General features: G+C 39.8%; 5 protein-coding genes across 5 annotated transcripts; all 5 read left to right on the top strand.

Annotated features, from left to right (window-relative positions):
- Positions 1-1,471: 1,471 nt before the first annotated feature.
- LOC125549429 (zinc finger BED domain-containing protein RICESLEEPER 2-like) lies at positions 1,472-6,799 on the top strand. Its single transcript, XM_087516250.1, has 5 exons — positions 1,472-1,888; positions 2,278-2,955; positions 6,035-6,217; positions 6,473-6,654; positions 6,795-6,799. The coding sequence occupies exons 1-5, from the start codon at positions 1,671-1,673 to the stop codon at positions 6,797-6,799; spliced, it is 1,266 nt and encodes a 421-aa protein (XP_087372376.1). The 5' UTR covers positions 1,472-1,670.
- A 7,441-nt stretch (positions 6,800-14,240) lies between these two features.
- LOC147982253 (zinc finger BED domain-containing protein RICESLEEPER 2-like) lies at positions 14,241-17,530 on the top strand. The gene is made up of 5 exons (XM_087514265.1): positions 14,241-14,322; positions 15,002-15,184; positions 15,440-15,621; positions 17,065-17,129; positions 17,219-17,530. The coding sequence occupies exons 1-5, from the start codon at positions 14,303-14,305 to the stop codon at positions 17,231-17,233; spliced, it is 465 nt and encodes a 154-aa protein (XP_087370391.1). The 5' UTR covers positions 14,241-14,302; the 3' UTR covers positions 17,234-17,530.
- Positions 17,531-20,217: 2,687 nt separating this feature from the next.
- LOC147982252 (zinc finger BED domain-containing protein RICESLEEPER 2-like) lies at positions 20,218-23,507 on the top strand. Its single transcript, XM_087514264.1, has 5 exons — positions 20,218-20,299; positions 20,979-21,161; positions 21,417-21,598; positions 23,042-23,106; positions 23,196-23,507. Exons 1-5 carry the CDS (start codon positions 20,280-20,282, stop codon positions 23,208-23,210), a joined length of 465 nt encoding a protein of 154 aa, XP_087370390.1. The 5' UTR covers positions 20,218-20,279; the 3' UTR covers positions 23,211-23,507.
- An 8,666-nt stretch (positions 23,508-32,173) lies between these two features.
- On the top strand, positions 32,174-35,463 carry LOC147982251 (zinc finger BED domain-containing protein RICESLEEPER 2-like). The gene is made up of 5 exons (XM_087514262.1): positions 32,174-32,255; positions 32,935-33,117; positions 33,373-33,554; positions 34,998-35,062; positions 35,152-35,463. The coding sequence occupies exons 1-5, from the start codon at positions 32,236-32,238 to the stop codon at positions 35,164-35,166; spliced, it is 465 nt and encodes a 154-aa protein (XP_087370388.1). The 5' UTR covers positions 32,174-32,235; the 3' UTR covers positions 35,167-35,463.
- A 5,677-nt stretch (positions 35,464-41,140) lies between these two features.
- LOC147982250 (zinc finger BED domain-containing protein RICESLEEPER 2-like) lies at positions 41,141-44,430 on the top strand. The gene is made up of 5 exons (XM_087514263.1): positions 41,141-41,222; positions 41,902-42,084; positions 42,340-42,521; positions 43,965-44,029; positions 44,119-44,430. The coding sequence occupies exons 1-5, from the start codon at positions 41,203-41,205 to the stop codon at positions 44,131-44,133; spliced, it is 465 nt and encodes a 154-aa protein (XP_087370389.1). The 5' UTR covers positions 41,141-41,202; the 3' UTR covers positions 44,134-44,430.
- The last annotated feature ends 27,272 nt before the right edge of the window (positions 44,431-71,702 follow it).

Raw genomic sequence — 71,702 nt, 5'->3', positions numbered from 1 at the left:
GAAAGAGAGAGAAGTGAGAGAGAGAGAGAGAAGAGACCGCGCGCGTGGGGGGGGGGGGGTTAAGTGTTCGCCAACCTTTACCGAGCATCTGTCGGTGCGGCTCTTGGTAAAGGTACGAGACCTAGATATAGGTTTTACACCTTTTCCGAGAGAAACACTCGGCAAAGGATGCACACTCGGAAATGGAAAACATACCAAGAGCGGCACTCGGAAATAACACTCCTCCCTTATCAAATGAAGGCGTAGGCATGCCACAAGGACATCACAAATGATTCGCCATGCTGTTACCCGGCATGATTTCATGTACCGCCTTGCTGATCTGCAATTCCCGACGATGAAACCCTAGTAGAGCAATAAATTTCTCGAATATTGCGTGCGTCCCCAAAAAATGCGAGGCCGTAGCACGTGCCATGAGGTTGCCCCCTCTTCGAGCACAAGAAGTTTCGAGGCCAACGGAGCAACATGACCAGCACTTCCTGCACAAACCGGGCACGTTCCCTCTCGATAACCAGATACTAGCTCGGAGACGGTGTGGTTTACAAGCGGCCTCAGGGGAGACTTACTCGAAACGCGTCCAAACTTTTACCACACCCTACAGAGGCCCTGTGATGACACCGTGCCAGACCCCGAGCAATCCTACCATCGACATCACAAATAGTCCATCTCCTTAACAAGGGTGTAATGAATACCGAAGCTTACTGTCCCACTATTTATATTTAAACAGGCCTTGTTGCTTGTCTGTAGGCGAGGTGGGACTAAACTTTGATGGTGGCCTTATCTTTACCGAGAACCACACTCGGCAATTGCTCGTTTATCGAGAGCCACTCTCGGGTAGCCGAATATAGCCTCCCCTGTAAATCCGAAAAAATACATCAGTCATCCATGCTCTCCAATTGAAGAATATACATGGTGAATATAGTGTTTATTACAGATGGTAAATCATATTCATCCTGCATATCCTCCAAATAGAGTGCAAGGAAGACCCACACTTGTAACAATCTAATAGATGAAGGTATTTAAGCAAGTGCAGAACTTGCTCGGGAGGCGAGGTGGGACTAAACTTTGATGGTGGCCTTATCTTTACTGAGAGCCATTCTTGGGTAACAGCCACTAGAAGATTCATAGTGACTCTATGGACTCTTAGTAATGAGAGAAAACCAAAGCTTACTATGGTTGGACTCAAGATGGCAAAGGGGCCCCGAAACCCGCATCCCCGCGGGTTTTTGCCCTATTAGGGGACAGGGATGGGCACCTTTTAATCCCCGCGGGGCTGTTATTGGGCACATTTTACAACCCGACACGTCTCATGGGTTTACACCCGTTTCGATAGTCCCCGTCCCCAAAACCCGACAAAACCCGATAAAATACATATGCATTGATCCGGCCCAGCCCAAAGCCACGCAGCCCAACCCCAGCATCGAGGCCAAACCAACCCCTCGCTGGGTTCCCAATATCGCTCATTCCTCTCCTCCCCCCACCCCCACCCGAGTCTCTCTCCCCCGCACATCAAACCTAAACCTAAACCTAGTTCCTCAGCCGCCGACTGGCTCAATCCGATCTTGCCATAGCCGCCAACCACGATCTGCGCCGGCGAGCCTCCTCCCTCCACGTCTTCTCCACCGACCATGGTTTAATCTGGAGAAGGGTCGCCGCCGCCAGTGACGATCTCCATGGTGGCCTCCTCGCGTCCCAAGTCAGGTGAAAGGGCGCCGCCGCCGGCGCCGTCTGCAGCCACTCGTCGCCTTCCTCTCTCTACTGCAACCCCGCCCGATGGTGGTGGTGGAAGGGCAGTAGGTCGTGGCCTTCGTGGAAGAGGAGGCAGAGGGCTTTCCAATCCGGCTCCCAGGCCTCCATCAAACTTCAACGTCCGCAAGAAGTTAAAGACGAGGTGAGCAGCCCGGTCTTGGACAATCTGAGATGGATGGTACTAGGGTTTGAGATGGATGATGCTAACTTTCTATGAATTGATGGATTAGGTTTGCTAGGGTTTGGTTTAGACTCTTGTTTATTATCTTTTTTCATGAAAGTTTCAGAAGTTGAGTTGAAGCTAGTACACTCTTGTAAGAAAGAAACAAAATGGATTTGGAATCCTTGTACAAATATGCAGTGTGTAGGCTACATGTATATGATATTTTTATATTGTGGGCTATATATATAAATTGCTACTGTTTTAGTAGACTTGCAAGAACTACATATAGTAGAGTCCAAATTGCTACTGCCACTATGTGAAAAAAAATACACCCAAGCTAATAATTCTGGTTTTATTCTTTTTTATAGGTTAATTAATTCATTGACGATACCGTCAACAGAAACTACAATTGTACATTCAGTTACATGTAGTGCGCCTGAACCTGATGATATGGACGAAGAATTTGATGAGTCCGTCGATTATGATGCAATGTTTGTTGAAGACCATGTTGAAATTACAGATGAAGAGGAAGGTGCGGATGAAGGGGATGAAGAGGAAGATGGGGATGAGGATGAGGATGAGGATGTAGAGGAAGATGGGGACGAGGATGAAGAGGAAGATGGGGCAGATGAAGGACATGCAGTTGGTTCCAAGAGAAAGCTCACTTCAATTGTTTGGGTTGATTTCAAGAAAGTGAGGGTCCGTGGGATATGGAAGGCACAATGTCTTCATTGTAAGAAGAAACTTGGAGGGGAATCAAAGAATGGGACAAAGCATCTTCATGTTCATTTGGCGTCTTGTACTATGAAGAAGGTCAATAGCAATGGTAAAACATTGAGCCAATCTTCTTTGAGGTTCAATTCTAGTAGCCATGGAAAAGTTTATGTGGAGAATTATACTTTTGACCAAGATTATGCTAGAAAGATGCTTGCTTCCATGATTGTGCTGCATGAGTACCCCTTATCCATAGTTGATCATACGGGCTTTCGAAGATTCATAAGTGCATTGAAACCCTTGTTTAATATGGTGACAAGAAATACAATTAGGTATGTCTTGTGCTGCTATGGATTGTTGAACTAATATGCTATGTTTTGTTTAATATCTTCAATGTCTAATTGTCATCTCTTCGTTCATAGGAAGGATATTTTGGACGCTTACAAAGTTTAAAGCAAGAAGGCTGTCGAGTACATGGCTGCAAATCGATCAAGAGTGGCTATCACTACTGATTTATGGATGGCTGACAATCAAAAGAAAGGATACATGGCAATCACCGGCCATTTCATTGATGACTCTTGGAAACTTAGGAGTGTTATCATGAGGTATATGAATACTTTCATGTTGCTTTTATCATTATTTGCTGCTGTAGTGCCCTGTTTGCTGTTGTATAACATATTTTCATGTTGTTTTTATCATTGTTTGCTGCTGCAGTACCCTGTTTGATGTTGTTTTATCATTATTTGCTGCTGTAGTACCCTGTTTGATGTTGTTTTATCATTATTTGCTGCTGTAGTACCCTGTTTGATGTTGTTTTATATTATTTGCTGTTGTATAACATATGTTCATTGCATTTGTAGGTTTATTTATGTGCCAGCTCCTCATACCGCCGAAGTTATAGCTGAAGAACTTCATGAATCATTGATTGCTTGGAATCTTGACGAGAAGCTATCAACGGTGACTGTTGACAATTGTTCTTCAAATGACAAGACAATTGACTTGTTGGTGAAGAGGATAGGGAAGGACAAGCTCATGTTGCAAGGTACCTTGACTCACATGCGTTGTTGTGCCCACATTCTGAATTTAATTATCAAAGACGGCTTAGATGCTATGAAACCAGCAATAGAAAAGATTAGAGAGAGTGTAGCTTTTTGGATTGCCTCACCAAAACGAATAGAGAAGTTTGAGGAAATTGCTAAGTTTCAAAAGGTCAAAATAACAAGAAGGTTAATACTCCCTCTGGTCCTTTTTACTCTGCACATTGGATTTGCCGAAAGTCAAACTTTGCTAAGTTTGACCAAATTTATATTAGAAATTATTAGCATCTATAATATCTAATAAATATAATATGAAAATATATTCCAAGATGAATCTAAAGATATTGGTGTTGTTATGTGAATGTCTATAATTTTTTGTATAAACTTGGTCAAAGTTGGATGAGATTGACTTCGGACAAACCTAATATGCAGAGTAAAAAGGACCGGAGGGAGTACTTGATTGTAAGACTAGGTGGAATTCAACTTACACAATGCTTAGTGTGGCTCTACCATATAAGGCTGTTTTTGAGCGATTAAAGAAGGTTGAGAAGCAATACGAGAGTCTCCCTACTAAGCAAGAATGGGCTTTTTCTATTGATGTTGTAGAAAGGCTACGGTTGTTCTTTGAAATCACTGAAATGTTTTCCGGGACTGATTATGTAACTGCCAACATCTATTTTCCCAAGATTTGTGAAATTAAAATGAATATGAGGCAATGGTCAACTTGTGGTAATGAGGTGATAGAAGCCATGACATTTAGCATGGAGGAGAAATTTAACAAGTATTGGACTGATATTCAAGGTCTAATGGGAATGGCTACACTTCTTGATCCTCGGTACAAAAATGAAATGTTGCTTGTTTGCTTTGCTATGTTGCATGGTATTAGTCCTTCTAGTCCAGAATGTGAGGTTTATGTTAATGGAATAATTGCCAAGATGTGCACATTGTTGGAGGAGTACAATCTTGAGAGTGATGATGATCATGAACAACCATCTTGCTCATTCTCTTCTTTGCAAGCTCCAGCCCTTATGTCACTCTTCAATGAACGTGTTGCTCAAAAAAGGCCAACATCTTTTAGGATGAAATCTGAGCTAGACCGTTACTTGGAAGATGAGCTAGTTCCATTGTCCAAAGATAAATTCAGCGTGTTAGATTGGTGGAAAGTTAGTGGAACGCGCTATCCAACTTTGAGGCTGCTAGCACGTGATATATTTGCAACTCCGGTCAGCACGGTTGCCTTAGAATCAGCATTTAGCACAAGTGGTAGAGTTCTAAGTGACCACCGTAGTCGTCTTACCCCTGAAATCTTAGAGGCCTTGATGTGTTCACAAGATTGGATAAGAAACAAATATAAAGGTGTGTCTTTCTTTACATATCATCATATAGTCTATCATTATCTTGCTGCAATGTTTCGTTAGATGCTCATACTACTTATTTGATTCTTATAGATGCTGACAATGAACAAGGACAAAGCTTTTGGAGTTGTCTTCAAGACATTCAAGAGGGAATGCAGGTGAAGTACAAGTACTTGCACATTTCATATACCAATCTGCATATTTTTCATGTTTAACTTTAGCTTGAGCAAATTTTGATCTTCTCTAGGACTTGGCACTTTGATTTGGCAGTGGATGCTTTGAAGATAATCTTTTGGAGGCTTGGGGACGTGAAAGATGGCATGATGATGCCCACTTTAAAGTGATTTGTGAACTATGAATTATATTTCAGAACTTATGTATTGGACCATTTCGTCTCATTTGTGCTTGTGATCTGTTAACCATGAATTCTATTTCAGAACTTGTGTAATTGGACATCTTGGTGAACTATGTATGACTGTTTATGGCTGAAATATGCTACTATTTATGGCTGTAATATGCTACTGTTTGTGCCGAAATATGCTCCTTGTAGCTATTGTTATTGCTCTTTTTTGCTCAAGTTATGCTGCTGAAATATGCTTCTTTTAGTTGCTGAACCATGTACTATTGTATTATGACATTTGTTGAAGTTATGCTGCTGAAATATGCCCCTTTTGCTGCTGAAATTCTATTCCATTTTGCTACTATGTTTGCTTTAACATGCTTATTTCCCCGTGGGTTTAGAAAACCCGATGGGTTTAGGCGACGGGCAAAAATCTAGCCCCGTGCACGGTGACGGGGACGGGTTTGTGATTTTTTCACGGGGATGGGTTTGGGAAGGCAAAACCCGGTTGGTTTCGTCCCCGTTGCCATCTTGAGGTTGGACTATTGAACTATTTAAACATGTCATTTTGCTAGTCGGCAGGCGAGGTGGGACTAAATCTTTGCTATGGATTGTTGAACTAATATGCTATGTTTTGTTTAATATCTTCAATGTCTAATTGTCATCTCTTCGTTCATAGGAAGGATATTTTGGACGCTTACAAAGTTGAAAGCAAGAAGGCTATCGAGTACATGGCTGCAAATCGATCAAGAGTGGCTATCACTACTGATTTATGGATGGCTGACAATCAAAAGAAAGGATACATGGCAATCACCGGCCATTTCATTGATGACTCTTGGAAACTTAGGAGTGTTATCATGAGGTATATGAATACTTTCATGTTGCTTTTATCATTATTTGCTGCTGTAGTGCCCTGTTTGCTGTTGTATAACATATTTTCATGTTGTTTTTATCATTGTTTGCTGCTGCAGTACCCTGTTTGATGTTGTTTTATCATTATTTGCTGCTGTAGTACCCTGTTTGATGTTGTTTTATCATTATTTGCTGCTGTAGTACCCTGTTTGATGTTGTTTTATATTATTTGCTGTTGTATAACATATGTTCATTGCATTTGTAGGTTTATTTATGTGCCAGCTCCTCATACCACCGAAGTTATAGCTGAAGAACTTCATGAATCATTGATTGCTTGGAATCTTGACGAGAAGCTATCAACGGTGACTGTTGACAATTGTTCTTCAAATGACAAGACAATTGACTTGTTGGTGAAGAGGATAGGGAAGGACAAGCTCATGTTGCAAGGTACCTTGACTCACATGCGTTGTTGTGCCCACATTCTGAATTTAATTATCAAAGACGGCTTAGATGCTATGAAACCAGCAATAGAAAAGATTAGAGAGAGTGTAGCTTTTTGGATTGCCTCACCAAAACGAATAGAGAAGTTTGAGGAAATTGCTAAGTTTCAAAAGGTCAAAATAACAAGAAGGTTAATACTCCCTCTGGTCCTTTTTACTCTGCACATTGGATTTGCCGAAAGTCAAACTTTGCTAAGTTTGACCAAATTTATATTAGAAATTATTAGCATCTATAATATCTAATAAATATAATATGAAAATATATTCCAAGATGAATCTAAAGATATTGGTGTTGTTATGTGAATGTCTATAATTTTTTGTATAAACTTGGTCAAAGTTGGATGAGATTGACTTCGGACAAACCTAATATGCAGAGTAAAAAGGACCGGAGGGAGTACTTGATTGTAAGACTAGGTGGAATTCAACTTACACAATGCTTAGTGTGGCTCTACCATATAAGGCTGTTTTTGAGCGATTAAAGAAGGTTGAGAAGCAATACGAGAGTCTCCCTACTAAGCAAGAATGGGCTTTTTCTATTGATGTTGTAGAAAGGCTACGGTTGTTCTTTGAAATCACTGAAATGTTTTCCGGGACTGATTATGTAACTGCCAACATCTATTTTCCCAAGATTTGTGAAATTAAAATGAATATGAGGCAATGGTCAACTTGTGGTAATGAGGTGATAGAAGCCATGACATTTAGCATGGAGGAGAAATTTAACAAGTATTGGACTGATATTCAAGGTCTAATGGGAATGGCTACACTTCTTGATCCTCGGTACAAAAATGAAATGTTGCTTGTTTGCTTTGCTATGTTGCATGGTATTAGTCCTTCTAGTCCAGAATGTGAGGTTTATGTTAATGGAATAATTGCCAAGATGTGCACATTGTTGGAGGAGTACAATCTTGAGAGTGATGATGATCATGAACAACCATCTTGCCCATTCTCTTCTTTGCAAGCTCCAGCCCTTATGTCACTCTTCAATGAACGTGTTGCTCAAAAAAGGCCAACATCTTTTAGGATGAAATCTGAGCTAGACCGTTACTTGGAAGATGAGCTAGTTCCATTGTCCAAAGATAAATTCAGCGTGTTAGATTGGTGGAAAGTTAGTGGAACGCGCTATCCAACTTTGAGGCTGCTAGCACGTGATATATTTGCAACTCCGGTCAGCACGGTTGCCTTAGAATCAGCATTTAGCACAAGTGGTAGAGTTCTAAGTGACCACCGTAGTCGTCTTACCCCTGAAATCTTAGAGGCCTTGATGTGTTCACAAGATTGGATAAGAAACAAATATAAAGGTGTGTCTTTCTTTACATATCATCATATAGTCTATCATTATCTTGCTGCAATGTTTCGTTAGATGCTCATACTACTTATTTGATTCTTATAGATGCTGACAATGAACAAGGACAAAGCTTTTGGAGTTGTCTTCAAGACATTCAAGAGGGAATGCAGGTGAAGTACAAGTACTTGCACATTTCATATACCAATCTGCATATTTTTCATGTTTAACTTTAGCTTGAGCAAATTTTGATCTTCTCTAGGACTTGGCACTTTGATTTGGCATTGGATGCTTTGAAGATAATCTTTTGGAGGCTTGGGGACGTGAAAGATGGCATGATGATGCCCACTTTAAAGTGATTTGTGAACTATGAATTATATTTCAGAACTTATGTATTGGACCATTTCGTCTCATTTGTGCTTGTGATCTGTTAACCATGAATTCTATTTCAGAACTTGTGTAATTGGACATCTTGGTGAACTATGTATGACTGTTTATGGCTGAAATATGCTACTATTTATGGCTGTAATATGCTACTGTTTGTGCCGAAATATGCTCCTTGTAGCTATTGTTATTGCTCTTTTTTGCTCAAGTTATGCTGCTGAAATATGCTTCTTTTAGTTGCTGAACCATGTACTATTGTATTATGACATTTGTTGAAGTTATGCTGCTGAAATATGCCCCTTTTGCTGCTGAAATTCTATTCCATTTTGCTACTATGTTTGCTTTAACATGCTTATTTCCCCGTGGGTTTAGAAAACCCGATGGGTTTAGGCGACGGGCAAAAATCTAGCCCCGTGCACGGTGACGGGGACGGGTTTGTGATTTTTTCACGGGGATGGGTTTGGGAAGGCAAAACCCGGTTGGTTTCGTCCCCGTTGCCATCTTGAGGTTGGACTATTGAACTATTTAAACATGTCATTTTGCTAGTCGGCAGGCGAGGTGGGACTAAATCTTTGCTATGGATTGTTGAACTAATATGCTATGTTTTGTTTAATATCTTCAATGTCTAATTGTCATCTCTTCGTTCATAGGAAGGATATTTTGGACGCTTACAAAGTTGAAAGCAAGAAGGCTATCGAGTACATGGCTGCAAATCGATCAAGAGTGGCTATCACTACTGATTTATGGATGGCTGACAATCAAAAGAAAGGATACATGGCAATCACCGGCCATTTCATTGATGACTCTTGGAAACTTAGGAGTGTTATCATGAGGTATATGAATACTTTCATGTTGCTTTTATCATTATTTGCTGCTGTAGTGCCCTGTTTGCTGTTGTATAACATATTTTCATGTTGTTTTTATCATTGTTTGCTGCTGCAGTACCCTGTTTGATGTTGTTTTATCATTATTTGCTGCTGTAGTACCCTGTTTGATGTTGTTTTATCATTATTTGCTGCTGTAGTACCCTGTTTGATGTTGTTTTATATTATTTGCTGTTGTATAACATATGTTCATTGCATTTGTAGGTTTATTTATGTGCCAGCTCCTCATACCGCCGAAGTTATAGCTGAAGAACTTCATGAATCATTGATTGCTTGGAATCTTGACGAGAAGCTATCAACGGTGACTGTTGACAATTGTTCTTCAAATGACAAGACAATTGACTTGTTGGTGAAGAGGATAGGGAAGGACAAGCTCATGTTGCAAGGTACCTTGACTCACATGCGTTGTTGTGCCCACATTCTGAATTTAATTATCAAAGACGGCTTAGATGCTATGAAACCAGCAATAGAAAAGATTAGAGAGAGTGTAGCTTTTTGGATTGCCTCACCAAAACGAATAGAGAAGTTTGAGGAAATTGCTAAGTTTCAAAAGGTCAAAATAACAAGAAGGTTAATACTCCCTCTGGTCCTTTTTACTCTGCACATTGGATTTGCCGAAAGTCAAACTTTGCTAAGTTTGACCAAATTTATATTAGAAATTATTAGCATCTATAATATCTAATAAATATAATATGAAAATATATTCCAAGATGAATCTAAAGATATTGGTGTTGTTATGTGAATGTCTATAATTTTTTGTATAAACTTGGTCAAAGTTGGATGAGATTGACTTCGGACAAACCTAATATGCAGAGTAAAAAGGACCGGAGGGAGTACTTGATTGTAAGACTAGGTGGAATTCAACTTACACAATGCTTAGTGTGGCTCTACCATATAAGGCTGTTTTTGAGCGATTAAAGAAGGTTGAGAAGCAATACGAGAGTCTCCCTACTAAGCAAGAATGGGCGTTTTCTATTGATGTTGTAGAAAGGCTACGGTTGTTCTTTGAAATCACTGAAATGTTTTCCGGGACTGATTATGTAACTGCCAACATCTATTTTCCCAAGATTTGTGAAATTAAAATGAATATGAGGCAATGGTCAACTTGTGGTAATGAGGTGATAGAAGCCATGACATTTAGCATGGAGGAGAAATTTAACAAGTATTGGACTGATATTCAAGGTCTAATGGGAATGGCTACACTTCTTGATCCTCGGTACAAAAATGAAATGTTGCTTGTTTGCTTTGCTATGTTGCATGGTATTAGTCCTTCTAGTCCAGAATGTGAGGTTTATGTTAATGGAATAATTGCCAAGATGTGCACATTGTTGGAGGAGTACAATCTTGAGAGTGATGATGATCATGAACAACCATCTTGCCCATTCTCTTCTTTGCAAGCTCCAGCCCTTATGTCACTCTTCAATGAACGTGTTGCTCAAAAAAGGCCAACATCTTTTAGGATGAAATCTGAGCTAGACCGTTACTTGGAAGATGAGCTAGTTCCATTGTCCAAAGATAAATTCAGCGTGTTAGATTGGTGGAAAGTTAGTGGAACGCGCTATCCAACTTTGAGGCTGCTAGCACGTGATATATTTGCAACTCCGGTCAGCACGGTTGCCTTAGAATCAGCATTTAGCACAAGTGGTAGAGTTCTAAGTGACCACCGTAGTCGTCTTACCCCTGAAATCTTAGAGGCCTTGATGTGTTCACAAGATTGGATAAGAAACAAATATAAAGGTGTGTCTTTCTTTACATATCATCATATAGTCTATCATTATCTTGCTGCAATGTTTCGTTAGATGCTCATACTACTTATTTGATTCTTATAGATGCTGACAATGAACAAGGACAAAGCTTTTGGAGTTGTCTTCAAGACATTCAAGAGGGAATGCAGGTGAAGTACAAGTACTTGCACATTTCATATACCAATCTGCATATTTTTCATGTTTAACTTTAGCTTGAGCAAATTTTGATCTTCTCTAGGACTTGGCACTTTGATTTGGCATTGGATGCTTTGAAGATAATCTTTTGGAGGCTTGGGGACGTGAAAGATGGCATGATGATGCCCACTTTAAAGTGATTTGTGAACTATGAATTATATTTCAGAACTTATGCATTGGACCATTTCGTCTCATTTGTGCTTGTGATCTGTTAACCATGAATTCTATTTCAGAACTTGTGTAATTGGACATCTTGGTGAACTATGTATGACTGTTTATGGCTGAAATATGCTACTATTTATGGCTGTAATATGCTACTGTTTGTGCCGAAATATGCTCCTTGTAGCTATTGTTATTGCTCTTTTTTGCTCAAGTTATGCTGCTGAAATATGCTTCTTTTAGTTGCTGAACCATGTACTATTGTATTATGACATTTGTTGAAGTTATGCTGCTGAAATATGCCCCTTTTGCTGCTGAAATTCTATTCCATTTTGCTACTATGTTTGCTTTAACATGCTTATTTCCCCGTGGGTTTAGAAAACCCGATGGGTTTAGGCGACGGGCAAAAATCTAGCCCCGTGCACGGTGACGGGGACGGGTTTGTGATTTTTTCACGGGGATGGGTTTGGGAAGGCAAAACCCGGTTGGTTTCGTCCCCGTTGCCATCTTGAGGTTGGACTATTGAACTATTTAAACATGTCATTTTGCTAGTCGGCAGGCGAGGTGGGACTAAATCTTTGCTATGGATTGTTGAACTAATATGCTATGTTTTGTTCAATATCTTCAATGTCTAATTGTCATCTCTTCGTTCATAGGAAGGATATTTTGGACGCTTACAAAGTTGAAAGCAAGAAGGCTATCGAGTACATGGCTGCAAATCGATCAAGAGTGGCTATCACTACTGATTTATGGATGGCTGACAATCAAAAGAAAGGATACATGGCAATCACCGGCCATTTCATTGATGACTCTTGGAAACTTAGGAGTGTTATCATGAGGTATATGAATACTTTCATGTTGCTTTTATCATTATTTGCTGCTGTAGTGCCCTGTTTGCTGTTGTATAACATATTTTCATGTTGTTTTTATCATTGTTTGCTGCTGCAGTACCCTGTTTGATGTTGTTTTATCATTATTTGCTGCTGTAGTACCCTGTTTGATGTTGTTTTATCATTATTTGCTGCTGTAGTACCCTGTTTGATGTTGTTTTATATTATTTGCTGTTGTATAACATATGTTCATTGCATTTGTAGGTTTATTTATGTGCCAGCTCCTCATACCGCCGAAGTTATAGCTGAAGAACTTCATGAATCATTGATTGCTTGGAATCTTGACGAGAAGCTATCAACGGTGACTGTTGACAATTGTTCTTCAAATGACAAGACAATTGACTTGTTGGTGAAGAGGATAGGGAAGGACAAGCTCATGTTGCAAGGTACCTTGACTCACATGCGTTGTTGTGCCCACATTCTGAATTTAATTATCAAAGACGGCTTAGATGCTATGAAACCAGCAATAGAAAAGATTAGAGAGAGTGTAGCTTTTTGGATTGCCTCACCAAAACGAATAGAGAAGTTTGAGGAAATTGCTAAGTTTCAAAAGGTCAAAATAACAAGAAGGTTAATACTCCCTCTGGTCCTTTTTACTCTGCACATTGGATTTGCCGAAAGTCAAACTTTGCTAAGTTTGACCAAATTTATATTAGAAATTATTAGCATCTATAATATCTAATAAATATAATATGAAAATATATTCCAAGATGAATCTAAAGATATTGGTGTTGTTATGTGAATGTCTATAATTTTTTGTATAAACTTGGTCAAAGTTGGATGAGATTGACTTCGGACAAACCTAATATGCAGAGTAAAAAGGACCGGAGGGAGTACTTGATTGTAAGACTAGGTGGAATTCAACTTACACAATGCTTAGTGTGGCTCTACCATATAAGGCTGTTTTTGAGCGATTAAAGAAGGTTGAGAAGCAATACGAGAGTCTCCCTACTAAGCAAGAATGGGCTTTTTCTATTGATGTTGTAGAAAGGCTACGGTTGTTCTTTGAAATCACTGAAATGTTTTCCGGGACTGATTATGTAACTGCCAACATCTATTTTCCCAAGATTTGTGAAATTAAAATGAATATGAGGCAATGGTCAACTTGTGGTAATGAGGTGATAGAAGCCATGACATTTAGCATGGAGGAGAAATTTAACAAGTATTGGACTGATATTCAAGGTCTAATGGGAATGGCTACACTTCTTGATCCTCGGTACAAAAATGAAATGTTGCTTGTTTGCTTTGCTATGTTGCATGGTATTAGTCCTTCTAGTCCAGAATGTGAGGTTTATGTTAATGGAATAATTGCCAAGATGTGCACATTGTTGGAGGAGTACAATCTTGAGAGTGATGATGATCATGAACAACCATCTTGCCCATTCTCTTCTTTGCAAGCTCCAGCCCTTATGTCACTCTTCAATGAACGTGTTGCTCAAAAAAGGCCAACATCTTTTAGGATGAAATCTGAGCTAGACCGTTACTTGGAAGATGAGCTAGTTCCATTGTCCAAAGATAAATTCAGCGTGTTAGATTGGTGGAAAGTTAGTGGAACGCGCTATCCAACTTTGAGGCTGCTAGCACGTGATATATTTGCAACTCCGGTCAGCACGGTTGCCTTAGAATCAGCATTTAGCACAAGTGGTAGAGTTCTAAGTGACCACCGTAGTCGTCTTACCCCTGAAATCTTAGAGGCCTTGATGTGTTCACAAGATTGGATAAGAAACAAATATAAAGGTGTGTCTTTCTTTACATATCATCATATAGTCTATCATTATCTTGCTGCAATGTTTCGTTAGATGCTCATACTACTTATTTGATTCTTATAGATGCTGACAATGAACAAGGACAAAGCTTTTGGAGTTGTCTTCAAGACATTCAAGAGGGAATGCAGGTGAAGTACAAGTACTTGCACATTTCATATACCAATCTGCATATTTTTCATGTTTAACTTTAGCTTGAGCAAATTTTGATCTTCTCTAGGACTTGGCACTTTGATTTGGCATTGGATGCTTTGAAGATAATCTTTTGGAGGCTTGGGGACGTGAAAGATGGCATGATGATGCCCACTTTAAAGTGATTTGTGAACTATGAATTATATTTCAGAACTTATGCATTGGACCATTTCGTCTCATTTGTGCTTGTGATCTGTTAACCATGAATTCTATTTCAGAACTTGTGTAATTGGACATCTTGGTGAACTATGTATGACTGTTTATGGCTGAAATATGCTACTATTTATGGCTGTAATATGCTACTGTTTGTGCCGAAATATGCTCCTTGTAGCTATTGTTATTGCTCTTTTTTGCTCAAGTTATGCTGCTGAAATATGCTTCTTTTAGTTGCTGAACCATGTACTATTGTATTATGACATTTGTTGAAGTTATGCTGCTGAAATATGCCCCTTTTGCTGCTGAAATTCTATTCCATTTTGCTACTATGTTTGCTTTAACATGCTTATTTCCCCGTGGGTTTAGAAAACCCGATGGGTTTAGGCGACGGGCAAAAATCTAGCCCCGTGCACGGTGACGGGGACGGGTTTGTGATTTTTTCACGGGGATGGGTTTGGGAAGGCAAAACCCGGTTGGTTTCGTCCCCGTTGCCATCTTGAGGTTGGACTATTGAACTATTTAAACATGTCATTTTGCTAGTCGGCAGGCGAGGTGGGACTAAATCTTTGCTATGGATTGTTGAACTAATATTCTATGTTTTGTTTAATATCTTCAATGTCTAATTGTCATCTCTTCGTTCATAGGAAGGATATTTTGGACGCTTACAAAGTTGAAAGCAAGAAGGCTATCGAGTACATGGCTGCAAATCGATCAAGAGTGGCTATCACTACTGATTTATGGATGGCTGACAATCAAAAGAAAGGATACATGGCAATCACCGGCCATTTCATTGATGACTCTTGGAAACTTAGGAGTGTTATCATGAGGTATATGAATACTTTCATGTTGCTTTTATCATTATTTGCTGCTGTAGTGCCCTGTTTGCTGTTGTATAACATATTTTCATGTTGTTTTTATCATTGTTTGCTGCTGCAGTACCCTGTTTGATGTTGTTTTATCATTATTTGCTGCTGTAGTACCCTGTTTGATGTTGTTTTATCATTATTTGCTGCTGTAGTACCCTGTTTGATGTTGTTTTATATTATTTGCTGTTGTATAACATATGTTCATTGCATTTGTAGGTTTATTTATGTGCCAGCTCCTCATACCGCCGAAGTTATAGCTGAAGAACTTCATGAATCATTGATTGCTTGGAATCTTGACGAGAAGCTATCAACGGTGACTGTTGACAATTGTTCTTCAAATGACAAGACAATTGACTTGTTGGTGAAGAGGATAGGGAAGGACAAGCTCATGTTGCAAGGTACCTTGACTCACATGCGTTGTTGTGCCCACATTCTGAATTTAATTATCAAAGACGGCTTAGATGCTATGAAACCAGCAATAGAAAAGATTAGAGAGAGTGTAGCTTTTTGGATTGCCTCACCAAAACGAATAGAGAAGTTTGAGGAAATTGCTAAGTTTCAAAAGGTCAAAATAACAAGAAGGTTAATACTCCCTCTGGTCCTTTTTACTCTGCACATTGGATTTGCCGAAAGTCAAACTTTGCTAAGTTTGACCAAATTTATATTAGAAATTATTAGCATCTATAATATCTAATAAATATAATATGAAAATATATTCCAAGATGAATCTAAAGATATTGGTGTTGTTATGTGAATGTCTATAATTTTTTGTATAAACTTGGTCAAAGTTGGATGAGATTGACTTCGGACAAACCTAATATGCAGAGTAAAAAGGACCGGAGGGAGTACTTGATTGTAAGACTAGGTGGAATTCAACTTACACAATGCTTAGTGTGGCTCTACCATATAAGGCTGTTTTTGAGCGATTAAAGAAGGTTGAGAAGCAATACGAGAGTCTCCCTACTAAGCAAGAATGGGCTTTTTCTATTGATGTTGTAGAAAGGCTACGGTTGTTCTTTGAAATCACTGAAATGTTTTCCGGGACTGATTATGTAACTGCCAACATCTATTTTCCCAAGATTTGTGAAATTAAAATGAATATGAGGCAATGGTCAACTTGTGGTAATGAGGTGATAGAAGCCATGACATTTAGCATGGAGGAGAAATTTAACAAGTATTGGACTGATATTCAAGGTCTAATGGGAATGGCTACACTTCTTGATCCTCGGTACAAAAATGAAATGTTGCTTGTTTGCTTTGCTATGTTGCATGGTATTAGTCCTTCTAGTCCAGAATGTGAGGTTTATGTTAATGGAATAATTGCCAAGATGTGCACATTGTTGGAGGAGTACAATCTTGAGAGTGATGATGATCATGAACAACCATCTTGCCCATTCTCTTCTTTGCAAGCTCCAGCCCTTATGTCACTCTTCAATGAACGTGTTGCTCAAAAAAGGCCAACATCTTTTAGGATGAAATCTGAGCTAGACCGTTACTTGGAAGATGAGCTAGTTCCATTGTCCAAAGATAAATTCAGCGTGTTAGATTGGTGGAAAGTTAGTGGAACGCGCTATCCAACTTTGAGGCTGCTAGCACGTGATATATTTGCAACTCCGGTCAGCACGGTTGCCTTAGAATCAGCATTTAGCACAAGTGGTAGAGTTCTAAGTGACCACCGTAGTCGTCTTACCCCTGAAATCTTAGAGGCCTTGATGTGTTCACAAGATTGGATAAGAAACAAATATAAAGGTGTGTCTTTCTTTACATATCATCATATAGTCTATCATTATCTTGCTGCAATGTTTCGTTAGATGCTCATACTACTTATTTGATTCTTATAGATGCTGACAATGAACAAGGACAAAGCTTTTGGAGTTGTCTTCAAGACATTCAAGAGGGAATGCAGGTGAAGTACAAGTACTTGCACATTTCATATACCAATCTGCATATTTTTCATGTTTAACTTTAGCTTGAGCAAATTTTGATCTTCTCTAGGACTTGGCACTTTGATTTGGCATTGGATGCTTTGAAGATAATCTTTTGGAGGCTTGGGGACGTGAAAGATGGCATGATGATGCCCACTTTAAAGTGATTTGTGAACTATGAATTATATTTCAGAACTTATGCATTGGACCATTTCGTCTCATTTGTGCTTGTGATCTGTTAACCATGAATTCTATTTCAGAACTTGTGTAATTGGACATCTTGGTGAACTATGTATGACTGTTTATGGCTGAAATATGCTACTATTTATGGCTGTAATATGCTACTGTTTGTGCCGAAATATGCTCCTTGTAGCTATTGTTATTGCTCTTTTTTGCTCAAGTTATGCTGCTGAAATATGCTTCTTTTAGTTGCTGAACCATGTACTATTGTATTATGACATTTGTTGAAGTTATGCTGCTGAAATATGCCCCTTTTGCTGCTGAAATTCTATTCCATTTTGCTACTATGTTTGCTTTAACATGCTTATTTCCCCGTGGGTTTAGAAAACCCGATGGGTTTAGGCGACGGGCAAAAATCTAGCCCCGTGCACGGTGACGGGGACGGGTTTGTGATTTTTTCACGGGGATGGGTTTGGGAAGGCAAAACCCGGTTGGTTTCGTCCCCGTTGCCATCTTGAGGTTGGACTATTGAACTATTTAAACATGTCATTTTGCTAGTCGGCAGGCGAGGTGGGACTAAATCTTTGCTATGGATTGTTGAACTAATATGCTATGTTTTGTTTAATATCTTCAATGTCTAATTGTCATCTCTTCGTTCATAGGAAGGATATTTTGGACGCTTACAAAGTTGAAAGCAAGAAGGCTATCGAGTACATGGCTGCAAATCGATCAAGAGTGGCTATCACTACTGATTTATGGATGGCTGACAATCAAAAGAAAGGATACATGGCAATCACCGGCCATTTCATTGATGACTCTTGGAAACTTAGGAGTGTTATCATGAGGTATATGAATACTTTCATGTTGCTTTTATCATTATTTGCTGCTGTAGTGCCCTGTTTGCTGTTGTATAACATATTTTCATGTTGTTTTTATCATTGTTTGCTGCTGCAGTACCCTGTTTGATGTTGTTTATCATTATTTGCTGCTGTAGTACCCTGTTTGATGTTGTTTTATCATTATTTGCTGCTGTAGTACCCTGTTTGATGTTGTTTTATATTATTTGCTGTTGTATAACATATGTTCATTGCATTTGTAGGTTTATTTATGTGCCAGCTCCTCATACCGCCGAAGTTATAGCTGAAGAACTTCATGAATCATTGATTGCTTGGAATCTTGACGAGAAGCTATCAACGGTGACTGTTGACAATTGTTCTTCAAATGACAAGACAATTGACTTGTTGGTGAAGAGGATAGGGAAGGACAAGCTCATGTTGCAAGGTACCTTGACTCACATGCGTTGTTGTGCCCACATTCTGAATTTAATTATCAAAGACGGCTTAGATGCTATGAAACCAGCAATAGAAAAGATTAGAGAGAGTGTAGCTTTTTGGATTGCCTCACCAAAACGAATAGAGAAGTTTGAGGAAATTGCTAAGTTTCAAAAGGTCAAAATAACAAGAAGGTTAATACTCCCTCTGGTCCTTTTTACTCTGCACATTGGATTTGCCGAAAGTCAAACTTTGCTAAGTTTGACCAAATTTATATTAGAAATTATTAGCATCTATAATATCTAATAAATATAATATGAAAATATATTCCAAGATGAATCTAAAGATATTGGTGTTGTTATGTGAATGTCTATAATTTTTTGTATAAACTTGGTCAAAGTTGGATGAGATTGACTTCGGACAAACCTAATATGCAGAGTAAAAAGGACCGGAGGGAGTACTTGATTGTAAGACTAGGTGGAATTCAACTTACACAATGCTTAGTGTGGCTCTACCATATAAGGCTGTTTTTGAGCGATTAAAGAAGGTTGAGAAGCAATACGAGAGTCTCCCTACTAAGCAAGAATGGGCGTTTTCTATTGATGTTGTAGAAAGGCTACGGTTGTTCTTTGAAATCACTGAAATGTTTTCCGGGACTGATTATGTAACTGCCAACATCTATTTTCCCAAGATTTGTGAAATTAAAATGAATATGAGGCAATGGTCAACTTGTGGTAATGAGGTGATAGAAGCCATGACATTTAGCATGGAGGAGAAATTTAACAAGTATTGGACTGATATTCAAGGTCTAATGGGAATGGCTACACTTCTTGATCCTCGGTACAAAAATGAAATGTTGCTTGTTTGCTTTGCTATGTTGCATGGTATTAGTCCTTCTAGTCCAGAATGTGAGGTTTATGTTAATGGAATAATTGCCAAGATGTGCACATTGTTGGAGGAGTACAATCTTGAGAGTGATGATGATCATGAACAACCATCTTGCCCATTCTCTTCTTTGCAAGCTCCAGCCCTTATGTCACTCTTCAATGAACGTGTTGCTCAAAAAAGGCCAACATCTTTTAGGATGAAATCTGAGCTAGGCCGTTACTTGGAAGATGAGCTAGTTCCATTGTCCAAAGATAAATTCAGCGTGTTAGATTGGTGGAAAGTTAGTGGAACGCGCTATCCAACTTTGAGGCTGCTAGCACGTGATATATTTGCAACTCCGGTCAGCACGGTTGCCTTAGAATCAGCATTTAGCACAAGTGGTAGAGTTCTAAGTGACCACCGTAGTCGTCTTACCCCTGAAATCTTAGAGGCCTTGATGTGTTCACAAGATTGGATAAGAAACAAATATAAAGGTGTGTCTTTCTTTACATATCATCATATAGTCTATCATTATCTTGCTGCAATGTTTCGTTAGATGCTCATACTACTTATTTGATTCTTATAGATGCTGACAATGAACAAGGACAAAGCTTTTGGAGTTGTCTTCAAGACATTCAAGAGGGAATGCAGGTGAAGTACAAGTACTTGCACATTTCATATACCAATCTGCATATTTTTCATGTTTAACTTTAGCTTGAGCAAATTTTGATCTTCTCTAGGACTTGGCACTTTGATTTGGCATTGGATGCTTTGAAGATAATCTTTTGGAGGCTTGGGGACGTGAAAGATGGCATGATGATGCCCACTTTAAAGTGATTTGTGAACTATGAATTATATTTCAGAACTTATGCATTGGACCATTTCGTCTCATTTGTGCTTGTGATCTGTTAACCATGAATTCTATTTCAGAACTTGTGTAATTGGACATCTTGGTGAACTATGTATGACTGTTTATGGCTGAAATATGCTACTATTTATGGCTGTAATATGCTACTGTTTGTGCCGAAATATGCTCCTTGTAGCTATTGTTATTGCTCTTTTTTGCTCAAGTTATGCTGCTGAAATATGCTTCTTTTAGTTGCTGAACCATGTACTATTGTATTATGACATTTGTTGAAGTTATGCTGCTGAAATATGCCCCTTTTGCTGCTGAAATTCTATTCCATTTTGCTACTATGTTTGCTTTAACATGCTTATTTCCCCGTGGGTTTAGAAAACCCGATGGGTTTAGGCGACGGGCAAAAATCTAGCCCCGTGCACGGTGACGGGGACGGGTTTGTGATTTTTTCACGGGGATGGGTTTGGGAAGGCAAAACCCGGTTGGTTTCGTCCCCGTTGCCATCTTGAGGTTGGACTATTGAACTATTTAAACATGTCATTTTGCTAGTCGGCAGGCGAGGTGGGACTAAATCTTTGCTATGGATTGTTGAACTAATATGCTATGTTTTGTTTAATATCTTCAATGTCTAATTGTCATCTCTTCGTTCATAGGAAGGATATTTTGGACGCTTACAAAGTTGAAAGCAAGAAGGCTATCGAGTACATGGCTGCAAATCGATCAAGAGTGGCTATCACTACTGATTTATGGATGGCTGACAATCAAAAGAAAGGATACATGGCAATCACCGGCCATTTCATTGATGACTCTTGGAAACTTAGGAGTGTTATCATGAGGTATATGAATACTTTCATGTTGCTTTTATCATTATTTGCTGCTGTAGTGCCCTGTTTGCTGTTGTATAACATATTTTCATGTTGTTTTTATCATTGTTTGCTGCTGCAGTACCCTGTTTGATGTTGTTTTATCATTATTTGCTGCTGTAGTACCCTGTTTGATGTTGTTTTATCATTATTTGCTGCTGTAGTACCCTGTTTGATGTTGTTTTATATTATTTGCTGTTGTATAACATATGTTCATTGCATTTGTAGGTTTATTTATGTGCCAGCTCCTCATACCGCCGAAGTTATAGCTGAAGAACTTCATGAATCATTGATTGCTTGGAATCTTGACGAGAAGCTATCAACGGTGACTGTTGACAATTGTTCTTCAAATGACAAGACAATTGACTTGTTGGTGAAGAGGATAGGGAAGGACAAGCTCATGTTGCAAGGTACCTTGACTCACATGCGTTGTTGTGCCCACATTCTGAATTTAATTATCAAAGACGGCTTAGATGCTATGAAACCAGCAATAGAAAAGATTAGAGAGAGTGTAGCTTTTTGGATTGCCTCACCAAAACGAATAGAGAAGTTTGAGGAAATTGCTAAGTTTCAAAAGGTCAAAATAACAAGAAGGTTAATACTCCCTCTGGTCCTTTTTACTCTGCACATTGGATTTGCCGAAAGTCAAACTTTGCTAAGTTTGACCAAATTTATATTAGAAATTATTAGCATCTATAATATCTAATAAATATAATATGAAAATATATTCCAAGATGAATCTAAAGATATTGGTGTTGTTATGTGAATGTCTATAATTTTTTGTATAAACTTGGTCAAAGTTGGATGAGATTGACTTCGGACAAACCTAATATGCAGAGTAAAAAGGACCGGAGGGAGTACTTGATTGTAAGACTAGGTGGAATTCAACTTACACAATGCTTAGTGTGGCTCTACCATATAAGGCTGTTTTTGAGCGATTAAAGAAGGTTGAGAAGCAATACGAGAGTCTCCCTACTAAGCAAGAATGGGCTTTTTCTATTGATGTTGTAGAAAGGCTACGGTTGTTCTTTGAAATCACTGAAATGTTTTCCGGGACTGATTATGTAACTGCCAACATCTATTTTCCCAAGATTTGTGAAATTAAAATGAATATGAGGCAATGGTCAACTTGTGGTAATGAGGTGATAGAAGCCATGACATTTAGCATGGAGGAGAAATTTAACAAGTATTGGACTGATATTCAAGGTCTAATGGGAATGGCTACACTTCTTGATCCTCGGTACAAAAATGAAATGTTGCTTGTTTGCTTTGCTATGTTGCATGGTATTAGTCCTTCTAGTCCAGAATGTGAGGTTTATGTTAATGGAATAATTGCCAAGATGTGCACATTGTTGGAGGAGTACAATCTTGAGAGTGATGATGATCATGAACAACCATCTTGCCCATTCTCTTCTTTGCAAGCTCCAGCCCTTATGTCACTCTTCAATGAACGTGTTGCTCAAAAAAGGCCAACATCTTTTAGGATGAAATCTGAGCTAGACCGTTACTTGGAAGATGAGCTAGTTCCATTGTCCAAAGATAAATTCAGCGTGTTAGATTGGTGGAAAGTTAGTGGAACGCGCTATCCAACTTTGAGGCTGCTAGCACGTGATATATTTGCAACTCCGGTCAGCACGGTTGCCTTAGAATCAGCATTTAGCACAAGTGGTAGAGTTCTAAGTGACCACCGTAGTCGTCTTACCCCTGAAATCTTAGAGGCCTTGATGTGTTCACAAGATTGGATAAGAAACAAATATAAAGGTGTGTCTTTCTTTACATATCATCATATAGTCTATCATTATCTTGCTGCAATGTTTCGTTAGATGCTCATACTACTTATTTGATTCTTATAGATGCTGACAATGAACAAGGACAAAGCTTTTGGAGTTGTCTTCAAGACATTCAAGAGGGAATGCAGGTGAAGTACAAGTACTTGCACATTTCATATACCAATCTGCATATTTTTCATGTTTAACTTTAGCTTGAGCAAATTTTGATCTTCTCTAGGACTTGGCACTTTGATTTGGCATTGGATGCTTTGAAGATAATCTTTTGGAGGCTTGGGGACGTGAAAGATGGCATGATGATGCCCACTTTAAAGTGATTTGTGAACTATGAATTATATTTCAGAACTTATGCATTGGACCATTTCGTCTCATTTGTGCTTGTGATCTGTTAACCATGAATTCTATTTCAGAACTTGTGTAATTGGACATCTTGGTGAACTATGTATGACTGTTTATGGCTGAAATATGCTACTATTTATGGCTGTAATATGCTACTGTTTGTGCCGAAATATGCTCCTTGTAGCTATTGTTATTGCTCTTTTTTGCTCAAGTTATGCTGCTGAAATATGCTTCTTTTAGTTGCTGAACCATGTACTATTGTATTATGACATTTGTTGAAGTTATGCTGCTGAAATATGCCCCTTTTGCTGCTGAAATTCTATTCCATTTTGCTACTATGTTTGCTTTAACATGCTTATTTCCCCGTGGGTTTAGAAAACCCGATGGGTTTAGGCGACGGGCAAAAATCTAGCCCCGTGCACGGTGACGGGGACGGGTTTGTGATTTTTTCACGGGGATGGGTTTGGGAAGGCAAAACCCGGTTGGTTTCGTCCCCGTTGCCATCTTGAGGTTGGACTATTGAACTATTTAAACATGTCATTTTGCTAGTCGGCAGGCGAGGTGGGACTAAATCTTTGCTATGGATTGTTGAACTAATATGCTATGTTTTGTTTAATATCTTCAATGTCTAATTGTCATCTCTTCGTTCATAGGAAGGATATTTTGGACGCTTACAAAGTTGAAAGCAAGAAGGCTATCGAGTACATGGCTGCAAATCGATCAAGAGTGGCTATCACTACTGATTTATGGATGGCTGACAATCAAAAGAAAGGATACATGGCAATCACCGGCCATTTCATTGATGACTCTTGGAAACTTAGGAGTGTTATCATGAGGTATATGAATACTTTCATGTTGCTTTTATCATTATTTGCTGCTGTAGTGCCCTGTTTGCTGTTGTATAACATATTTTCATGTTGTTTTTATCATTGTTTGCTGCTGCAGTACCCTGTTTGATGTTGTTTTATCATTATTTGCTGCTGTAGTACCCTGTTTGATGTTGTTTTATCATTATTTGCTGCTGTAGTACCCTGTTTGATGTTGTTTTATATTATTTGCTGTTGTATAACATATGTTCATTGCATTTGTAGGTTTATTTATGTGCCAGCTCCTCATACCGCCGAAGTTATAGCTGAAGAACTTCATGAATCATTGATTGCTTGGAATCTTGACGAGAAGCTATCAACGGTGACTGTTGACAATTGTTCTTCAAATGACAAGACAATTGACTTGTTGGTGAAGAGGATAGGGAAGGACAAGCTCATGTTGCAAGGTACCTTGACTCACATGCGTTGTTGTGCCCACATTCTGAATTTAATTATCAAAGACGGCTTAGATGCTATGAAACCAGCAATAGAAAAGATTAGAGAGAGTGTAGCTTTTTGGATTGCCTCACCAAAACGAATAGAGAAGTTTGAGGAAATTGCTAAGTTTCAAAAGGTCAAAATAACAAGAAGGTTAATACTCCCTCTGGTCCTTTTTACTCTGCACATTGGATTTGCCGAAAGTCAAACTTTGCTAAGTTTGACCAAATTTATATTAGAAATTATTAGCATCTATAATATCTAATAAATATAATATGAAAATATATTCCAAGATGAATCTAAAGATATTGGTGTTGTTATGTGAATGTCTATAATTTTTTGTATAAACTTGGTCAAAGTTGGATGAGATTGACTTCGGACAAACCTAATATGCAGAGTAAAAAGGACCGGAGGGAGTACTTGATTGTAAGACTAGGTGGAATTCAACTTACACAATGCTTAGTGTGGCTCTACCATATAAGGCTGTTTTTGAGCGATTAAAGAAGGTTGAGAAGCAATACGAGAGTCTCCCTACTAAGCAAGAATGGGCGTTTTCTATTGATGTTGTAGAAAGGCTACGGTTGTTCTTTGAAATCACTGAAATGTTTTCCGGGACTGATTATGTAACTGCCAACATCTATTTTCCCAAGATTTGTGAAATTAAAATGAATATGAGGCAATGGTCAACTTGTGGTAATGAGGTGATAGAAGCCATGACATTTAGCATGGAGGAGAAATTTAACAAGTATTGGACTGATATTCAAGGTCTAATGGGAATGGCTACACTTCTTGATCCTCGGTACAAAAATGAAATGTTGCTTGTTTGCTTTGCTATGTTGCATGGTATTAGTCCTTCTAGTCCAGAATGTGAGGTTTATGTTAATGGAATAATTGCCAAGATGTGCACATTGTTGGAGGAGTACAATCTTGAGAGTGATGATGATCATGAACAACCATCTTGCCCATTCTCTTCTTTGCAAGCTCCAGCCCTTATGTCACTCTTCAATGAACGTGTTGCTCAAAAAAGGCCAACATCTTTTAGGATGAAATCTGAGCTAGGCCGTTACTTGGAAGATGAGCTAGTTCCATTGTCCAAAGATAAATTCAGCGTGTTAGATTGGTGGAAAGTTAGTGGAACGCGCTATCCAACTTTGAGGCTGCTAGCACGTGATATATTTGCAACTCCGGTCAGCACGGTTGCCTTAGAATCAGCATTTAGCACAAGTGGTAGAGTTCTAAGTGACCACCGTAGTCGTCTTACCCCTGAAATCTTAGAGGCCTTGATGTGTTCACAAGATTGGATAAGAAACAAATATAAAGGTGTGTCTTTCTTTACATATCATCATATAGTCTATCATTATCTTGCTGCAATGTTTCGTTAGATGCTCATACTACTTATTTGATTCTTATAGATGCTGACAATGAACAAGGACAAAGCTTTTGGAGTTGTCTTCAAGACATTCAAGAGGGAATGCAGGTGAAGTACAAGTACTTGCACATTTCATATACCAATCTGCATATTTTTCATGTTTAACTTTAGCTTGAGCAAATTTTGATCTTCTCTAGGACTTGGCACTTTGATTTGGCATTGGATGCTTTGAAGATAATCTTTTGGCGGCTTGGGGACGTGAAAGATGGCATGATGATGCCCACTTTAAAGTGATTTGTGAACTATGAATTATATTTCAGAACTTATGCATTGGACCATTTCGTCTCATTTGTGCTTGTGATCTGTTAACCATGAATTCTATTTCAGAACTTGTGTAATTGGACATCTTGGTGAACTATGTATGACTGTTTATGGCTGAAATATGCTACTATTTATGGCTGTAATATGCTACTGTTTGTGCCGAAATATGCTCCTTGTAGCTATTGTTATTGCTCTTTTTTGCTCAAGTTATGCTGCTGAAATATGCTTCTTTTAGTTGCTGAACCATGTACTATTGTATTATGACATTTGTTGAAGTTATGCTGCTGAAATATGCCCCTTTTGCTGCTGAAATTCTATTCCATTTTGCTACTATGTTTGCTTTAACATGCTTATTTCCCCGTGGGTTTAGAAAACCCGATGGGTTTAGGCGACGGGCAAAAATCTAGCCCCGTGCACGGTGACGGGGACGGGTTTGTGATTTTTTCACGGGGATGGGTTTGGGAAGGCAAAACCCGGTTGGTTTCGTCCCCGTTGCCATCTTGAGGTTGGACTATTGAACTATTTAAACATGTCATTTTGCTAGTCGGCAGGCGAGGTGGGACTAAATCTTTGCTATGGATTGTTGAACTAATATGCTATGTTTTGTTTAATATCTTCAATGTCTAATTGTCATCTCTTCGTTCATAGGAAGGATATTTTGGACGCTTACAAAGTTGAAAGCAAGAAGGCTATCGAGTACATGGCTGCAAATCGATCAAGAGTGGCTATCACTACTGATTTATGGATGGCTGACAATCAAAAGAAAGGATACATGGCAATCACCGGCCATTTCATTGATGACTCTTGGAAACTTAGGAGTGTTATCATGAGGTATATGAATACTTTCATGTTGCTTTTATCATTATTTGCTGCTGTAGTGCCCTGTTTGCTGTTGTATAACATATTTTCATGTTGTTTTTATCATTGTTTGCTGCTGCAGTACCCTGTTTGATGTTGTTTTATCATTATTTGCTGCTGTAGTACCCTGTTTGATGTTGTTTTATCATTATTTGCTGCTGTAGTACCCTGTTTGATGTTGTTTTATATTATTTGCTGTTGTATAACATATGTTCATTGCATTTGTAGGTTTATTTATGTGCCAGCTCCTCATACCGCCGAAGTTATAGCTGAAGAACTTCATGAATCATTGATTGCTTGGAATCTTGACGAGAAGCTATCAACGGTGACTGTTGACAATTGTTCTTCAAATGACAAGACAATTGACTTGTTGGTGAAGAGGATAGGGAAGGACAAGCTCATGTTGCAAGGTACCTTGACTCACATGCGTTGTTGTGCCCACATTCTGAATTTAATTATCAAAGACGGCTTAGATGCTATGAAACCAGCAATAGAAAAGATTAGAGAGAGTGTAGCTTTTTGGATTGCCTCACCAAAACGAATAGAGAAGTTTGAGGAAATTGCTAAGTTTCAAAAGGTCAAAATAACAAGAAGGTTAATACTCCCTCTGGTCCTTTTTACTCTGCACATTGGATTTGCCGAAAGTCAAACTTTGCTAAGTTTGACCAAATTTATATTAGAAATTATTAGCATCTATAATATCTAATAAATATAATATGAAAATATATTCCAAGATGAATCTAAAGATATTGGTGTTGTTATGTGAATGTCTATAATTTTTTGTCTAAACTTGGTCAAAGTTGGATGAGATTGACTTCGGACAAACCTAATATGCAGAGTAAAAAGGACCGGAGGGAGTACTTGATTGTAAGACTAGGTGGAATTCAACTTACACAATGCTTAGTGTGGCTCTACCATATAAGGCTGTTTTTGAGCGATTAAAGAAGGTTGAGAAGCAATACGAGAGTCTCCCTACTAAGCAAGAATGGGCGTTTTCTATTGATGTTGTAGAAAGGCTACGGTTGTTCTTTGAAATCACTGAAATGTTTTCCGGGACTGATTATGTAACTGCCAACATCTATTTTCCCAAGATTTGTGAAATTAAAATGAATATGAGGCAATGGTCAACTTGTGGTAATGAGGTGATAGAAGCCATGACATTTAGCATGGAGGAGAAATTTAACAAGTATTGGACTGATATTCAAGGTCTAATGGGAATGGCTACACTTCTTGATCCTCGGTACAAAAATGAAATGTTGCTTGTTTGCTTTGCTATGTTGCATGGTATTAGTCCTTCTAGTCCAGAATGTGAGGTTTATGTTAATGGAATAATTGCCAAGATGTGCACATTGTTGGAGGAGTACAATCTTGAGAGTGATGATGATCATGAACAACCATCTTGCCCATTCTCTTCTTTGCAAGCTCCAGCCCTTATGTCACTCTTCAATGAACGTGTTGCTCAAAAAAGGCCAACATCTTTTAGGATGAAATCTGAGCTAGGCCGTTACTTGGAAGATGAGCTAGTTCCATTGTCCAAAGATAAATTCAGCGTGTTAGATTGGTGGAAAGTTAGTGGAACGCGCTATCCAACTTTGAGGCTGCTAGCACGTGATATATTTGCAACTCCGGTCAGCACGGTTGCCTTAGAATCAGCATTTAGCACAAGTGGTAGAGTTCTAAGTGACCACCGTAGTCGTCTTACCCCTGAAATCTTAGAGGCCTTGATGTGTTCACAAGATTGGATAAGAAACAAATATAAAGGTGTGTCTTTCTTTACATATCATCATATAGTCTATCATTATCTTGCTGCAATGTTTCGTTAGATGCTCATACTACTTATTTGATTCTTATAGATGCTGACAATGAACAAGGACAAAGCTTTTGGAGTTGTCTTCAAGACATTCAAGAGGGAATGCAGGTGAAGTACAAGTACTTGCACATTTCATATACCAATCTGCATATTTTTCATGTTTAACTTTAGCTTGAGCAAATTTTGATCTTCTCTAGGACTTGGCACTTTGATTTGGCATTGGATGCTTTGAAGATAATCTTTTGGAGGCTTGGGGACGTGAAAGATGGCATGATGATGCCCACTTTAAAGTGATTTTTGAACTATGAATTATATTTCAGAACTTATGCATTGGACCATTTCGTCTCATTTGTGCTTGTGATCTGTTAACCATGAATTCTATTTCAGAACTTGTGTAATTGGACATCTTGGTGAACTATGTATGACTGTTTATGGCTGAAATATGCTACTATTTATGGCTGTAATATGCTACTGTTTGTGCCGAAATATGCTCCTTGTAGCTATTGTTATTGCTCTTTTTTGCTCAAGTTATGCTGCTGAAATATGCTTCTTTTAGTTGCTGAACCATGTACTATTGTATTATGACATTTGTTGAAGTTATGCTACTGAAATATGCCCCTTTTGCTGCTGAAATTCTATTCCATTTTGCTACTATGTTTGCTTTAACATGCTTATTTCCCCGTGGGTTTAGAAAACCCGATGGGTTTAGGCGACGGGCAAAAATCTAGCCCCGTGCACGGTGACGGGGACGGGTTTGTGATTTTTTCACGGGGATGGGTTTGGGAAGGCAAAACCCGGTTGGTTTCGTCCCCGTTGCCATCTTGAGGTTGGACTATTGAACTATTTAAACATGTCATTTTGCTAGTCGGCAGGCGAGGTGGGACTAAATCTTTGCTATGGATTGTTGAACTAATATGCTATGTTTTGTTTAATATCTTCAATGTCTAATTGTCATCTCTTCGTTCATAGGAAGGATATTTTGGACGCTTACAAAGTTGAAAGCAAGAAGGCTATCGAGTACATGGCTGCAAATCGATCAAGAGTGGCTATCACTACTGATTTATGGATGGCTGACAATCAAAAGAAAGGATACATGGCAATCACCGGCCATTTCATTGATGACTCTTGGAAACTTAGGAGTGTTATCATGAGGTATATGAATACTTTCATGTTGCTTTTATCATTATTTGCTGCTGTAGTGCCCTGTTTGCTGTTGTATAACATATTTTCATGTTGTTTTTATCATTGTTTGCTGCTGCAGTACCCTGTTTGATGTTGTTTTATCATTATTTGCTGCTGTAGTACCCTGTTTGATGTTGTTTTATCATTATTTGCTGCTGTAGTACCCTGTTTGATGTTGTTTTATATTATTTGCTGTTGTATAACATATGTTCATTGCATTTGTAGGTTTATTTATGTGCCAGCTCCTCATACCGCCGAAGTTATAGCTGAAGAACTTCATGAATCATTGATTGCTTGGAATCTTGACGAGAAGCTATCAACGGTGACTGTTGACAATTGTTCTTCAAATGACAAGACAATTGACTTGTTGGTGAAGAGGATAGGGAAGGACAAGCTCATGTTGCAAGGTACCTTGACTCACATGCGTTGTTGTGCCCACATTCTGAATTTAATTATCAAAGACGGCTTAGATGCTATGAAACCAGCAATAGAAAAGATTAGAGAGAGTGTAGCTTTTTGGATTGCCTCACCAAAACGAATAGAGAAGTTTGAGGAAATTGCTAAGTTTCAAAAGGTCAAAATAACAAGAAGGTTAATACTCCCTCTGGTCCTTTTTACTCTGCACATTGGATTTGCCGAAAGTCAAACTTTGCTAAGTTTGACCAAATTTATATTAGAAATTATTAGCATCTATAATATCTAATAAATATAATATGAAAATATATTCCAAGATGAATCTAAAGATATTGGTGTTGTTATGTGAATGTCTATAATTTTTTGTATAAACTTGGTCAAAGTTGGATGAGATTGACTTCGGACAAACCTAATATGCAGAGTAAAAAGGACCGGAGGGAGTACTTGATTGTAAGACTAGGTGGAATTCAACTTACACAATGCTTAGTGTGGCTCTACCATATAAGGCTGTTTTTGAGCGATTAAAGAAGGTTGAGAAGCAATACGAGAGTCTCCCTACTAAGCAAGAATGGGCTTTTTCTATTGATGTTGTAGAAAGGCTACGGTTGTTCTTTGAAATCACTGAAATGTTTTCCGGGACTGATTATGTAACTGCCAACATCTATTTTCCCAAGATTTGTGAAATTAAAATGAATATGAGGCAATGGTCAACTTGTGGTAATGAGGTGATAGAAGCCATGACATTTAGCATGGAGGAGAAATTTAACAAGTATTGGACTGATATTCAAGGTCTAATGGGAATGGCTACACTTCTTGATCCTCGGTACAAAAATGAAATGTTGCTTGTTTGCTTTGCTATGTTGCATGGTATTAGTCCTTCTAGTCCAGAATGTGAGGTTTATGTTAATGGAATAATTGCCAAGATGTGCACATTGTTGGAGGAGTACAATCTTGAGAGTGATGATGATCATGAACAACCATCTTGCCCATTCTCTTCTTTGCAAGCTCCAGCCCTTATGTCACTCTTCAATGAACGTGTTGCTCAAAAAAGGCCAACATCTTTTAGGATGAAATCTGAGCTAGACCGTTACTTGGAAGATGAGCTAGTTCCATTGTCCAAAGATAAATTCAGCGTGTTAGATTGGTGGAAAGTTAGTGGAACGCGCTATCCAACTTTGAGGCTGCTAGCACGTGATATATTTGCAACTCCGGTCAGCACGGTTGCCTTAGAATCAGCATTTAGCACAAGTGGTAGAGTTCTAAGTGACCACCGTAGTCGTCTTACCCCTGAAATCTTAGAGGCCTTGATGTGTTCACAAGATTGGATAAGAAACAAATATAAAGGTGTGTCTTTCTTTACATATCATCATATAGTCTATCATTATCTTGCTGCAATGTTTCGTTAGATGCTCATACTACTTATTTGATTCTTATAGATGCTGACAATGAACAAGGACAAAGCTTTTGGAGTTGTCTTCAAGACATTCAAGAGGGAATGCAGGTGAAGTACAAGTACTTGCACATTTCATATACCAATCTGCATATTTTTCATGTTTAACTTTAGCTTGAGCAAATTTTGATCTTCTCTAGGACTTGGCACTTTGATTTGGCATTGGATGCTTTGAAGATAATCTTTTGGAGGCTTGGGGACGTGAAAGATGGCATGATGATGCCCACTTTAAAGTGATTTGTGAACTATGAATTATATTTCAGAACTTATGCATTGGACCATTTCGTCTCATTTGTGCTTGTGATCTGTTAACCATGAATTCTATTTCAGAACTTGTGTAATTGGACATCTTGGTGAACTATGTATGACTGTTTATGGCTGAAATATGCTACTATTTATGGCTGTAATATGCTACTGTTTGTGCCGAAATATGCTCCTTGTAGCTATTGTTATTGCTCTTTTTTGCTCAAGTTATGCTGCTGAAATATGCTTCTTTTAGTTGCTGAACCATGTACTATTGTATTATGACATTTGTTGAAGTTATGCTGCTGAAATATGCCCCTTTTGCTGCTGAAATTCTATTCCATTTTGCTACTATGTTTGCTTTAACATGCTTATTTCCCCGTGGGTTTAGAAAACCCGATGGGTTTAGGCGACGGGCAAAAATCTAGCCCCGTGCACGGTGACGGGGACGGGTTTGTGATTTTTTCACGGGGATGGGTTTGGGAAGGCAAAACCCGGTTGGTTTCGTCCCCGTTGCCATCTTGAGGTTGGACTATTGAACTATTTAAACATGTCATTTTGCTAGTCGGCAGGCGAGGTGGGACTAAATCTTTGCTATGGATTGTTGAACTAATATGCTATGTTTTGTTTAATATCTTCAATGTCTAATTGTCATCTCTTCGTTCATAGGAAGGATATTTTGGACGCTTACAAAGTTGAAAGCAAGAAGGCTATCGAGTACATGGCTGCAAATCGATCAAGAGTGGCTATCACTACTGATTTATGGATGGCTGACAATCAAAAGAAAGGATACATGGCAATCACCGGCCATTTCATTGATGACTCTTGGAAACTTAGGAGTGTTATCATGAGGTATATGAATACTTTCATGTTGCTTTTATCATTATTTGCTGCTGTAGTGCCCTGTTTGCTGTTGTATAACATATTTTCATGTTGTTTTTATCATTGTTTGCTGCTGCAGTACCCTGTTTGATGTTGTTTTATCATTATTTGCTGCTGTAGTACCCTGTTTGATGTTGTTTTATCATTATTTGCTGCTGTAGTACCCTGTTTGATGTTGTTTTATATTATTTGCTGTTGTATAACATATGTTCATTGCATTTGTAGGTTTATTTATGTGCCAGCTCCTCATACCGCCGAAGTTATAGCTGAAGAACTTCATGAATCATTGATTGCTTGGAATCTTGACGAGAAGCTATCAACGGTGACTGTTGACAATTGTTCTTCAAATGACAAGACAATTGACTTGTTGGTGAAGAGGATAGGGAAGGACAAGCTCATGTTGCAAGGTACCTTGACTCACATGCGTTGTTGTGCCCACATTCTGAATTTAATTATCAAAGACGGCTTAGATGCTATGAAACCAGCAATAGAAAAGATTAGAGAGAGTGTAGCTTTTTGGATTGCCTCACCAAAACGAATAGAGAAGTTTGAGGAAATTGCTAAGTTTCAAAAGGTCAAAATAACAAGAAGGTTAATACTCCCTCTGGTCCTTTTTACTCTGCACATTGGATTTGCCGAAAGTCAAACTTTGCTAAGTTTGACCAAATTTATATTAGAAATTATTAGCATCTATAATATCTAATAAATATAATATGAAAATATATTCCAAGATGAATCTAAAGATATTGGTGTTGTTATGTGAATGTCTATAATTTTTTGTCTAAACTTGGTCAAAGTTGGATGAGATTGACTTCGGACAAACCTAATATGCAGAGTAAAAAGGACCGGAGGGAGTACTTGATTGTAAGACTAGGTGGAATTCAACTTACACAATGCTTAGTGTGGCTCTACCATATAAGGCTGTTTTTGAGCGATTAAAGAAGGTTGAGAAGCAATACGAGAGTCTCCCTACTAAGCAAGAATGGGCGTTTTCTATTGATGTTGTAGAAAGGCTACGGTTGTTCTTTGAAATCACTGAAATGTTTTCCGGGACTGATTATGTAACTGCCAACATCTATTTTCCCAAGATTTGTGAAATTAAAATGAATATGAGGCAATGGTCAACTTGTGGTAATGAGGTGATAGAAGCCATGACATTTAGCATGGAGGAGAAATTTAACAAGTATTGGACTGATATTCAAGGTCTAATGGGAATGGCTACACTTCTTGATCCTCGGTACAAAAATGAAATGTTGCTTGTTTGCTTTGCTATGTTGCATGGTATTAGTCCTTCTAGTCCAGAATGTGAGGTTTATGTTAATGGAATAATTGCCAAGATGTGCACATTGTTGGAGGAGTACAATCTTGAGAGTGATGATGATCATGAACAACCATCTTGCCCATTCTCTTCTTTGCAAGCTCCAGCCCTTATGTCACTCTTCAATGAACGTGTTGCTCAAAAAAGGCCAACATCTTTTAGGATGAAATCTGAGCTAGGCCGTTACTTGGAAGATGAGCTAGTTCCATTGTCCAAAGATAAATTCAGCGTGTTAGATTGGTGGAAAGTTAGTGGAACGCGCTATCCAACTTTGAGGCTGCTAGCACGTGATATATTTGCAACTCCGGTCAGCACGGTTGCCTTAGAATCAGCATTTAGCACAAGTGGTAGAGTTCTAAGTGACCACCGTAGTCGTCTTACCCCTGAAATCTTAGAGGCCTTGATGTGTTCACAAGATTGGATAAGAAACAAATATAAAGGTGTGTCTTTCTTTACATATCATCATATAGTCTATCATTATCTTGCTGCAATGTTTCGTTAGATGCTCATACTACTTATTTGATTCTTATAGATGCTGACAATGAACAAGGACAAAGCTTTTGGAGTTGTCTTCAAGACATTCAAGAGGGAATGCAGGTGAAGTACAAGTACTTGCACATTTCATATACCAATCTGCATATTTTTCATGTTTAACTTTAGCTTGAGCAAATTTTGATCTTCTCTAGGACTTGGCACTTTGATTTGGCATTGGATGCTTTGAAGATAATCTTTTGGAGGCTTGGGGACGTGAAAGATGGCATGATGATGCCCACTTTAAAGTGATTTGTGAACTATGAATTATATTTCAGAACTTATGCATTGGACCATTTCGTCTCATTTGTGCTTGTGATCTGTTAACCATGAATTCTATTTCAGAACTTGTGTAATTGGACATCTTGGTGAACTATGTATGACTGTTTATGGCTGAAATATGCTACTATTTATGGCTGTAATATGCTACTGTTTGTGCCGAAATATGCTCCTTGTAGCTATTGTTATTGCTCTTTTTTGCTCAAGTTATGCTGCTGAAATATGCTTCTTTTAGTTGCTGAACCATGTACTATTGTATTATGACATTTGTTGAAGTTATGCTGCTGAAATATGCCCCTTTTGCTGCTGAAATTCTATTCCATTTTGCTACTATGTTTGCTTTAACATGCTTATTTCCCCGTGGGTTTAGAAAACCCGATGGGTTTAGGCGACGGGCAAAAATCTAGCCCCGTGCACGGTGACGGGGACGGGTTTGTGATTTTTTCACGGGGATGGGTTTGGGAAGGCAAAACCCGGTTGGTTTCGTCCCCGTTGCCATCTTGAGGTTGGACTATTGAACTATTTAAACATGTCATTTTGCTAGTCGGCAGGCGAGGTGGGACTAAATCTTTGCTATGGATTGTTGAACTAATATGCTATGTTTTGTTTAATATCTTCAATGTCTAATTGTCATCTCTTCGTTCATAGGAAGGATATTTTGGACGCTTACAAAGTTGAAAGCAAGAAGGCTATCGAGTACATGGCTGCAAATCGATCAAGAGTGGCTATCACTACTGATTTATGGATGGCTGACAATCAAAAGAAAGGATACATGGCAATCACCGGCCATTTCATTGATGACTCTTGGAAACTTAGGAGTGTTATCATGAGGTATATGAATACTTTCATGTTGCTTTTATCATTATTTGCTGTTGTAGTGCCCTGTTTGCTGTTGTATAACATATTTTCATGTTGTTTTTATCATTGTTTGCTGCTGCAGTACCCTGTTTGATGTTGTTTTATCATTATTTGCTGCTGTAGTACCCTGTTTGATGTTGTTTTATCATTATTTGCTGCTGTAGTACCCTGTTTGATGTTGTTTTATATTATTTGCTGTTGTATAACATATGTTCATTGCATTTGTAGGTTTATTTATGTGCCAGCTCCTCATACCGCCGAAGTTATAGCTGAAGAACTTCATGAATCATTGATTGCTTGGAATCTTGACGAGAAGCTATCAACGGTGACTGTTGAAAATTGTTCTTCAAATGACAAGACAATTGACTTGTTGGTGAAGAGGATAGGGAAGGACAAGCTCATGTTGCAAGGTACCTTGACTCACATGCGTTGTTGTGCCCACATTCTGAATTTAATTATCAAAGACGGCTTAGATGCTATGAAACCAGCAATAGAAAAGATTAGAGAGAGTGTAGCTTTTTGGATTGCCTCACCAAAACGAATAGAGAAGTTTGAGGAAATTGCTAAGTTTCAAAAGGTCAAAATAACAAGAAGGTTAATACTCCCTCTGGTCCTTTTTACTCTGCACATTGGATTTGCCGAAAGTCAAACTTTGCTAAGTTTGACCAAATTTATATTAGAAATTATTAGCATCTATAATATCTAATAAATATAATATGAAAATATATTCCAAGATGAATCTAAAGATATTGGTGTTGTTATGTGAATGTCTATAATTTTTTGTATAAACTTGGTCAAAGTTGGATGAGATTGACTTCGGACAAACCTAATATGCAGAGTAAAAAGGACCGGAGGGAGTACTTGATTGTAAGACTAGGTGGAATTCAACTTACACAATGCTTAGTGTGGCTCTACCATATAAGGCTGTTTTTGAGCGATTAAAGAAGGTTGAGAAGCAATACGAGAGTCTCCCTACTAAGCAAGAATGGGCTTTTTCTATTGATGTTGTAGAAAGGCTACGGTTGTTCTTTGAAATCACTGAAATGTTTTCCGGGACTGATTATGTAACTGCCAACATCTATTTTCCCAAGATTTGTGAAATTAAAATGAATATGAGGCAATGGTCAACTTGTGGTAATGAGGTGATAGAAGCCATGACATTTAGCATGGAGGAGAAATTTAACAAGTATTGGACTGATATTCAAGGTCTAATGGGAATGGCTACACTTCTTGATCCTCGGTACAAAAATGAAATGTTGCTTGTTTGCTTTGCTATGTTGCATGGTATTAGTCCTTCTAGTCCAGAATGTGAGGTTTATGTTAATGGAATAATTGCCAAGATGTGCACATTGTTGGAGGAGTACAATCTTGAGAGTGATGATGATCATGAACAACCATCTTGCTCATTCTCTTCTTTGCAAGCTCCAGCCCTTATGTCACTCTTCAATGAACGTGTTGCTCAAAAAAGGCCAACATCTTTTAGGATGAAATCTGAGCTAGACCGTTACTTGGAAGATGAGCTAGTTCCATTGTCCAAAGATAAATTCAGCGTGTTAGATTGGTGGAAAGTTAGTGGAACGCGCTATCCAACTTTGAGGCTGCTAGCACGTGATATATTTGCAACTCCGGTCAGCACGGTTGCCTTAGAATCAGCATTTAGCACAAGTGGTAGAGTTCTAAGTGACCACCGTAGTCGTCTTACCCCTGAAATCTTAGAGGCCTTGATGTGTTCACAAGATTGGATAAGAAACAAATATAAAGGTGTGTCTTTCTTTACATATCATCATATAGTCTATCATTATCTTGCTGCAATGTTTCGTTAGATGATCATACTACTTATTTGATTCTTATAGATGCTGACAATGAACAAGGACAAAGCTTTTGGAGTTGTCTTCAAGACATTCAAGAGGGAATGCAGGTGAAGTACAAGTACTTGCACATTTCATATACCAATCTGCATATTTTTCATGTTTAACTTTAGCTTGAGCAAATTTTGATCTTCTCTAGGACTTGGCACTTTGATTTGGCATTGGATGCTTTGAAGATAATCTTTTGGAGGCTTGGGGACGTGAAAGATGGCATGATGATGCCCACTTTAAAGTGATTTGTGAACTATGAATTATATTTCAGAACTTATGTATTGGACCATTTCGTCTCATTTGTGCTTGTGATCTGTTAACCATGAATTCTATTTCAGAACTTGTGTAATTGGACATCTTGGTGAACTATGTATGACTGTTTATGGCTGAAATATGCTACTATTTATGGCTGTAATATGCTACTGTTTGTGCCGAAATATGCTCCTTGTAGCTATTGTTATTGCTCTTTTTTGCTCAAGTTATGCTGCTGAAATATGCTTCTTTTAGTTGCTGAACCATGTACTATTGTATTATGACATTTGTTGAAGTTATGCTGCTGAAATATGCCCCTTTTGCTGCTGAAATTCTATTCCATTTTGCTACTATGTTTGCTTTAACATGCTTATTTCCCCGTGGGTTTAGAAAACCCGATGGGTTTAGGCGACGGGCAAAAATCTAGCCCCGTGCACGGTGACGGGGACGGGTTTGTGATTTTTTCACGGGGATGGGTTTGGGAAGGCAAAACCCGGTTGGTTTCGTCCCTGTTGCCATCTTGAGGTTGGACTATTGAACTATTTAAACATGTCATTTTGCTAGTCGGCAGGCGAGGTGGGACTAAATCTTTGCTATGGATTGTTGAACTAATATGCTATGTTTTGTTTAATATCTTCAATGTCTAATTGTCATCTCTTCGTTCATAGGAAGGATATTTTGGACGCTTACAAAGTTGAAAGCAAGAAGGCTATCGAGTACATGGCTGCAAATCGATCAAGAGTGGCTATCACTACTGATTTATGGATGGCTGACAATCAAAAGAAAGGATACATGGCAATCACCGGCCATTTCATTGATGACTCTTGGAAACTTAGGAGTGTTATCATGAGGTATATGAATACTTTCATGTTGCTTTTATCATTATTTGCTGCTGTAGTGCCCTGTTTGCTGTTGTATAACATATTTTCATGTTGTTTTTATCATTGTTTGCTGCTGCAGTACCCTGTTTGATGTTGTTTTATCATTATTTGCTGCTGTAGTACCCTGTTTGATGTTGTTTTATCATTATTTGCTGCTGTAGTACCCTGTTTGATGTTGTTTTATATTATTTGCTGTTGTATAACATATGTTCATTGCATTTGTAGGTTTATTTATGTGCCAGCTCCTCATACCGCCGAAGTTATAGCTGAAGAACTTCATGAATCATTGATTGCTTGGAATCTTGACGAGAAGCTATCAACGGTGACTGTTGACAATTGTTCTTCAAATGACAAGACAATTGACTTGTTGGTGAAGAGGATAGGGAAGGACAAGCTCATGTTGCAAGGTACCTTGACTCACATGCGTTGTTGTGCCCACATTCTGAATTTAATTATCAAAGACGGCTTAGATGCTATGAAACCAGCAATAGAAAAGATTAGAGAGAGTGTAGCTTTTTGGATTGCCTCACCAAAACGAATAGAGAAGTTTGAGGAAATTGCTAAGTTTCAAAAGGTCAAAATAACAAGAAGGTTAATACTCCCTCTGGTCCTTTTTACTCTGCACATTGGATTTGCCGAAAGTCAAACTTTGCTAAGTTTGACCAAATTTATATTAGAAATTATTAGCATCTATAATATCTAATAAATATAATATGAAAATATATTCCAAGATGAATCTAAAGATATTGGTGTTGTTATGTGAATGTCTATAATTTTTTGTATAAACTTGGTCAAAGTTGGATGAGATTGACTTCGGACAAACCTAATATGCAGAGTAAAAAGGACCGGAGGGAGTACTTGATTGTAAGACTAGGTGGAATTCAACTTACACAATGCTTAGTGTGGCTCTACCATATAAGGCTGTTTTTGAGCGATTAAAGAAGGTTGAGAAGCAATACGAGAGTCTCCCTACTAAGCAAGAATGGGCTTTTTCTATTGATGTTGTAGAAAGGCTACGGTTGTTCTTTGAAATCACTGAAATGTTTTCCGGGACTGATTATGTAACTGCCAACATCTATTTTCCCAAGATTTGTGAAATTAAAATGAATATGAGGCAATGGTCAACTTGTGGTAATGAGGTGATAGAAGCCATGACATTTAGCATGGAGGAGAAATTTAACAAGTATTGGACTGATATTCAAGGTCTAATGGGAATGGCTACACTTCTTGATCCTCGGTACAAAAATGAAATGTTGCTTGTTTGCTTTGCTATGTTGCATGGTATTAGTCCTTCTAGTCCAGAATGTGAGGTTTATGTTAATGGAATAATTGCCAAGATGTGCACATTGTTGGAGGAGTACAATCTTGAGAGTGATGATGATCATGAACAACCATCTTGCTCATTCTCTTCTTTGCAAGCTCCAGCCCTTATGTCACTCTTCAATGAACGTGTTGCTCAAAAAAGGCCAACATCTTTTAGGATGAAATCTGAGCTAGACCGTTACTTGGAAGATGAGCTAGTTCCATTGTCCAAAGATAAATTCAGCGTGTTAGATTGGTGGAAAGTTAGTGGAACGCGCTATCCAACTTTGAGGCTGCTAGCACGTGATATATTTGCAACTCCGGTCAGCACGGTTGCCTTAGAATCAGCATTTAGCACAAGTGGTAGAGTTCTAAGTGACCACCGTAGTCGTCTTACCCCTGAAATCTTAGAGGCCTTGATGTGTTCACAAGATTGGATAAGAAACAAATATAAAGGTGTGTCTTTCTTTACATATCATCATATAGTCTATCATTATCTTGCTGCAATGTTTCGTTAGATGCTCATACTACTTATTTGATTCTTATAGATGCTGACAATGAACAAGGACAAAGCTTTTGGAGTTGTCTTCAAGACATTCAAGAGGGAATGCAGGTGAAGTACAAGTACTTGCACATTTCATATACCAATCTGCATATTTTTCATGTTTAACTTTAGCTTGAGCAAATTTTGATCTTCTCTAGGACTTGGCACTTTGATTTGGCATTGGATGCTTTGAAGATAATCTTTTGGAGGCTTGGGGACGTGAAAGATGGCATGATGATGCCCACTTTAAAGTGATTTGTGAACTATGAATTATATTTCAGAACTTATGTATTGGACCATTTCGTCTCATTTGTGCTTGTGATCTGTTAACCATGAATTCTATTTCAGAACTTGTGTAATTGGACATCTTGGTGAACTATGTATGACTGTTTATGGCTGAAATATGCTACTATTTATGGCTGTAATATGCTACTGTTTGTGCCGAAATATGCTCCTTGTAGCTATTGTTATTGCTCTTTTTTGCTCAAGTTATGCTGCTGAAATATGCTTCTTTTAGTTGCTGAACCATGTACTATTGTATTATGACATTTGTTGAAGTTATGCTGCTGAAATATGCCCCTTTTGCTGCTGAAATTCTATTCCATTTTGCTACTATGTTTGCTTTAACATGCTTATTTCCCCGTGGGTTTAGAAAACCCGATGGGTTTAGGCGACGGGCAAAAATCTAGCCCCGTGCACGGTGACGGGGACGGGTTTGTGATTTTTTCACGGGGATGGGTTTGGGAAGGCAAAACCCGGTTGGTTTCGTCCCCGTTGCCATCTTGAGGTTGGACTATTGAACTATTTAAACATGTCATTTTGCTAGTCGGCAGGCGAGGTGGGACTAAATCTTTGCTATGGATTGTTGAACTAATATGCTATGTTTTGTTTAATATCTTCAATGTCTAATTGTCATCTCTTCGTTCATAGGAAGGATATTTTGGACGCTTACAAAGTTGAAAGCAAGAAGGCTATCGAGTACATGGCTGCAAATCGATCAAGAGTGGCTATCACTACTGATTTATGGATGGCTGACAATCAAAAGAAAGGATACATGGCAATCACCGGCCATTTCATTGATGACTCTTGGAAACTTAGGAGTGTTATCATGAGGTATATGAATACTTTCATGTTGCTTTTATCATTATTTGCTGCTGTAGTGCCCTGTTTGCTGTTGTATAACATATTTTCATGTTGTTTTTATCATTGTTTGCTGCTGCAGTACCCTGTTTGATGTTGTTTTATCATTATTTGCTGCTGTAGTACCCTGTTTGATGTTGTTTTATCATTATTTGCTGCTGTAGTACCCTGTTTGATGTTGTTTTATATTATTTGCTGTTGTATAACATATGTTCATTGCATTTGTAGGTTTATTTATGTGCCAGCTCCTCATACCGCCGAAGTTATAGCTGAAGAACTTCATGAATCATTGATTGCTTGGAATCTTGACGAGAAGCTATCAACGGTGACTGTTGACAATTGTTCTTCAAATGACAAGACAATTGACTTGTTGGTGAAGAGGATAGGGAAGGACAAGCTCATGTTGCAAGGTACCTTGACTCACATGCGTTGTTGTGCCCACATTCTGAATTTAATTATCAAAGACGGCTTAGATGCTATGAAACCAGCAATAGAAAAGATTAGAGAGAGTGTAGCTTTTTGGATTGCCTCACCAAAACGAATAGAGAAGTTTGAGGAAATTGCTAAGTTTCAAAAGGTCAAAATAACAAGAAGGTTAATACTCCCTCTGGTCCTTTTTACTCTGCACATTGGATTTGCCGAAAGTCAAACTTTGCTAAGTTTGACCAAATTTATATTAGAAATTATTAGCATCTATAATATCTAATAAATATAATATGAAAATATATTCCAAGATGAATCTAAAGATATTGGTGTTGTTATGTGAATGTCTATAATTTTTTGTATAAACTTGGTCAAAGTTGGATGAGATTGACTTCGGACAAACCTAATATGCAGAGTAAAAAGGACCGGAGGGAGTACTTGATTGTAAGACTAGGTGGAATTCAACTTACACAATGCTTAGTGTGGCTCTACCATATAAGGCTGTTTTTGAGCGATTAAAGAAGGTTGAGAAGCAATACGAGAGTCTCCCTACTAAGCAAGAATGGGCTTTTTCTATTGATGTTGTAGAAAGGCTACGGTTGTTCTTTGAAATCACTGAAATGTTTTCCGGGACTGATTATGTAACTGCCAACATCTATTTTCCCAAGATTTGTGAAATTAAAATGAATATGAGGCAATGGTCAACTTGTGGTAATGAGGTGATAGAAGCCATGACATTTAGCATGGAGGAGAAATTTAACAAGTATTGGACTGATATTCAAGGTCTAATGGGAATGGCTACACTTCTTGATCCTCGGTACAAAAATGAAATGTTGCTTGTTTGCTTTGCTATGTTGCATGGTATTAGTCCTTCTAGTCCAGAATGTGAGGTTTATGTTAATGGAATAATTGCCAAGATGTGCACATTGTTGGAGGAGTACAATCTTGAGAGTGATGATGATCATGAACAACCATCTTGCCCATTCTCTTCTTTGCAAGCTCCAGCCCTTATGTCACTCTTCAATGAACGTGTTGCTCAAAAAAGGCCAACATCTTTTAGGATGAAATCTGAGCTAGACCGTTACTTGGAAGATGAGCTAGTTCCATTGTCCAAAGATAAATTCAGCGTGTTAGATTGGTGGAAAGTTAGTGGAACGCGCTATCCAACTTTGAGGCTGCTAGCACGTGATATATTTGCAACTCCGGTCAGCACGGTTGCCTTAGAATCAGCATTTAGCACAAGTGGTAGAGTTCTAAGTGACCACCGTAGTCGTCTTACCCCTGAAATCTTAGAGGCCTTGATGTGTTCACAAGATTGGATAAGAAACAAATATAAAGGTGTGTCTTTCTTTACATATCATCATATAGTCTATCATTATCTTGCTGCAATGTTTCGTTAGATGCTCATACTACTTATTTGATTCTTATAGATGCTGACAATGAACAAGGACAAAGCTTTTGGAGTTGTCTTCAAGACATTCAAGAGGGAATGCAGGTGAAGTACAAGTACTTGCACATTTCATATACCAATCTGCATATTTTTCATGTTTAACTTTAGCTTGAGCAAATTTTGATCTTCTCTAGGACTTGGCACTTTGATTTGGCATTGGATGCTTTGAAGATAATCTTTTGGAGGCTTGGGGACGTGAAAGATGGCATGATGATGCCCACTTTAAAGTGATTTGTGAACTATGAATTATATTTCAGAACTTATGTATTGGACCATTTCGTCTCATTTGTGCTTGTGATCTGTTAACCATGAATTCTATTTCAGAACTTGTGTAATTGGACATCTTGGTGAACTATGTATGACTGTTTATGGCTGAAATATGCTACTATTTATGGCTGTAATATGCTACTGTTTGTGCCGAAATATGCTCCTTGTAGCTATTGTTATTGCTCTTTTTTGCTCAAGTTATGCTGCTGAAATATGCTTCTTTTAGTTGCTGAACCATGTACTATTGTATTATGACATTTGTTGAAGTTATGCTGCTGAAATATGCCCCTTTTGCTGCTGAAATTCTATTCCATTTTGCTACTATGTTTGCTTTAACATGCTTATTTCCCCGTGGGTTTAGAAAACCCGATGGGTTTAGGCGACGGGCAAAAATCTAGCCCCGTGCACGGTGACGGGGACGGGTTTGTGATTTTTTCACGGGGATGGGTTTGGGAAGGCAAAACCCGGTTGGTTTCGTCCCCGTTGCCATCTTGAGGTTGGACTATTGAACTATTTAAACATGTCATTTTGCTAGTCGGCAGGCGAGGTGGGACTAAATCTTTGCTATGGATTGTTGAACTAATATGCTATGTTTTGTTTAATATCTTCAATGTCTAATTGTCATCTCTTCGTTCATAGGAAGGATATTTTGGACGCTTACAAAGTTGAAAGCAAGAAGGCTATCGAGTACATGGCTGCAAATCGATCAAGAGTGGCTATCACTACTGATTTATGGATGGCTGACAATCAAAAGAAAGGATACATGGCAATCACCGGCCATTTCATTGATGACTCTTGGAAACTTAGGAGTGTTATCATGAGGTATATGAATACTTTCATGTTGCTTTTATCATTATTTGCTGCTGTAGTGCCCTGTTTGCTGTTGTATAACATATTTTCATGTTGTTTTTATCATTGTTTGCTGCTGCAGTACCCTGTTTGATGTTGTTTTATCATTATTTGCTGCTGTAGTACCCTGTTTGATGTTGTTTTATCATTATTTGCTGCTGTAGTACCCTGTTTGATGTTGTTTTATATTATTTGCTGTTGTATAACATATGTTCATTGCATTTGTAGGTTTATTTATGTGCCAGCTCCTCATACCGCCGAAGTTATAGCTGAAGAACTTCATGAATCATTGATTGCTTGGAATCTTGACGAGAAGCTATCAACGGTGACTGTTGACAATTGTTCTTCAAATGACAAGACAATTGACTTGTTGGTGAAGAGGATAGGGAAGGACAAGCTCATGTTGCAAGGTACCTTGACTCACATGCGTTGTTGTGCCCACATTCTGAATTTAATTATCAAAGACGGCTTAGATGCTATGAAACCAGCAATAGAAAAGATTAGAGAGAGTGTAGCTTTTTGGATTGCCTCACCAAAACGAATAGAGAAGTTTGAGGAAATTGCTAAGTTTCAAAAGGTCAAAATAACAAGAAGGTTAATACTCCCTCTGGTCCTTTTTACTCTGCACATTGGATTTGCCGAAAGTCAAACTTTGCTAAGTTTGACCAAATTTATATTAGAAATTATTAGCATCTATAATATCTAATAAATATAATATGAAAATATATTCCAAGATGAATCTAAAGATATTGGTGTTGTTATGTGAATGTCTATAATTTTTTGTATAAACTTGGTCAAAGTTGGATGAGATTGACTTCGGACAAACCTAATATGCAGAGTAAAAAGGACCGGAGGGAGTACTTGATTGTAAGACTAGGTGGAATTCAACTTACACAATGCTTAGTGTGGCTCTACCATATAAGGCTGTTTTTGAGCGATTAAAGAAGGTTGAGAAGCAATACGAGAGTCTCCCTACTAAGCAAGAATGGGCTTTTTCTATTGATGTTGTAGAAAGGCTACGGTTGTTCTTTGAAATCACTGAAATGTTTTCCGGGACTGATTATGTAACTGCCAACATCTATTTTCCCAAGATTTGTGAAATTAAAATGAATATGAGGCAATGGTCAACTTGTGGTAATGAGGTGATAGAAGCCATGACATTTAGCATGGAGGAGAAATTTAACAAGTATTGGACTGATATTCAAGGTCTAATGGGAATGGCTACACTTCTTGATCCTCGGTACAAAAATGAAATGTTGCTTGTTTGCTTTGCTATGTTGCATGGTATTAGTCCTTCTAGTCCAGAATGTGAGGTTTATGTTAATGGAATAATTGCCAAGATGTGCACATTGTTGGAGGAGTACAATCTTGAGAGTGATGATGATCATGAACAACCATCTTGCCCATTCTCTTCTTTGCAAGCTCCAGCCCTTATGTCACTCTTCAATGAACGTGTTGCTCAAAAAAGGCCAACATCTTTTAGGATGAAATCTGAGCTAGACCGTTACTTGGAAGATGAGCTAGTTCCATTGTCCAAAGATAAATTCAGCGTGTTAGATTGGTGGAAAGTTAGTGGAACGCGCTATCCAACTTTGAGGCTGCTAGCACGTGATATATTTGCAACTCCGGTCAGCACGGTTGCCTTAGAATCAGCATTTAGCACAAGTGGTAGAGTTCTAAGTGACCACCGTAGTCGTCTTACCCCTGAAATCTTAGAGGCCTTGATGTGTTCACAAGATTGGATAAGAAACAAATATAAAGGTGTGTCTTTCTTTACATATCATCATATAGTCTATCATTATCTTGCTGCAATGTTTCGTTAGATGCTCATACTACTTATTTGATTCTTATAGATGCTGACAATGAACAAGGACAAAGCTTTTGGAGTTGTCTTCAAGACATTCAAGAGGGAATGCAGGTGAAGTACAAGTACTTGCACATTTCATATACCAATCTGCATATTTTTCATGTTTAACTTTAGCTTGAGCAAATTTTGATCTTCTCTAGGACTTGGCACTTTGATTTGGCATTGGATGCTTTGAAGATAATCTTTTGGAGGCTTGGGGACGTGAAAGATGGCATGATGATGCCCACTTTAAAGTGATTTGTGAACTATGAATTATATTTTAGAACTTATGTATTGGACCATTTCGTCTCATTTGTGCTTGTGATCTGTTAACCATGAATTCTATTTCAGAACTTGTGTAATTGGACATCTTGGTGAACTATGTATGACTGTTTATGGCTGAAATATGCTACTATTTATGGCTGTAATATGCTACTGTTTGTGCAGAAATATGCTCCTTGTAGCTATTGTTATTGCTCTTTTTTGCTCAAGTTATGCTGCTGAAATATGCTTCTTTTAGTTGCTGAACCATGTACTATTGTATTATGACATTTGTTGAAGTTATGCTGCTGAAATATGCCCCTTTTGCTGCTGAAATTCTATTCCATTTTGCTACTATGTTTGCTTTAACATGCTTATTTCCCCGTGGGTTTAGAAAACCCGATGGGTTTAGGCGACGGGCAAAAATCTAGCCCCGTGCACGATGACGGGGACGGGTTTGTGATTTTTTCGCGGGGATGGGTTTGGGAAGGCAAAACCCGGTTGGTTTCGTCCCCGTTGCCATCTTGAGGTTGGACTATTGAACTATTTAAACATGTCATTTTGCTAGTCGGCAGGCGAGGTGGGACTAAATCTTTGCTGAGCGCCGCCCTCGGCAAAGAGTTGCAACCGTAACCGTGCCGTTAGTCACCGCCGAATATGCCACGTGGCAAAACTTTGCCGTGTGTGGCCGGATGGCCGTCGGCAAATAGTGCCTTTGCCGAGTATAGCCTGTTTGCCGAGCAATACTGTCGGCATTGTCGTGTGTTTGCCGACTTACTCCTTTTGCCGAGTGCAACTCTTGGCGTTCTTTACTTTGCCGAGTGCCCGTGTTTTGGCTCTCGGCGAAGACGCCGACACCCAGCGTATACGAAAATTCCAGTAGTGCATGATCCTAGATTGTGTAAACTTCTGGAAGAAAATTAGATATGAACTCTTGCTTTCAAGTTTGTGATATAACCTGAAGGAGAAAGAGTTCATTATCGACCAGCAGGTAAAAGCAGGTTCAGTTTTTTACCTCATTTTCCATTCCCACACTAGCACTTTCTGTTAGTTCGAACGATATCTCAATGCATTATTCACACACCTAGCTTGTGCTCTGTGACCAGAAATTTGTAAACTGTATCCGTGATAATACTACACTATATTCAGAAATAGCAGGAAGAGATAAACCTAGGTGCTGCATATAGTCCGGTGGTGAACCCTTTTAGAGCTGACCTTGCTTCAAAGTTGGATATCATCTACAGTAACCTCACCGCATCCATAGATCAACTGAACATACACGTAAAGGAACTTAAGATCTTTACCGGTATCCAGAGTTTGTTGTCTGGCCATCTAAGCAAACTGGCCCACTATACTAAGGAATTAGGACAATTCAGTTACATGATCTGACTGTTTATAGCGAGATCTAAAAGACTATCATGATATGCAAATATGATCTGAAGTCTCAAAGTGCATGTTGTTCTATGTTCTTGGGCATGTAGCAGGCTTAGAAAAACACCACCAATCTTGCGACAGAAAAAGATGCACACACTCACCATTATTATCTTCCTGTTATAATTTTAGGCGAGTACCATGAAACTTGAAGAGGCAATTTTAGTTGGTGGTGTGCTTTAAAATTGTATATTGCTGTTCGGGTGTTTCTCCATAATCGTGTCTTCTATTTATTTATTTATTTTTGAATTTTCTAGCATATGATCTATCACGTGAATTTTCCTAGCTCGGGCAGTCGCGCCGGCTAGGACGCCAGCGGCGGAGATGAAGGCAATTTGTACTGGGAGGTCGCTGCCGAGCCGCAGGACCTCCATCTCTGCCTCGATTAGCTGCTGGACCTACGCCTCGATGAGCTGCAGGATCTCGGACGAGACTTGCCTGCTCCCCCAGCGTGTTCCCATCCATGCTCCCGCATATGTGGCATGATTTGATTGAAACAAAATAAGGCCCGGTCCCACCCCTTAAAATCAGGGGGGGAGATGATTAAATTAGAAAGAAAAAGGAAAAAAAGACAGCTGTAGGATGGAGTGGGAGCACGGATGGGAACATGGGAAGGGAGCAGGCAAGCCGAATCCCAGGATCTCCACCTCGCTCTGGTTTTCGTGGTACGGTCCCTTCCCGACTACACCAAATCTTGTCTTGTGTGTTGTTCTGATTGTATTGCCGTTGTTATAACTCTCATAAATCCATTTTTGATATGGTGGTCCGCTCCAGTTGGAACAGTTTTGTGGAGACAAATTGGAAGAGTGGTGCTCCCCTGGCTCATGGAATTGGAAGAATTTTGTGCTTATTTTCTACTCAGAAAGGAAGCAATTTTTTTCTTGATCGTAAACAGAAAGGATGCAACTTCGCCAGGGGTAGTAGATACAAAGTTTAGTGTCTACAGCATATAAACCAGAAGCCGTGCTTTCGGTTTCAGCATATAAACTTTTTTTCTATTCCTCCGTACCAATTTTGTCAGGTTTTAATACTCCCTCCGTTTCACAATGTAGTGCTTCCTCTATCCACGTGCTTCAACTTTGACTGTAAATTTAACTACCAAGACCGATTGCGGCGGGAGCAAAAATTATATCAGTGAATTCGTATTCGAAAAAAGTTCTCAATTATATAATTTCTTCTCCCGCCGCAGTTGGTCTCGTTAGTTAAATTTATGGTCAAAGTTAGACCTCGGGAAACAAGGGCGCACTATATTTTGAAATGGAGGGAGTACTTCCAAGTACCACTAGATGGATGCATGATTGTGGTCCAGATACTGATTGTGTGCGGACAGAGTTGGTAAGGATGATATCCACCACATTTACATGCTCTGATTCCCACGCTCATGTGAAGAAGTATATGACAGAGATTTCAAAGTATTGTGTCAGTTAGAATTATCACATGGGTACCCATTTTTTCCATGAAAATACCTCATGTAATGCTATGTTCCACATTTTCTGCATTATGATAAGTTCATAGTTTATATATTGTTCCAACATTATATTTTGTACTGAGACATGCAACCATATATTCTATCTTTGCTTCAATATATTCTCCCATGTGCATTCTAATAAACAATTGGGCCTTTCTTTTCTTGTGATAATGAACTGCGTGATTAATGATAGTCCTTGATGAAATGCCACTAAGTCAGTCTACTATCTCAAGTCGGATTCGATAATAATTTATTTTACAATGCCATCTTTCTTGATTATGTACTGCGTCGCTGCAGACGGAGGCCGCCCCTAGTGGGCGTCTCGGGGGGCAACTCCCCCCTCGCCGGAGTAGCCCCTCTCCCTCCCCTCTCCCCCTCGCCGCCGCACGAGGCTGCCGCCGGGCAAGGCCCATGGCGCAGCCGGGGACTGCGACGGCGGGGCATGCGCTGCTCTGGTTCACATCGGAGGGTCTTGGATCTGGGCGGCGGCCCCCGGCGAGGCCCCTTGTCACCTGCGGTGAGCAGTGGGGTGGGCGCGGTGCCGGCATCTGGTCGGGTGGCCGGCGGATCTTCGGTGGGCTGGGACCTCGCGTGGCTGCCCTGGTGGCTGGCGGCGTCAGGTCTGGCTGATGACCATCTTCCCCTGCTCGGTGCGTTTCACCCTCGACGGTCCCTGGCTGTGCAGGCGTCTGGCCTACCTCTGGGTTGCGGTTGATTCTAGTGGTCGGGATCCAGATTGGGGGAAACCCCTGGTCGGCTCCAGCCGGCCGCGACGACGACGACGTTCGCGGGCGCCGATTTCTTCATGGAGACATCGGTCGAGGTCTGCCCTTCCACACCCCACCACCTTGCTTCTCGGGTGAAAACCTAACTCCGGTGGGCGGCGGCGGTGTCCTTGGCGCCGTGACCTTCTTGAAGGCGTCGCCTTGAGTGCAGTGTGGTAGCGGGCTCAGTATGGGGTCGGTGACAGCAACCGAGGATCGAGGGACCAGTGGGCGCCTTTTTTGGTGGAGCGGTGCTTCATCCTACACATTGATGACGGCGGATCTCGGCGGCGTGGTGCAGTAGAGACTCGGCGCCCGATGCGCGGTGATGGACTCGCGCAGGTGGAGGCAGTTGTCTGGCGTCATGGTGGCGTCGATGGCAGAGTGGCCTAACAAGGTAGAAGCCTCAATATCTGCTCTGAAGACGGACCTGTGGAAGATGGCGGCGACGACACATGTGAGTGCGTCAGACCAGTTTATGCCCCAGACCCGGTATGTGGCTCGGCTGGGGCTTCTGACTTTTGATGATAGGCTTAGGTGAGTGGTCCGGATATTTGGTCCAGGTAGTACCCCTTCATCATATGGATAGGAGTAGTGGCATATGTTGCCAAGATGGCGGATTCAGGCATATTTTTGTAATACTTTGTAAGGTCCTCGAGAATAATCAATAAAGTGGTTGTATGCATCTCCTAGATGCAGAGGCCGGGGTCATCCTCCTTTTCTAAAAAAAAGACGATCTCAGGTAATCAGATCCAACATTCAAATTCAATTTTAGTTGCTTTTAAATGCTTCTGGGAGGCAGATGATGTTGATATGCTACATTATAGTTTATGTTTGGTAGGTTATGTATTTTCCCCCTAAAATGTCACATTTCTTAATTCCAAAATTTAATTGATGTTGGTTGAACATGAGCATATCTGTTTGTGGTGTTGAGGTAAAGGTCAGTTTGTTACACAGCACAGCCAAGGGCATGTCGCGGACCAAGTAGAGCAAGCTGGGCAGCGTGTGCAGGTTGACATGCTACAGTAATATGCTTTTTAAACAGTTGCAACACATGGCCATTTGGTTATTCTCTAAATTAATGCTTATATTGTTAAGCATAGACCTTTCAGCTAAACATGGTTATGATTAGAAAGAAAAAGAATACCATTAAATCTTACTGATTTATTTCATATAACCGTCTACTTTAGTGAGGAAAATACATTTGTAAAGTTTACACTACTCAGTTGCATATAACCGTCTACTTTAGTGAGGAAAATACATTTGTAAAGTTTAAAATAATATGCATCGTTGATCAATAATACTTACGGCTGAGATTTAACGATATTACGTTACGTGCCTAAAGTTATGTATGTTGCACGACACGTACAAAGGTCATGTACAAAGGTGCAAGATTATTCTAAAAAAAAGGTGCACGATTAATCTAAATAGAAAGGTGCAAGATTACGTTGGAAAGAAAGAGAGAGTTTGGTCATGTACGTAGGATGTACGGATTACGGGAAGCTGGAAAGCGAACAAAAAAAGAGCTACAACTACAAGAGAACACCAAAAAAAAGGAAGTCCTATCCTACTAGGACACGTACATCTCTTTATTTATATTGAAAACTAAGACACGTACATCTGATAACCTATCTATACACGCTGAAGTTCAAAAAAAAAAAACTGTATACACGCTTGACTTCCCATCACGATGCAACCCTTCCTCCTCACATAGCCGCCTGAGCTCCATGTCCTTGCAGCATCCGTGTTCCTCATCTTTCCCAAATGCATCTCTACCATCACATCTTCGACATGATCCGGTAGCCATCGTCCTCCTATCTTTCCTCGCTCCAGCTATTGTTTCTGTCGCACCTTCTCAGGATGTCTGCGGATTCAAGTAGGGAGGTAATTATTTGTAACCTCTTTAATGAAAAAGGAGCAGCCGCTGTGGGCTGAAGCTTCCCAATCGGCAATCCCCTCAATTGTACGTCATTGTCTTCCCAGCCTAATCATCGCCGTTATTGTCTCTTGGCGCAGGTCCACACAAGCACATGTGGCTTCTTCAATAAGAGACCTTGATCTGCTCACTAGAAGATAGATGTGGCAAGGAGGACGCATCAAAAACCAAGCATCTAGCCTAGAGAAGGTGAGTCTGTACGTGTTGTCTTGATGGCTTGATGCTAATGTATGATATGTTTCCTGAAAGAAAAATCCCCTTCAATGAATGCTGGATTGATGGTTCCAAAATCTACATATTAATATCACCCGCATGACTACATATCATCACCATGCCTTATTCCAATTAATTATTGTCTATTGACACATGATACAGACACAAGCTGCTTTGTTCTGGAGATCAGGGAATCCAGAACCAAGCGTGCTTTTGTGCTCCATGAGGACGAGCACCATCATGACGTCTACACCGAGCCGCATCACAATGGTGAAATGCTGGAGGTCTTGCAGTAGCGTGCCAACATGTACCTTGGGAGCGACGTTGGCTGCATGTCCGGCGTTGCCATCTTGGAGGCCACTACAAAAACGGAGGTGCGACCAAGGGGCTAGGAGGGCAAGCCGGATGGATGGTATTTCCAAGTCTTTCTTACTTATCCTCGCTCTACAAGAATTGGTAGTGTTGGATTCCTGGCTGTAGTGATGAACAGATACTTCTTGGTGCAATTTCCACTCTGTCGTAACTAATATGTGCATGTGATATGGATCCCTAGCTTCCACAATAGTTTATTTCTCTTTGTTCAGTATTACTTCATTCACACTTAACACCATACCCGAAAAATAAGTTCAGTTGAAATTTGAAATATGGTGGTGGTATAGGACACTAAATCATGTGCAAAGTATCGTCCATATAGGAGTGCTCACTAAGGTATGTCATTGCATTAAATGAAAAATGCAGCAACAATACGCCAACTGGCAAGTACGAGTGGGAAAAGGATCAAAAAGTTATGTAGTTTATAAATTAAATCAATATTATTTAGTTGTTGATCTAATAACACATAAAACAAACAATCCCAACAAATTTCAATATCTGGCCATCTAGCCGCGCAAATGCGCGGGTCACACTTCTAGTTCTTGATAACAGAATCGCCATTGCTTGCCTGTCAAATAATGTATGTTGGCAAAAAGAAGGTTTTATAGCTCTCGATTCATTGCCAGTTGTGTTCTTCTTTTATGTCTTCAATATCATGAACAAATATACGTTCAGGTGATAGCACTGGTGGAAGGATTAGTCCATCAGTTCTTAGAGGGAACGTGCATTCTATGCGGGAATGTGCATTCTAAGCCAGAGTCAGGTGCTCTGCTCTAGCCTTCAACAACTCAATCTTGTTTTGTACTCTGGAGTGCAAACTATGCAGATGATGTTTGTGTTTACAAGTTTATACTAAAACCCATACAACTCATTAGATGGGCCGGGTGCCCCTTTCTCATAGAATTGAGCCGTGTTCACTTTGAGTGTAACTTGTATTCTTGTAAAATAAAGAGAACATGTGTTGATTCCCCAGTTAATAGCTGAAACCTAGCACACAGAAGTTGGACAAGATATGATTGAATCGCTAAAGATATTAAAATCCAAGGCTGAGGCTAATATAGTAGCTATGCCCAAGGCTTTAAATAAAATAATGCGGTGTGTTGCTCGGATGGAGAGATTGGAGCAATTTAGTGTGAATATACACCCCCTTTTCAACGAGAATGGAACTAGCAGTGTCATGTGTTTTTGTTTGTGTGTTTAAGCATAAGGCTTTTGTTTTATGTTTTCACGCAGAAGGATGGTCCAACGTAGCTAGGCTCGATCGGATGGTCCAACGTCACCTAATTTTTTTCTATTCTTAGGGGTAAAGCTACTTCATGGAGTCGAATCTTGTACTTGGTTCAAACTAAAGGAAATATGACCTAGAGGCAATAATAAAGTTGTTATTTATATTTCCTTATATCATGATAAATGTTTATTATTCATGCTAGAATTGTATTAACCGGAAACTTAGTACATGTGTGAATACATAGACAAATAGAGTGTCACTAGTATGCCTCTACTTGACTAGCTCGTTGAATCAATGATGGTTATGTTTCTTGACCATAGACATGAGTTTTCATTTGATTAACGGGATCACATCATTAGAGAATGATGTGATTGACTTGACCCATCCGTTAGCTTAGCACGATGATCGTTTAGTTTGTTGCTATTGCTTTCTCCATAACTTATACATGTTCCTATGACTATGAGATCATGCAACTCCCGAATACCGGAGGAACACTTTGTGTGCTACCAAACGTCACAACGTAACTGGGTGATTATAAAGGTGCTCTACAGGTGTCTCCGATGGTTTTTGTTGAGTTGGCATAGATCGAGATTAGGATTTGTCACTTCGATTGTTGGAGAGGTATCTCTGGGCCCTCTCGGTAATGCACATCAATATAAGCCTTGCAAGAAATGTGACTAATGTGTTAGTTGCGAGATGATGCATTACGGAACGAGTAAAGAGACTTGCCAGTAACGAGATTGAACTAGGTATTGAGATACCAACGATCGAATCTCGGACAAGTAACATACCGATGACAAAGGGAACAACATATATCGTTGTGCGGTTTGATCGATGAAGATCTTCATTGAATATGTGGGAGCCAATATGAACATCCAGGTTCCGCTATTGGTTATTGACCGGAGACGTGTCTCGGTCATGTCTACATAGTTCTCGAACCCGTAGGGTCCGCACGCTTAACGTTCGGTGAGATCGGTATTATGAGTTTATGTGTTTTGATGTACCGAAGGTAGTTCGGAGTCCTAGATTTGATCACGGACATGACGAGGAGTCTCTAAATGGTCGAGACATAAAGATTGATATATTGGATAACTATATTCGAACACCGGATGAGTTCCTGGGGTCACCGTATAATTATCAGAGTGCCGGGGGGTTATCAGAACCCCCGGGGGAACTAATGGGCCAACATGGGCCTTGTGTGAGAGAGAGGAGGGGCCATAGGGCTGGCCGCGCCCCCCCTTGGGAGTCCGAATTGGAAAATGAGGGGGGCGGCGCCCCCTCTTTCCCTCCCTCTGTCCCTCTCTTTCCTTCACCCTCCGTCTTCCTGGTTGGAGTAGGAAAGGGGGAGTCCTACTCCTACTAGGAGGAGGACTCCTCCCTCTCCTTTGCGCTCCCCTAGGCCGGCCGGCCTCCCATTGCTCCTTTATATACGGGGGCAGGGGCACCCTAGGACACACAAGTTGATTGTTTCTAGCCGTGTGCGGTGCCCCCCTCCACCATAATCCACCTCGGTCATATCGTAGCGGTGCTTAGGCGAAGCCCTGTTCCGGTAGTATCATCATCACCGTCATCACGCCGTCGTGCTGACGAAGCTCTCCCTCGACACTCTGTTGGATCGTGAGTTCGTGGGACGTCACCGAGCCGAACGTGTGCAGATCCCGGAGGTGCCGTACTTTCGGTACTAGGATCGGTCGATCGTGAAGACGCACGACTACATCAACCGCGTTGTCATAACGCTTCCGCTTATGGTCTACGAGGGTACGTAGAACACTCTTCCCTCTCGTTGCTATGCATGACCATGATCTTGCGTGTGCGTAGGAGAATTTTGGAAATTACTACGTTCCCCAACAGTGGCATCCGAGCCAGGTTTATGCATAGATGTTATCTGCACGAGTAGAACACAAAGGAGTTTTGGGCATGGGTATATACATATTGCTTGCCGTCACTAGTTGTTTCTTGATTCGGCGGTGTTGTTGGATGAAGCGGCCAGACCGACATTACACGCACGCTTACGCAAGACTGGTTCTACTGACGTGCTTCGCACACAGGTGGCTGGTGGGTGTTAGTTTCTCCAACTTTAGTTGAATCGGATTCAATGAACAGGGTTCTTTCTGAAGATCAAAAAGCAATCACTATACCGCGTTGTGGTTTTTGATGCGTAGGTAAGAACGGTTCTTGCTCAGCCCATAGCAGCCACGTAAAACTTGCAACAACAAAGTAGAGGACGTCTAACTTGTTTTTGCAGGGCATGTTGTGATGTGATATGGTCAGGACATGATGCTAAATTTTATTGTATCAGATGATCATATTTTGTAACGGAGTTATCGGCAACTGGCAGGAGCCATATGGTTGTCGCTTTATTGTATGAAATGCAATCGCCATGTAATTGCTTTACTTTTGTCACTAAGCGGTAGCGATAGTCATAGAAGCAATAGTTGGCGTGATGACAACGATGCTTCGATGGAGATCAAGGTGTCAAGCCGGTGACGATAGTGATCATGACGATGCTTTGGGGATGGAGATCAAAGGCACAAGATGATGATGGCCATATCATATCACTTATATTGATTGCATGTGATGTTTATCCTTTATGCATCTTCTTTTGCTTAGTTCGGCGGTAGCATTATAAGATGATCTCACACTAAATTTCAAGGTATAAGTGTTCTCCCTGAGTATGCACCGTTGCTACAGTTCGTCGTGCCAAGACACCACGTGATGATCAGGTGTGATAAGCTCTACGTTCACATACAACGGGTGCAAGCCAGTTTTGCACACGCAGAATACTCGGGTAAAACTTGACGAGCCTAGCAAATGCAGATATGGCCTTGGAACACTGAGACTGAAAGGTCGAGCGTGAATCATATAGTAGATATGATGAACATAGTGATGTTCACCATTAAAAACTACTCCATCTCACGTGATGATCGAACATGGTTTAGTTGATATGGATCACGTGATCACTTAGATGATTAGAGAGATATCTATCTAAGTGGGAGTTCTTAAGTAATTTGATTAATTGAACTTTAATTTATCATGAACTTAGTACCTGATGGTATTTTGCATGTATGTGTTGTTGTAGATAGATGGCCCGTGCTGTTGTTCCGTTGAATTTTAATGCGTTCCTAGAGAAAGCTTAGTTGAAATATGATGGTAGCAACTACACGGACTGGGTTCGTAACTTGAGGGTTATCCTCATTGCTGCATAGAAGAATTACGTCCTGAAAGCACTGCTAGGTCACAAACCCGCTGCAGGAGCAACGCCAGATGTTATGAACACTTGTTAGAGCAAAGCTGATGACTACTCGATAGTTCAGTGTGCCATGCTTTACGGCTTAGAACCGGGACTAAAATCATTTTGAACATCATGGAGCATATGAGATGTTCCAGGAGTTGAAGTTAATATTTCAAGCAAATACCCAGATTGTGAGATATGAAGTCTCCAATAAGTTCTACAGCTGCAAAATGGAGGAGAATAGTTCTGTCAGTGAACATATACTCAGAATGTCTGGGTACCACAACCACTTGACTCAGCTGGGAGTTAATTTCCCTGATGATAGTGTCATTGACAGAGTTTTTCAATCACTGCCACCAAGCTGCAAGAGCTTCATGATGAACTATAATATGCAAGGGATGGATAAGACGATTCCTGGGCTCTTCGCAATGCTAAAGGCTGCGGAGGGAGAAATCAAGAAGGAGCATCAAGTGCTGATGGTCAACAAGACCACCAGTTTCAACAAAAAGGATAAAGGGAAGAAGGGGAACTTCAAGAAGAACAGCAAGCCAGTTGCTGCTCAAGTGAAGAAACCCAAGTCTGGACCTAAGCCTGAGACTAAGTGCTTCTACGGAAAGGGACTGGTCAGTGAAAATGGAAATGCCCCAAGTATTTGGCGGAGAAGAAGGATGGCAAAGTGAAAGGTATATTTGATATACATGTTATTGATGTGTACCTCACTAATGCTCGCAATAGTGCCTGGGTATTTGATACTGGTTCAGTTGCTAACATTTGCAACTCGAAACAGGGCTACGGATTAAGCGAACACTGGCTAAGGACGAGGTGACGATGCGCGTGGGAAATGGTTCCAAAGTCGATGTGATTGCCGTCGGCACGCTACCTCTACATCTACCTTCGGGATTAGTTTTAGACCTAAATAATTGTTATTTGGTGCCAGCGTTGAGCATGAACATTATATCTAGATCTTATTTGATGCAAGATGGTTATTCATTTAAACCAGAGAATAATGGTTGTTCTATTTATATGAGTAATATCTTTTATGGTCATGCACCCTTGATGAGTGGTCTATTTTTACTAAATCTTGATAGTAGTGATACACATGTTCATAGTATTGAAGCCAAAAGATGCAGAGTTGATAATGATAGTGCAACTTATTTGTGGCACTGCCATTTAGGTCATATTGGTGTAAAGCACATGAAGAAACTCCATTCTGATGGACTTTTGGAATCACTTGATTATGAATCACTTGGTACTTGCGAACCATGCCTCATGGGCAAGATGACTAAAAATCCGTTCTCTGGAATAATGGAACGAGCAACAGAGTTATTGGAAATCATACATACTGATGTATGTGGTCCAATGAACATTGAAGCTCACGGCGGATATCGTTATTTTCTCACCTTCACAGATGATTTGAGCAGATATGGTTATATCTACTTAATGAAACATAAGTCTGAAACATTTGGAAAGTTCAATGAATTTCAGAGTGAAGTGGAAAATCATCATAACAAGAAAATCAAGTTTCTGCGATCTGATCATGGAGGTGAATATTTGAGTTATGAGTTTGGACTTCATTTGAAACAATGCGGAATAGTTTCGCACCTCACGCCACCTGGAACACCACAACGTAATGGTGTGTCTGAACATCGTAACCGCACTTTATTAGATATGGTGCGATCTATGATGTCTCTCACTGATTTACCGCTATCGTTTTAGGGTTATGCTTTAGAGACGGCTGCATTCACGTTAAATAGGGCACCATCTAAATCCGTTGAGACGACACCTTATGAACTGTGGTTTGGCAAGAAACCCCAGTTGTCGTTTCTTAAAGTTTGGGGCTGCGATGCTTATGTGAAGAAGCTTCAACCTGATAAGCTCGAACCAAAATCAAAGAAATGTGTCTTAATAGGATACCCAAAGGAGACTGTTGGGTACACCTTCTATCACAGATCCGAAGGCAAGATATTCACTGCTAAGAATAGATCCTTTCTAGAGAAGGAGTTTCTCTTGAAAGAAGTGAGTGGGAGGAAAGTAGAACTTGACGAGGTAATTGTACCTTCTCCCTTATTGGAAAGTAGTTCATCACTGAAATCAGTTCCAGTGATTCCTACACCAGTAAGTGAGGAAGCTAATGATGATGATCATGAAACTTCTGATCAAGTTACTACCGAACTTCGTAGGTCAACTAGAGTAAGATCCGCACCAGAGTGGTACGGTAATCCTGTTCTGGAAGTCATGTTACTTGACCATGATGAAACTACGAACTATGAGGAAGCGATGATGAGCCCAGATTCCACAAAATGGCTTGAGGCCATGAAATCTGATATGGGATCCATGTATGAAAACAAAGTGTGGACTTTGGTTGACTTGCCCGATGGTCTGCAGGCCATAGAGAATAAATGTATCTTCAAGAAGAAGACTGATGCTGACGGTAATATTACTGTCTACAAAGCTCGACTTGTTGCAAAAGGTTTTTGACAAGTTCAAGGAGTTGACTACGATGAAACCTTCTCACCCGTAGCGATGCTTAAGTCCGTCTGAATCATGTTAGCAATTGCCGCATTTTATGATTATGAAATTTGGCAAATGGATGTCAAAACTGCATTCTTTAATGGATATCTTAAAGAAGAGTTGTATATGATGCAACCAGAAGGTTTTGTCAATCCAAAAGGTGCTAATAAGGTGTGCAAGCTCCAGCGATCCATTTATGGACTGGTGCAAGCCTCTCGGAGTTGGAATATACGCTTTGATAGTGTGATCAAAGCATATGGTTTTCTACAGACTTTTGGAGAAGCCTGTATTTACAAGAAAGTGAGTGGGAGCTCTATAGCATTTCTGATATTATATGTAGATGACATACTGTTGATCGGAAATGATACTGAATTTCTGAATAGCATAAAAGGATACTTGAATAAGAATTTTTCAATGAAAGACATCGGTGAAGCTGCTTATATATTAGGCATCAAGATCTATAGAGATAGATCAAGAAGCTTAATTGGACTTTCACAAAGCACATACCTTGATAGAGTTTTGAAGAAGTTCAAAATGGATCAAGCAAAGAAAGGATTCTTGCCTGTATTACAAGGTGTGAAATTGAGTCAGACTCAATGCCCGACCACTGCAGAAGATAGAGAGAAAATGAAAGGTGTTCCCTATGCTTCAGCCATAGGCTCTATCATGTATGCAATGCTGTGTACCAGACCTGATGTGTGCCTTGCTATCAGTTTAGTGGGGAGGTACCAAAGTAATCCAGGAGTGTATCATTGGACAGCAGTCAAGAACATCCTGAAATACCTGAAAAAGACTAAGGATATGTTTCTCATATATGGAGGTGACAAAGAGCTTGTCGTAAACGGTTACGTCGATGCAAGCTTTGACACTGATCCGGATGACTCTAAGTCACAAACTGGATGCGTGTTTTTATTAAATGGTGGAGCTGTCAGTTGGTGCACTTCCAAGCAGAGCGTCATGGCGGGATCTACATGCGAAGCGGAGTACATAGCTGCTTCGGAAGCAGCGAATGAAGGAGTCTGGATGAAGGAGTTCATATCCGATCTAGGTGTCATACCTAGTGCATCGGGTCCAATGAAAATCTTTTGTGACAATACTGGTGCAATTGCCTTAGCAAAGGAATCCAGATTTCACAAGAGAACCAAGCACATCAAGAGACGCTCCAATTCCATCCGCGATCAAGTCAAGGAGGGAGTGATGTGTACTACACAACCTTCTTCTTGTAGACGTTGTTGGGCCTCCAAGTGCAGAGGTTTGTAGGACAGTACAAAATTTCCCTCAAGTGGATGACCTAAGGTTTACCAATCCGTAGGAGGCGTAGGATGAAGATGGTCTCTCTCAAGCAACCCTGCAACCAAATAACAAAGAGTCTCTTGTGTCCTAGGGATGGCAATGGGTAGGGTATGGGCGGGTACAACCTTCTTCAGCCCAAACCCATACCCACACAAAATTTCTATACCCACCCACTTCAAGAACCATGGGCATAAATCGGTACCCATGCCCGTACCCATCGGGTATCCTATACCCAATGGGTATCCACTGGGTACAATATATAACATTAAATATTATTAAAGGTTGAGAAATGAGTTTAAAATTCAAGTGATGATGGGCGAGCAACATAGCACTAACGCGAGCTCCTCCGGTGGGTGGCCTCTTGGAGGCATCCAGGGAGTATGATCAACGGTTAGTGGAAGCCCATCGTAGTGGGAGGCACTGGTGGGAATGGGCGGTCGCTGGATCGAGAGTTGGACATGAGTCTTGTAGCGAAGAGTCGAGATTTAATCTTTTTGAGGAGTCACATAGGACGTAGGAGTGGTGGCCAGGTGATTACAGGCCTATGAGTTATGGTCGGTATAAGGAATACGAGATTCAAGGTGGGTCATAGAAGTTATTTCATTAATTATTATTTTCTGGGTATCCATTGGGTTACCCATAGGCAAAATTTCATACCCATACCCTACCCATATATTTTGCGAGTATGGATACCCATTACCCATGGATACAAAACCTCTCCAAGTCTTGCCCATGCCCATAGATTTCGGGTAGGGTACCCGCGGGTACCCATACCCATGGGCAAAACTGTCATCCCTATTGTGTCCCCAACACACCCAATACAATGGTAAATTGTATAGGTGCACTAGTTCGGCGAAGAGATGGTGATACAAGTGGTATATGGATAGTAGATATAGGTTTTTGTAATCTGAAATTATAAAAGCAAGGTAACTAATGATAAAAGTGAGCGTAAACGGTATTGCAATGATAGGAAACAAGGCCTAGGGTTCATACTTTCACTAGTGCAAGTTCTCTCAACAATAATAGCATAATTGGATCACATAACTATCCCTCAACATGCAACAAAGAGTCACTCCAAAGTCACTAATAGCGGAGAACAAACGAAGAGATTATGGTAGGGTAAGAAACCACCTCAAAGTTATTCTTTCCAATCAATCCGTTGGGCTATTCCTATAAGTGTCACAAACAGCCCTAGAGTTCGTAATAGAATAACACCTTAAGACACAAATAAACCAAAACCCTAATGTCACCTAGATACTCCAATGTCACCTCAAGTATCCATGGGTATGATTATACGATATGCGTCACACAATCTCAGATTCATCTATTCAACCAACACATAGGACCTCAAAGAGTGCCCCAAAGTTTCTATCGGAGAATCACGACGAAAACGTGTGCCAACCCCTATGCATAAGTTCATGGGCGGAACCCTCAAGTTGGTCACCAAAACATACATCAAGTGTATCACATGATATCCCATTGTGACCACAGATACGCACGTCAAGACATACATCAAGTGTTCTCAAATCTTTAAAGACTCAATCCGATAAGATAACTTCAAAGGGGAAACTCAATCCATTACAAGAGAGTAGAGGGGGAGGAGAAACATAAGATCCAACTATAATAGCAAAGCTCGCGATACATCAAGATCGTGCCAAATCAAGAACACGAGAGAGAGAGAGAGAGAGATCAAACACATAGCTACTGGTACATACCCTCAGCCCCGAGGGAGAACTACTCCCTCCTCGTCATGGAGAGCACCGGGATGATGAAGATGGCCACCGGAGAGGGATTCCCCCTCTGGCAGGGTGCCAGAACCGGTCTACATTGGTTTTCAGTGGATGCGGAGGCTTCTGGCGGCGGAACTCCTGATCTATTCCGCTCCTCGATCGTTTTAGGGTATATGGATATATATAGGCGGAAGAAATACATCAGGGGATCCACGAGGGGCCCACGAGGGTGGAGGGCGCGCCCAGGGGGGTGGGCGTGCCCCCCTGCCTCGTGGCTTCCTCGTTGCTTCCCTTACGTAGACCCCAACTCTTCTAGATTGCTTCCGTTCCAAAAATAAGTTTCGTGAAGTTTCAGGTTAATTGGACTCCGTTTGATTTTCCTTTTCTGCGATACTCTAAAACAAGGAAAAAACAGAAACTGGCGCTGGGCTCTGGGTTAATAGGTTAGTCCCAAAAATCATATAAAATAGCATATAAATGCATATAAAACATCCAAGGTTGATAATATAATAGCATGGAACAATCAAAAATTATAGATACGTTGGAGACGTATCAGCATCCCCAAGCTTAATTCCTGCTCGTCCTCGAGTAGGTAAATGATAAAAACAGAATTTTTGATGTGGAATGCTACCTAACATATTTATCCATGTAATTCTCTTTATTGTGGCAAGAATATTCAGATTCATAAGATTCAAGACAAAAGTTTAATATTGACATAAAAATAATAATACTTCAAGCATACTAACCAAGTAATCATGTCTTCTCAAAATAACATGGTCAAAGAAAGTTATCCCTACAAATTCATATAGTCTGGCTATGCTCCATCTTCACCACACAAAATATTTAAATCATGCACAACCCCGATGACAAGCCAAGCAATTGTTTCATACTTTTGATGTTCTCAAATTTTCAATCTTCACGCAATACATGAGCGTGAGCCATGGATATAGAACTATAGGTGGAATAGAATGGTGGTTGTGGAGAAGACAAAAAAGGAGAAGATAGTTTCACATCAACTAGGAATATCAATGGGCTATGGAGATACCCATCAATAGATATCAATGTGAGTGAGTAGGGATTGCCATGCAACGGATGCACTAGAGCTATAAGTATATGAAAGCTCAACAAAAGAAACTAGTGGGTGTGCATCCAACTCGCTTGCTCACGAAGACCTAGGGCGTTTTGAGGAAGCCCATCATTGGAATATACAAGCCAAGTTCTATAATGAAAGATTCCCACTAGTATATGGAAGTGACAACATAGGAGACTCTCTATCATGAAGATTATGGTGCTACTTTGAAGCACAAGTGTGGTAAAAGGATAGTAGCATTGTACCTTCTCTCTTTTTCTCTCATTTTTTATTTATTTATTTTTTTATTTGGGCCTTCTCTTTTTTTATGGCCTCTTTTTTTTATTTGGGCTTCTTTGGCCTCTCTTTTTTCGTCCGGAGTCTCATCCCGACTTGCGGGGGAGTCATAGTCTCCATCATCCTTTCCTCACTGGGACAATGCTCTAATAATGATGATCATCACACTTTTATTTTCTTACAACTCAAGAATTACAACTCGATACTTAGAACAAGATATGACTCTATATGAATGCCTCCGGCGGTGTACCGGGATGTGCAATGACTCATGAGTGACATGTATGAAAGAATTATGAACGGTGGCTTCGCCACAAATACAATGTCAACTACATGATCATGCAAAGCAATATGACAATGATGGAGCGTGTCATAATAAGCGGAACGGTGGAAAGTTGCATGGCAATATATCTTGGAATGGCTATGGAAATGCCATAATAGGTAGGTATGGTGGCTGTTTTGAGGAAGGTATATGGTGGGTTTATGGTACCGGCGAAAGTTGTGCGGTACTAGAGAGGCTAGCAATGGTGGAAGGGTGAGAGTGCGTATAATCCATGGACTCAACATTAGTCATAAAGAACTCACATACTTATTGCAAAAATCTATTAGTTATCGAAACAAAGTACTACGCGCATGCTCCTAGCGGGATAGATTGGTAGGAAAAGACCATAGCTCGTCCCCGACCACCACTCATAAGGAAGACAATCAATAAATAAATCATGCTCCGACTTCATCACATAACAGTTCACCATACGTGCATGCTACGGGAATCACAAACTTCAACACAACTATTTCTCAAATTCACAACTACTCAACTAGCATGACTCTAATATCACCATCTTCATATCTCAAAACAATTATCAAGTATCAAACTTCTCATAGTATTCAATGCACTTTATATGAAAGTTTTTATTATATCCCTCTTGGATGCCCATCATATTAGGACTAAATTCATAACCAAAGAATAATACCATGCTGTTTAGAGACTCTCAAAATGATATAAGTGAAGCATGAGAGTTCATCTATTTCTATAAAATAAAACCACCACCGTGCTCTAAAAAGATATAAGTGAAGCACTAAAGCAACAACAAACTACTCCGAAAGATATAAGTGAAGATCAATGAGTAGTTGAATAATTATGCAACTATGTAAAGACTCTCTAACATTTAATAATTTCAGATCTTGGTATTTTATTCAAACAGCAAGCAAAACTAAATAAAATAAAATGACGCTCCAAGCAAAACACATATCATGTGGCGAATAAAAATATAGCTCCAAGTAAAGTTACCGATGAACGAAGACGAAAGAGGGGATGCCTTCTGGAGCATCCCCAAGCTTAGGCTCTTGGCTTTCCTTGAATATTTCCTTGGGGTGCCATGGGCATCCCCAAGCTGAGTCTCTTTCCACTCCTTATTCCATAATCCATCGAATCTTTACCCAAAACTTGAAAACTTCACAACACAAAACTTAACAGAAAACTCGTAAGCTCCGTTAGCGAAACAAAACACCACTTGAAGGTACTGTAATGAACTCATTATAAATTCATACTGGTGTAATATATACTGTATTCAACTTTTCTATGGTTCATACCCTCCGATACAACTCATAGATTCATCAAAATAAGCAAAAAACACATCGAAAACAGAATCTGTCAAAAACAACAGTCTGTAGTAATCTGGATCAAATGTATACTTCTGGAACTCATAAAATTCTCAAATAAATTTCTGGACGTGAGGAATTTATCTATTAATCATCTGAAAAAATAATTAACTAAATAGCACTCTCCAAATAAAAATGGCAGCAATTCTCGTGAGCGCTAAAGTTTCTGTTTTTTACAGCAAGATCAAAAAGACTTTCCCCAGGTCTTCCCAACGGTTCTACTTGGCACAAACACTAATTAAAACATAATAACTCAATCATAACAGGGGCTAGATGAATTATTTATTACTAAACAGGAGCAAAAAGCAAGGAATAAAAATAAAATCGGGTTGCCTCCCAACAAGCGCTATCGTTTAACGCCCCTAGCTAGGCATGATGATTTCAATGATGCTCACATAAAAGATAAGAATTGAAACATAAAGAGAGCATCATAAAGGATATGAGTAGCACATTTAAGTCTAACTCACTTTCTATGCATAGGGATTTTGTGAGCAAACAACTTGTGGGAACAATAATCAACTAGCATAGGAAGGTAAAATAAGCATAACTTCAAAACTTTAAGCACATAGAGGGGAAACTTGATATTATTGCAATTCCTACAAGCATATGTTACTCCCTCATAATAATTTTCAGTAGCATCATGAATGAATTCAACAATATAACCATCACATAAAGCATTCTTTTCATGATCTACAAGCATAGAAATTTTATTACTCTCCACATAAGCAAAATTCTTCTCATTCGGAATAGTGGGAGTATCATAAGAGACTTGAATACTATAAATTGTTTCCAAATTAAAAGAGTAATGTTCAGAAAAAGGGTAATCATAATCATGACAGGTTTTATAAATATAATCATCACTACTTTTTATAGCATAAGTTTCATCACAATAATCATCATAAGTAGCATCTTTGTTCTCATCATAATCGATTGAAACCTCTTCCAAGATAGTGGATACATCACTAAATAAATTCATGACCTCTCCAAATCCACCTTCATAAATATTATAAGATTCAAAATCCTCCAAAATAGTGGGATAATTACTTCTTAAAGTTGACACTCTTCCAAACCCACTTTCATAAATATAATCATCATAGGTAGAAGGCATGCTTTCGTCGTAATAAATTTGCTCATCAAAACTTGGGGGACAAAAAATATCATCTTCATCAAACATAGCTTCCCCAAGCTTGTGGCTTTGCATATCATTAGCATCATGGGTATTCAAGGAATTCGTACTAACAACATTGCAATCATGATCATCATTCAAAGATTTAGTGCCAAACATTCTAATGCATTCTTCTTCCAACACTTTGGCACAATTTTCCTTTCAATCATACTCACGAAAGATATTAAAAAGATGAAGCGTATGAGGCAAACTCAATTCCATATTTTTTGTAGTTTTATTTTATAAACTAGACTATTGCTAAAACAAGAAACAAAAAGATTCGATTGCAAGATCTAAAGATATACCTTCAAGCGCTAACCTCCCTGGCAACGACGCCAGAAAAGAGCTTGATGTCTACTACACAACCTTCTTCTTGTAGACGTTGTTGGGCCTCCAAGTGCAGAGGTTTGTAGGACAGTAGAAAATTTCCCTCAAGTGGATGACCTAAGGTTTATCAATCCGTAGGAGGCATAGGATGAAGATGGTCTCTCTCAAGCAACCCTGCAACCAAATAACAAAGAGTCTCTTGAGTCCCCAACACACCCAATACAATGGTAAATTGTATAGGTGCACTAGTTCGGCGAAGAGATGGTGATACAAGTGGTATATGGATAGTAGATATAGGTTTTTGTAATCTGAAATTATAAAAACAGCAAGGTAACTAATGATAAAAGTGAGCGTAAACGGTATTGCAATGATAGGAAACAAGGCCTAGGGTTCATACTTTCACTAGTGCAAGTTCTCTCAACAATAATAGCATAATTGGATCACATAACTATCCCTCAACATGCAAAAAAGAGTCACTCCAAAGTCACTAATAGCGGAGAACAAACGAAGAGATTATGGTAGGGTACGAAACCACCTCAAAGTTATTCTTTCCAATCAATCCGTTGGGCTATTCCTATAAGTGTCACAAACAGCCCTAGAGTTCGTAATAGAATAACACCTTAAGACACAAATCAACCAAAACCCTAATGTCACCTAGATACTCCAATGTCACCTCAAGTATCCGTGGATATGATTATACGATATGCATCACACAATCTCAGATTCATCTATTCAACCAACACATAGGACCTCAAAGAGTGCCCCAAAGTTTCTACCGGAGAATCACGACGAAAACGTGTGCCAACCCCTATGCATAAGTTCATGGGCGGAACCCGCAAGTTGGTCACCAAAACATACATCAAGTGTATCACATGATATCCCATTGTGACCACAGATACGCATGTCAAGACATACATCAAGTGTTCTCAAATCTTTAAAGACTCAATCCGATAAGATAACTTCAAAGGGGAAACTCAATCCATTACAGAGAGTAGAGGGGGAGGAGAAACATAAGATCCAACTATAATAGCAAAGCTCGCGATACATCAAGATCGTGCCAAATCAAGAACACGAGAGAGAGATCAAACACATAGCTACTGGTACATACCCTCAGCCCCGAGGGAGAACTACTCCCTCCTCGTCATGGAGAGCACCGGGATGATGAAGATGGCCACCGGAGAGGGATTCCCCCTCCGGCAGGGTGTCAGAACGGGTCTAGATTGGTTTTCGGTGGATGCGGAGGCTTCTGGCGGCGGAACTCCTGATCTATTCCGCTCCTCGATCGTTTTAGGGTATATGGATATATATAGGCGGAAGAAATACATCAGGGGAGCCACGAGGGGCCCACGAGGGTGGACGGCACGCCCAGGGGGTGGGCGCGCCCCCTGCCTCGTGGCTTCCTCGTTGCTTCCCTTACATAGACCCCAAGTCTTCTGGATTGCTTCCGTTCCAAAAATAAGTTCCGTGAAGTTTCAGGTCAATTGGAGTCCGTTTGATTTTCCTTTTCTGCGATACTCTAAAACAAGGAAAAAACAGAAACTGGCACTGGGCTCTGGGTTAATAGGTTAGTCCCAAAAATCATATAAAATAGCATATAAATGCATATAAAACATCCAAGGTTGATAATATAATAGCATGGAACAATCAAAAATTATAGATACGTTGGAGACGTATCAGGGAGACATAGAGATTTGCAAGATACATACAGATCTGAATGTTGCAGACCCGTTGACTAAGCCTCTCTCATGAGAAAAACATAATCAGCACCAAGACTCCATGGGTGTTAGAATCATTACAATGTAATCTAGATTATTGACTCTTGTGCAAGTGGGAGACTGAAGGAAATATGCCCTAGAGGTAATAATAAAGTTGTTATGTTCATGATAAATGTTTATTATTCATGCTAGAATTTTATTAACCAGAAACATAGTACATGTGTGAATACATAGACAAACAGAGTGTCACTATTATGCCTCTACTTGACTAGCTCGTTGAATTAATGATGGTTAAGTTTCCTGACCATAGACATGAGTTGTCATTTGATTAACGGGATCACATCATTAGAGAATGATGTGATTGACTTGACCCATCCGTTAGCTTAGCACGATGATCGTTTGGTTTGTTGATATTGCTTTCTCCATAACTTATACATGTTCCAATGACTATGAGATCACGCAACTCCCGAATATCGGAGGAACACTTTGTATGCTACCAAATGTCAGAACGTAACTGGGTGATTATAAAGGTGCTCTACAGGTGTCTTCGATGGTGTTTGTTGAGTTGGCATAGATCGAGATTAGGATTTGTCACTCCGATTGTCGGAGAGGTATGTCTGGGCCCTCTCGGTAATGCACATCAATATAAGCCTTGCAAGCAATGTGACTAATGAGTTAGTTGCAAGATGATTCATTACGGAACGAGTAAAGAGACTTGCCAGTAATTACATTGAACTAGGTATTGAGATACCAATGGTCGAATCTCGGGCAAGTAATATACCAATGACAAAGGGAACAACGTATATCGTTATGCGGTTTGACTAATGAAGATCTTCTTAGAATATGTGGGAGCCAATATGAACATCCAGGTTCCGCTATTGGTTATTGACCGGAGACGTGTCTCGGTCATGTCTACATAGTTCTCGAACCCGTAGGGTTTGCATGCTTAACGTTCGGTGAGATCTGTATTATGAGTTTATGTGTTTTGATGTACCGAAGGTAGTTTGGAGTCCCGGGCGTAATCACGGACATGACGAGGAGTCTTGAAATGGACGAGACATAAATATTGACATATTGGATGACTATATTCGGACACCGGATGAGTTTCGGGGGTCACCGGATAATTATCGGAGTGCCGGGGGGTTATCGAAACCCCTAGGGGAACTACTGGGCCAACATGGGCCTTGTGAGAGAGACAGGAGGGGCCATAGGGTTGCCCCCTGGGAGTCCGAATTGGACAAGGGAGGGGGGGCGCCGTCTTTCCCTCCCTCTCTCCCTCTCTTTCCTTCCCCCTCCTTCTTCCTAGTTGGACTAGGAAAGGGGGAGTCCTACTCCTACCAGGAGGAGGACTCCTCCCTCTCCTTGGCGCGCCCCTAGGCCAGCCGGCCTCCCCTTTCTCCTTTATATACGGGGGCAGGGGGCACCCTAGGATACACAAGTTGATTGTTTCCAGCCGTGCCCCCCTCCACCATAATCCACCTCGGTCATATCGTAGCGGTGCTTATGCGAAGCCCTATTCCGGTAGTATCATCATCACCGTCATCACGTCGTGTGATGACGAAGCTCTCCCTCGACACTTTGCTGGATCGTGAGTTCGTGGGACGTCACCAAGATGAATGCGTGCAGATCGCGGAGGTGCCGTACTTTTGGTACTAGGATCGGTCAATCGTGAAGACGTACGACTACATCAACCGCGTTGTCATAATGCTTCCACTTACGGTCTACGAGGGTATGTAGACAACACTCTTCCCTCTCGTTGCTATGCATCACCATGATCTTGCGTGTGCGTAGGAAAATTTTGGAAATTACTACGTTCCCCAACACAAACAAGAAATAAAGGGGGGATTTAGTATGTACATCGGACTTGGTACAAACATGAAGGAAAGGGGGTGAAAGTAGTACAGACTGGTCATCCAACCGGTCTCTTGGTCGAAAAGGGAAATATAGGGGAAACGTTGTACACAGTGGTATGACCAGGACTAGATTTGCTATCCACACATAGGAGTAGGTGGGTAGATTGAACAAAAATGAAACCAACCCATGTATGTTTCTTGGATGTTTGTTTCTCAGGGCAACATACTCTGAATC

Source organism: Triticum urartu, chromosome 3A (genome assembly GCF_056163025.1).
Source record: "Triticum urartu cultivar PI428250 chromosome 3A, HENAU_Tu73, whole genome shotgun sequence".
NCBI classification, from domain to species: domain Eukaryota; kingdom Viridiplantae; phylum Streptophyta; class Magnoliopsida; order Poales; family Poaceae; genus Triticum; species Triticum urartu.
Note: the sequence above shows the minus strand (reverse complement) of the source record. Positions and strands in the feature narration are given on the sequence as shown.

Bases quoted from the DNA above. Each gene is read 5' to 3' on its own strand.
- LOC125549429 (XM_087516250.1), top strand. From the start codon at position 1,671: ATGGTGGCCTCCTCGCGTCCCAAGTCAGGTGAAAGGGCGCCGCCGCCG. The intron at 1,889-2,277 runs GTGAGCAGCCCG...TCTTTTTTATAG, and splicing joins CGCAAGAAGTTAAAGACGAG to GTTAATTAATTCATTGACGA. The intron at 2,956-6,034 runs GTATGTCTTGTG...CTTCGTTCATAG, and splicing joins GTGACAAGAAATACAATTAG to GAAGGATATTTTGGACGCTT.
- LOC147982253 (XM_087514265.1), top strand. From the start codon at position 14,303: ATGATGATGCCCACTTTAAA. The intron at 14,323-15,001 runs GTGATTTGTGAA...CTTCGTTCATAG, and splicing joins ATGATGATGCCCACTTTAAA to GAAGGATATTTTGGACGCTT. The intron at 15,185-15,439 runs GTATATGAATAC...TTGCATTTGTAG, and splicing joins CTTAGGAGTGTTATCATGAG to GTTTATTTATGTGCCAGCTC.
- LOC147982252 (XM_087514264.1), top strand. From the start codon at position 20,280: ATGATGATGCCCACTTTAAA. The intron at 21,162-21,416 runs GTATATGAATAC...TTGCATTTGTAG, and splicing joins CTTAGGAGTGTTATCATGAG to GTTTATTTATGTGCCAGCTC. The intron at 21,599-23,041 runs GTACCTTGACTC...TGATTCTTATAG, and splicing joins GGACAAGCTCATGTTGCAAG to ATGCTGACAATGAACAAGGA.
- LOC147982251 (XM_087514262.1), top strand. From the start codon at position 32,236: ATGATGATGCCCACTTTAAA. The intron at 33,118-33,372 runs GTATATGAATAC...TTGCATTTGTAG, and splicing joins CTTAGGAGTGTTATCATGAG to GTTTATTTATGTGCCAGCTC. The intron at 33,555-34,997 runs GTACCTTGACTC...TGATTCTTATAG, and splicing joins GGACAAGCTCATGTTGCAAG to ATGCTGACAATGAACAAGGA.
- LOC147982250 (XM_087514263.1), top strand. From the start codon at position 41,203: ATGATGATGCCCACTTTAAA. The intron at 41,223-41,901 runs GTGATTTGTGAA...CTTCGTTCATAG, and splicing joins ATGATGATGCCCACTTTAAA to GAAGGATATTTTGGACGCTT. The intron at 42,085-42,339 runs GTATATGAATAC...TTGCATTTGTAG, and splicing joins CTTAGGAGTGTTATCATGAG to GTTTATTTATGTGCCAGCTC.